Source organism: Crinia signifera, chromosome 1 (assembly GCF_055691185.1).
Source record: "Crinia signifera chromosome 1, ASM5569118v1, whole genome shotgun sequence".
NCBI classification, from domain to species: domain Eukaryota; kingdom Metazoa; phylum Chordata; class Amphibia; order Anura; family Myobatrachidae; genus Crinia; species Crinia signifera.
Window position 1 is genome coordinate 295,737,121 of NC_139217.1, and position 72,089 is coordinate 295,809,209.

The following is a 72,089-nucleotide window of genomic DNA, read 5'->3' on the forward strand; positions in this document are numbered from 1 at the left end:
ATAAAAAAAGCAAAGTTGAAGTCAATATTTATAACTAATTTATGCATATAAACTATATAAAATATCAAAATTATTTGTATATCTAATTTATATGTTTTTTTGTTGTTGTTTTAGTAATATTTTTTTGTGACTAAGTACAGTATAAACCTTCCATTTTTTTCACCCTGGTGTGATCTACATTTTGAGTTACAGTGTTATTTTAATTCATATTTTCTGTAAAATGAAATGACTACTTACTACAGAGAATACAAGGGGGACGCGGACACCTGTGAAGCCCGCGTGGGGACGCGGATACCTGTGAAGGTATCCGCGTCCCCTCGCGGGGCTCGCTGCGCTCGCCACGCTTCGGGCTCGGTGGCTCGCTGCGCTCGCCACACTATTCTATTCTCAACTCCACGCCGACGTGGATAGTAGGGGTATGAAAAGGTCGTAAGACGCGTACCGCCGCCCCTCGCGGGCTCGCTACGCTCGCCACGCTTCGGGTTGGCGTCAATACTGGGGTGCCGCTGACAATGGGGGGCATTTATATTTGGACATGACGGGGCCATATACAATGAGAAATGGGCCATATTGGCCCATTTCCCATTGTTTTCTATGTTACATGGACTTTATCAACTACATTTGATCTTGTGCCATTATAATGGCACAAGTCCGAAGCGACCGACAGTATTTCAATGTTAAAAATATTTTAACATTGAAGCCTATGGAGAAATCGTGTCGGTCGCGTCGGTCGCGTCGTGTGCCTTAACTTTAAGGCACAGGACGCGACGCGATGGACCCGATTTCTCCATCGGGTTCAATGTTAAAAATATTTTAACATTGAAGCCTATGGAGAAATCGCGTCCATCGCGTCGCGTCCTGTGCCTTAAAGTTAAGGCACACGATGCCCACGACGGGCGCCGCCAAAATACACAAGTACCCAGTTTGCTTCCACATTTCAAGAGAAAACTGTATATTATTTGTCAATCACTTACTGTTTTTGTGTGAAGTTTACTGATACGGAAATGTGCTATTCTGTGTTTATACTTAAAAAAACACAGACAAAAAACATAGATCATGAACTCTATATTAAAATAAAATAAAGAATGCACTTTGCATATACTGTATGTGTATGCCTCTTTTTCTCTAGACTTCATGCAAACCATAGGTGCATGGCATATAATGGAAAGACTTTCTAGAGTAAACAACAGTTTCAGATATTGTATCTGAGTCAACACTACGAAATGGTATTTTAAAAGTTATGTTAACTTTCTTTGGTATTTTTGTAAAGGAAGCCTTTATTTCCAAGCCAGACCACAAAAACTAAAATGATACCAAATGTAGCAAATTACTTTAAAATGAAATTTCCAGGTTCTTTTCTTGGTTGCTGGGATTCTGACAGCACAGAAACATGATCCTGAACTGTAATGTAATTTCAAGAGCCCGCAAAGCCTTATTAGTTTCAAAACAAATATGTCTGGAAAATAAAGCCATTTTCTTTCTAGAGTCACTTGCTAAGTAGAGATAGATTACATATGGTTGAAAATATGAATAGGCCTTAAGCCATTGAAAGCATTCTCTTTAAAAAAAGATAATTATGACAATTTAGAAATGTACCTTTAGTTAAACACATGGATTAAAAAAAAAGTACATTAGCAGTATACTTTTATTTATGTGCCAAATATAGAATACTTTCAGAATGTATAAATATATTAATATAATAAACAAGGATCAGTATGAATTGAGTTTTTTGTATCCCTTAAGGGATACAAAAGATGAAAGATGTATTAGCATGATTGAGCCAAAAAGCATTGCAAATGACACAAGCATGGACATCCCACTGTTGTCAGCAGTCACAGAGGTTCAAAAAAGTAAATTCTTAGGCTACCATATAGGGACCTTATTATGGTGGGACCCTATTGAGCCTGCTGAGCATAGAAACCTTAAATAACATTGAAGTATGTCAATTCATTGTACATGGCAAAGAAAGACTTTACTCACAAGACCCTACAAGTTCCCTGTAGGAAGAAGGTAAGGCATACCGGGCAACTCGAGACACTTGCTGTATGGTCATACATGAGGGTGGCATCATGGAAGTCATCCTTTGCCCCTGCGCACAGTACATTAACAGGGATACAGAGGTGAGCACATGATAAGTCATCAGCAACATGAATGTTTTCCCATGCTTGCATACAAGATGGTACCTTTGGAGCTTGAGCATGAAAAATTGGAGAACGTGTTGGTGCTTTGTTTCAAGCAGTACTGGACACCCATAGATTATCTTGTGAAACTTTTCTCAGATGTAGACCAGAATCAACAGTCCCCTTTCAACATGAGCATACTATGACAACCCCAAGACTATTCTGGTAGGCATCGGCAGCGATCATAACAGAAACATGCATAAAAAATAGGGGCAGTAAGCATACTGTGTCTTGAGGTGAGAAATACTGTATAAGAAGCATGGCAGTCCAACCAACAGCATACAATATCATTTTGCAGAAGCTGGTGGAGCAGGACTGTAACTTTATTGTTGTGTAGCAGAATATTTAAAATATAGTTGGCATACAGAATGAGTGGGGCAGATTTAACTTATCTGCTGGCGTAGAGAAGTGTCGGATAGTCCGCGTCTTGGCAGGATGCGGCCTAACACCCTCCAAAGTTATGAGACAACCAACATATGTCCTTCAGTGACTCTGAAACAACACTTGTCAGGGTAAAACTGCATGGTGTATTCTTTGGAGGGCCCTCAGAAGGCGCATGTTGTGTTCTTCAATTTTGCATTCCCAAATGACAATGTCATCCACAATAATATCACTACAGAATGTTTTGAAGAGATGCTCAATGCAATACTGGAATACTTCACTGTCAGTTCATATACTGTAGGGGATTCCAAGCAAGGTATACCTGCCCATACTGTAGGTGTCATAAAGAAGAGCATGGATAATTCCTTGTCCTACAGTATGTGACCTACCAGAAAACACATTTAGCATCTAAAAAGCCAAATATGTTTTAATTTGGTATATCAGCTATTTCTTGCTCCACAGTTCAGATCTGAATTTATTGCAGCAACCATAGCTGACACCCATGGGGTGCTTCTACAACTGGAGCTGTAAAATCCAGTGATGTCATGTGAATTAACTCTGCTATCACTTTGTTCTTCGTGGCCAAAGGCACGTCTGAGATCACATACTGTACACAAACAGAAAGAAGAAACAAGCAGCGGTAGAACAATTACAAAATTTTAATAAGAGATAACATATAACAATATTAGATTAATGCCATGGTATGGATCAGATTGAATGAAAGACACCCACAGTCACAAGTATAGCAGTAGAATTTGGAGAGTCTATTTGTACCCAATAATCGATGACTGGTAGTTAAGTTAATAGGTGTGCTGGCCAGGAGCACGTGTCCACACAATATCCCTGTGGTCGGCCCAATGTTGGAAATAATCACTGATATCCACTGCAGATGTGTTTGGGAAGGATATGTGTGGAATCCTTAGGTTCCAAGCAATGAATGAATAGCCTGAGGAGCAGTATTCATTCCTTGTTTGGAACCTAAGGATTCAACACCATATCATCCCCAAACACATCTCCAGTGGATATCGGTTATTATTTCAAGCATTGGGCTGACCACAGGGACATTGGCCCTTATTCTGATCGGTGCGGATATTCCCGCTTGCGTACGGCCCGCCGATGTTTATCGTCTGCACATGTGCAGAGGTCACTCTGCGCATGTGCAGGCGATTTCGCCGCATGGATTCTTTATACGCCGCACAGGGGGCGTAGAGGGGCGTGAGGGGCTACTTAGCCTCATTACCCTATGCATACGCCCCCCGTTTCATGGGCGTTCCCATGCAAACGCGGGGCGTATGCATGGTAATGAGGCCGTGACGCGTGGGTACGGGGCGGGCATCTGACATCGCCGGATGTCAGCTGCCCGCCCCCATACATGATTTCACACGGACAAGTGTCCGTGTGGTCTTGTGTTGCGGGACCTGGTGGAGCGTGCGGCCCTGCATTCGATGTTCGGCGACCATCGAATGCAGGGGCAGCTCCCAAGACGGAGGAGGCGTATCCCCGTCCAATTTCATGCGGATCGCCACATATCCGCGTACGGACGGCAGGTGGCGATCCGTATGGAAGGCGGGGATTCGCCTGCACGGTTGCGGCCGCATATTCTGATCGGGCCGCACCGATCAGAATAAGGCCCATTGAGTGGACACATACTCCTTGCCAGCACACTCATGGGCGGTAACTATTTATTATCTACTATTAGCTACCTGTCATCTACTGTTGGGTACAAATAGGAATGAACTCCCAAATTCTACTGCTACAATACACATGTGACTGTGGTTGTTATTTTCTATTCAATATGCGTACCATGGTTTTTAATCTAATATTGTTATATGTTATGTCTTATTAAAATTTTGTAAAGACCATCTAATTTTTATATATCATTTTTTAAATTGTTTTAGTGCTGCTTGTTTCTTCTTTCTTTTTTCCTCTATATACATGCAGGAGTAACTACCCTGTTTCTAAAAGCAGCTGCTGAGCCAACTATAATGAGCGCCATCAGTTCTACTCCCCACCAGAGGGTTGGTCCTATATTTCTCCTTTTTTACTGTACACAAAAAGTCGCACTCAAATGCATATGTCTCAATGTTTTAACATTGAACGAATTAGCAAAGTCTTTTAATTGTGGAACATCCTTTTGAAAGATATGCATATCAGCACTAAAAGTTATTGACCCAAGTTTTATGCTGTCCAGCAAACCTGCAGATGTGTACACTTAGGGTCTGATTCTGGGTCAATTGCAAAAGCTAATTCTCTCTATAATGGACATAACCATGTGCACTGGGGGGGGGGGGGGGGAGAGAGCAGATGTAACATGTGCAGCTAAAGTTAGATATGGGTGGGGTTTGTAACTCAAACTGATATCTATATTGCAGTGTAAAAATAAAGCAGTCAGTATTTACTCTGCACAGAGACAAAATAACACCCAAATGTAACTCTCTCTGCACATGCTGCATCTGCCCCACCTGCAGTGCACATGGTTTTGTCCATAAGAGAGAGAATTTGCTTTTGCAAGTGAACCAGAATCAGAATTAGTATGTTGTCGCAATGCATATGCGCATCATGGTACTTCTATGAAATGCCAATCCTCCGTATGGAAGATTGTGTTTTCCATTACTTGTTAATGGATAGCGGGTACTCACATACAAATTCATTGTGGCAATAAACTAAGTGGACACATATGTAGAAAAAGATTAATATTACTCTCTGCTATATATAACTGCAGAGGGAAATATTTGGATTGCAGTGTGCCCTCATCCAGGGTTTTCATTATGTGACTACTGTAAGTTACTAGGGTTTGTATTAGTTCCGTTGACACGGGGTTGCAATTGGCACCAGTGATATTTTTAATTTGCATGGCATTATTTGTTTCATTGTCTATTATGATGGTAAATATTTCCCAATCAATACTCTCACAGTGCTGTTTTCTGGATGACCATTCACAGTGTGAAGTCAGATTTGATCGCAGGACAAATTTGTTCTCAAAAGAGAGAGAGAGATTTTGGTGGGGTGTGTTCAAACTGAAATTTAAATTGCAGTGTAAAAATAAAGCAGCCGGTGTTTACCCTGCACAGAAATGAAATAACTCCCAAATCTAACTCTGCACATTTTACGTTTGCCCCACCTGCAATGCACATGGTTTTGGCATTTTGAGAATAGATTTTTCCAGCGATCAGGTCTGAATTAGGCTCATGGTGCAGAGGGCTGTTGGAACATGCAGTTTAAGATTGTCATAATTTTTTCTGTTTTGAGCTACTGTGAAGTAAAAATCAACTAGTGTGTATGAGCAGGCGATGAGCGGTGAACAATCCGTCAGGCCAAGTAAACCACTTTCCATAATCTCCTTCTATGTAGAGTGGTTCATCCCCCCCCCCCCCCTCCCCCTCTGTTGAAAATCACTAGGCCAGGTGAAAATTGCGATTTATCAGCCAGCAATTTTCATTACATCATGCGGTATACAAACTGGCTAAAACGCCAAGTGCGTATGCACCTTTAGGCTTGGACTAACACTAACACAAAAATACATTTATCAAAGTGGAGGACATTTTAATATGATGCGTATTATAACCGTTGAAATGCAAGGGAGATTATTATTTGCTATTTGTATTTTTCTTCTGATCTGCTGTGAGATATTAAAAGTTGTTTTGCCTTGATTTGATTGCACTCTGCTACACATCCCTTTGTATTTCTGTCAGTATGACAATGATTCCCTCCACTGTCTCCAGAAACTGGTTAGCATTACCTTTTTGTGAGATCTAAGTGGCTGTGCCGTATTTTTACTGTGAAAGCTGGGTCATTTGATTTGAGTGTTATTGCATTTGATAGCTACCTTCGGGGAATGTCTTTTTCAAATGTTTATTTCTATATATTCTTGTCGGTTGTGAGGACAGAAGGCAAAGAGAAGCCTTGACTTTTTATAGCATGGCATCCAAATGAGATGGAAGTTCTTAGGGTTTATTAAGTTTTTTCATATGTGTGTGGAATACATTTTAACAGCAGCAGATCTGAACTGCAAAGATGTATTTGAAATGAGCAATACCATTGGAATGAATGTGTTGATAAGCCTGCAGTTCAACTCTAGGGCTGAATTATTTGATGGCAAATCTTTTCCTCGACTAGCACATTGCCATCATATGGAAATTCCAAAAGATGCCAAACAGAAAATGGCTTATGTTTTCTTATCTCTGGTTGACAATTTATATCATTCACATTAAGGCTGTATTTACTTAGTGAGAAACAAATATTTCAGCAATACCAACTTCATAAAATATACCCCATTGTGCATAACATACTGGATTTATTATAGAAAATGCAGAAATTTGCATTCATGGTAATCTGCTCAGTCATGCTTGTCATGTAGTCAGATAATATACAGTAGATGGTAAGTGACATTGGGGACAGGAATACAAGTTGTTTAAAACAGTCCCTTCATGAATTATATATATATCCAATAAAGTGGATAGAAAATAATCACTTTGATGTGGGAGCAAAGACTCTGAAGGGATTATCTGTCAAATTAATTAGCAGCTTCAATGATATTGCACTCTTGGCAGAAGTCCGGGGAGAATGCAAATTATTTGGGTATTGGTCACATTAGCTGGGTATTCACATAACACTACTGTAGGTTACTCACTCCAAATCCCCACTGAATTGTAAAACCAACAACCAAACTATCAATGGTTTGAAATATAGATAGTCCATGAAGTAGCACAGCCATTACTAAAACTAGGCAGCACCTAAAAGGTGGCCTGCAGCTCAGATGCTGCTTAAGGCTGGCATCTCAGATGCCCGTGAGAACAGCTAGTGTGGGAGGACTGAAATACTGTACAGTTGTTATTTTTGGAAAAATCCATATCCAGCCCACTATTTCTCAGTCATGGCTAATTCATTTTCTCTTATTCATTTTCTCATCAGCCTTAATTTACCCCTCTTTGGCCTTCTCATCCCCCACCTCACCCTTGTCCAAACAGTCCTTAACTGTGATGCCTACTTCCATTTTCTGTCTTGTCCCTCACTGCTATAATCTCTATCTTCCAGTTACTTCACTGGCTCTGTGCCAGATGTACTAAGCTTCAATAGTGATAAAATGGAGTGTGATAAACCACCAACCAATCAGCTCCTCCCTGTCATTTTTTTTTAACACAGTCTGTGACATGACAGTTACGAGTTGATTGGCTGTAGGTTTATCACTCTCCATTTTATCACTTTTCAAGCTTAGTACATATGGCCTCTCAGAGTTAAATTCACACTTCCCTCTCCTTTATAAATCATTCAGTCATACTGCTCCTCCTTATACCTGCAGCCTCATTTGAATTCAAGCTACCTCTTACCAACATTGCTCAGCCTCCACTCCTCCTGCATTACCTCTCCCCACTCTTCCCTTCATAACTTATCCTACTGCTGCTTCAAACCTTTAGAATGCACTCCCACACTCCTCCCAGATTTCAAATGTGCCCTTTAAACTCCTCCTTTCACTCAAGCCAACCACATATGCTCTAAATATCCGCCCATTATCTCTGTAGGTAAGGCTCCCTTTCCCCTTGTATGCTCTATGCAATTATGTAATCTAAGCACTAAATATGTGTAAATTATGTGATAAACAAAATAGAAGTTGCTCAAATATTGTCTCACTAAGGTGCTTGTATTTTATTATATGTAGATGGCTACTATTTTATTATTTTATTAGTTAATGGCAGAGTGCTGGGGCAATTTTTATATATATATATATATATATATATATGTGTGTATATAGGAGAACAGGGTCCGGCACTCCAAATAACGGGCTCTGTCAGCGGTCGGTGTCTACACTGCAGCAGGTGCTTGTATAGTAGTGAAAGGTGCGGCACTCACGACTCAAACTCAGGAACACAATGTGGAGCATTAATATCACATGCAATATTAAGGCTCCACGTTGTGTTCCTGAGTTTGAGTCGTGAGTGCCGCACCTTTCACTACTATGTATGTATAGATATATATATATATATACACACACACACGCACAAACACATCTCTACATTTATATACAAAGATGTATAACCTATATATCAATATATAGATAAAATATAATAATAATAATAATAATAATAATAATAATAATAATACAGTTGAGTATCCCTTCTCCAAAACTCCCTTATCCAAATTATCCCTTATCCATAGTTTCCAGAATGCATTTTTTTTTTGTTGGTAAAAGCCACCACTGGGGACATATGTAACTGGCACTACTGGGGACATGACATGTAACTAGTACAAAATATGTGCAAGAAAATGATTGCTTGGCATTCAAATTTAGTGCATGAGAAAGGACACTAACTTTGTTTCATGCTTTGAAACCTTAATTCATGCACAAATAAAATATATTTGTGTGTACAGTATCTCGTGTGTTTGATTAGTTTATACAGCATAAATACAAGATACCTCATTAAAATATAAAAATATTTCGTAATACAGAATAGTCCGTTATCCAAAAGTTTTCTGGTCCCATGCATGTTGGATAATGGATATTCAACCTGTAATAATAATAATAATAATAATAATAATAATAATAATAATTAGCTGGAAAAAAATTATATACATTTATACATTTAAAAAAAAAAAGAGAACATTTTCAAAACATGGTTTTTATTGTAGATAAACACATGATAAGTTGTCTAGTTTCAAATAAATATTTTACATTTTAAATTCCGATTTACATCAATTTCATTATTGCAGCTGATAACTGATCTCTAATGTGTTTTATTTGCAATGTTTGAAAAAGAAATAGAGGAACAGCAGAAAAGTTTGTTTGATTTTTGGCATGTGTTTTGAGTCAGTATGATAGCTGAATGTTGTCTATGCTACAGATGGGTCTTGTCCCATCCTTGCTGGCGGGTCGCCAGAACGTACGCGCTGGCGACCCGCCAGCAGCCTCGCCAGCGAGGAGACTGAGACGCGCGTGCGTCTCACGCGCACGCGCGTCTCAGTCTCCGTCGCTAGCGCGACGGAAACCCTGTCCGTCTCCGCCTCAAGGAGACGGACAGGGTTAGGGGGGTTAGGGGGGGGTGCGGGCAGGCGGCGGGGACCCCGGGTTACCGCCGGCAAGCCGGCGGGGACCCGGGGGAACGGATCGAAGCGCCGTCGGAAGGGGACGCGCGCGCCGCTCGTGCGCGCGCGTCCCCTTCTCACCATCGCCATGGCGCTGGCGGGGGATGGCGGCTGGCGACGCCAGCGCCATCCCCTGCAAAGATGGGACAAGACCCATCTGTATAACACAGAAACAGTATTGTTCATCCATAGTGATACTGTAGCTGGCAATGTTTCCTAAGTCCATTGTCTTATTTTTTGGCCATACTCCTCAATAATTCTAGATAACCTTTTTTATTTTATTTTTTAGTAGCACGTAACAGAAATTTGGCAGAGCCAGTGATCATTTGGCTATATGCCAGTATAGAAAGGATTGGCTGTTGTAATTTGATATTTTGCTAAACATTTAGACAAAATTGTTTACATTACTGTTATGTTAGTGGAAATGTGCTGCATAATGGCAAGTAATAAAGAGCAATTAACTTCCAAATGTGGTTTCTCATTTCAGTTTTTATCTTTTCATCTACATTGGGGAGTGTCTATGTTTACTTTGTATTTAATGAATTTTAGTTTGCTCCTTTTATAACATTTATTTATTTAAGAGTAAATGTGGACTAATCTAAAATGGTATACCCCTTACATATTTGTCGTTTGTTATTTGTTTCTCCGGTATGCGTTTGGACACTGTTGGACCGGTTTGGGTCCAGATTAGATTTACGGACGGTTTCCGGCCACTACTGTACACAATGTGGGGCAGGGAACATGATATGGCAAAGTTGCATAACATATAAGGGGTAGAGGACATGGATTTAAAATAAAAATAAAATGAATGGGTCCAGATTAGGTTCACGACAACAGACCCCCAATTCTGACCCAATGGGAGTCCCAGAGGCACAACAAGGGGTTCAGCCACTACACAAAGTGGGTCAGAGAAGCAAGATATGGAAAAGTTGCATAACATAGAAGGGGGAAGAGGACATGAGGCTTAAGAAAAATAGGACAACACTATCCCTGATCTGGCGAAGCGGCTGGGGCTATTTAATGCCTAGGCCGCTGTTAATACATTGCCTGGCTGCTAGTTACTGGGGGGATTGCAGGGGACAGCCCTGCCAAGCATTACTCAGGGGGCTGTCCCTAGCGTACATTAGGTGTTCGGTTAGTACATTTAAACAAATGGAATCCCCCCAGTCAACTAGCGTTAAATGAAGAAAAAGCACTTAACGCTAGTTGATACATCTGCCCCTATGTTTGGCAAAAGTAAAGGCATTGTGTATTAGTGGACATCTGAGGGATATGATATTACCTGCCACCCAGTCATCTGCAAGGGCCAAGATGTACAGGAAATATTAAAACTGCCCTAAATATATGTCAGGCATACATTTAGGGCCTTATTCTGCTTGGTGCGGTCCGTTCCGAATTCTTTCGGAGGGCGCATTTTAGCCATCTGCGCATGCGTAGGCAACGCAATGCGCATGTGCAACCTAGTGTCTCCGCACTCGTTCTTGCCAATACCGTCCAGAAATTTGCACCGAATTGACTCGGGAAATATGGGCGTAATATGGGTGTCATGTGGGCGTACACAAGGGCGCGGTTTCAAAGTGGCCAAACTGGGTGTAAATCTGGGCGTACATGTGGGAGTGCACGAACTGTGGTAGGCGTGCATTTGGACAGGACACCGACTGCAAGCGAACCAACACGCATGAAATATGCTGTGTCCATAAGCAAGTTTCAGTTTGCGGAGAGCACTTGTTCATGCGCAAGGCATTTGGTTCGCCCAGTTAGTACGCCCGCACCTGAAGCACTTTCAGCTGACCACAATACAATCCACTCCTCTACTCATTAGTAATTAATTACACTCTTTTCACAGGTTCAATTGGAACCACTAAGACAGGTAAAAAGGGCAACAATGAAGTAATACCACTTTACATGATGTAAGGGTTAATCTAAAGTGCTAGTAATGAGTTTAAGTATCAATTAGGAATTAATTGATTACATTTAAAAATAATCAATTTGTTATGAGGTTGGCTAATTGGATAATGTGTCATGTTGCAGAAGCATGAGTTCCGAATAGAGTAGTGAGGTTTGCGGAAATACACCAACTCAGTGTGTACGGCCAGCTTCCCGTCCATTCAGACGCTGTAAGACCATGCTGAATCTTTGTGTTCTCACCACACACGCACGTTCAGATGTAGTCCGAAGACACTCCCTCTTCTTAGTGAGTCCGTCCGAAGGGATGCGGACAACCTGTGGGCGTGTATTCTTAGAATGTCCGCACAGCGTGGTGTTAGGTCATTTCCGAAAGAATTCGGAACGGACCGCAATAACCAGAATAAGGCCCTTAAGGTAATTAAGATAACATACATCATGAATTGGTATACACAGAATTTAATTCCAGGTGAGCACTTCGGGGCTTATTCTGGTTCACTCCTTCTGGCAAATTCCTTCTTAGATGGACAAAACCATGGGCCTTATTTTGGTTCACTCTTAGAGGCAAAATCCTTCTTAGGTGGGTAAAACCATGTGCACTGCAGGTGGGGCAGATATAACATGTGCAGATAGAATTAGATTTGGGTGGGGTTTTTCTTCAAACTGAGATATATATTGCAGTGTAGAAATAAACCAGCCAGTATTTTCCCTGCACAGAAACAAAATACTCACCCAAATCTAATTCTCTCTGCACATGTTACATTTGCCCCCCTGCAGCGCACATGGTTTTACCCATCTAAGAAGGAATTTGCCTCTAAGAGTGAACCAAAATAAGGCCCCATGTGCACTGCAGGGTGGCAGATATAAAATGTGCAGATATAATTGGATTTGGGTGAGTTATTTTTTTCTGTGCAAGGTAAATACTGACTGCTTTATTTTTACACTGAAATATAGATCTCACTTTGAAGTAAAACCCCACCCAAATCTAACTCTCTCTGCACAAGTAACATCTACCCCACCTTGAGTGCACATGGTTTTTAATAGAAAAAAATGGGATTTAGAAGAAAATTCTTAGCGCTAATATGATAGGGGTTCGCCTGTTCTGAGTAATGGGATGTATCCCCTGATCCCAAAAAATGTATAAAAAGAAAAAGTAACTCTGAACTGGGCGCTCCTCTTATGGACACTTTAGGATATATCAATCAAGTTAAATTAAATTGTAGAATACTCCCCTTCTCTGGTGTATTGATTGATAATTCCTCAATGAAGAATCTTGTTGTTTTCATTCATCCTTTCAGTTTTCCCTCGTCCTTATGAAACGAGAGGAAACAGAAGGGGACAAATGTGTAGAATCGTCTTGATCGCTTTAGTATGTCATGTAACTGAGTCAACCAATTGCGTACCGGGGCTCACTATTTAATGTGCTAAAACAGACACATCAAGATTTATTTTCAAAAATGGGTGGCGTACCCTTACTCATGGTGAAATAAGAAGTTCCATGTATGTAACAGTTTCTTTTGATTCTTTAGAAACTGCTTGGTTCTCAGAGTGAACGTAGTGATGATGTGGGGCCAACACACCTGTTAGGGGATCCGGATCCAAAACACGTGCGGGCCACCACTTCTACACTTACCTCCTCCTCAGGAAGAGATTTTGATCTCGAAACATGTTGACTCTGGTCTAGTGTTTATTCATCTGCAAAGGAACTCATTGAGGTGGAGGTAAGTGTAGAAGTGGTGGCCCGCACGTGTTTTGGATTCGGAGTCACTACCTTCACTCTGAGAACCAAGCAGTTTTTTATATGTGTTTATGTATCTTCAAATAAATTGAGAAAAATGACAGTGGAGCAGGTCCTCTGATGTATGAGGAGAATAATAGAACCAAGGAACCAATGGACTTAAAGTCGATACATGGGTGTTTATGTATATTTATCAGGGTGTGCTATAGAGAATGTTCCTGTTGTTATGGGAAAAGTATACCCATCTATATCTGTTACAAAGACTGCTCCTGAGTCTGTTGCAGAGTCACCCATTGTCAGACTGGGGCAAGAAGGGTCCACTAGAGAAATGCAGTGGTAGGGGCCCATATGTATGGGTGTGGCCAGCTGACACAGAGGTTTGGCTAACAGTCCCTGGCACCCCTGTGTGCCAGTCCTTGGAATTGTCTAAGCATTAGGTTCCCTTGGTAACTAAGGGAATTATGACAGCACAACTGAGGAAGCCACTGACGTTACATGTAGGCGGAGAAACGCGTTTTTTTGCTGATCCTGAACAGCCTGACCCAGTGATTCTATCGCTGCTGAGATACCTACAGGAAGCGGCTACTAACTGCATATGGTTGGCATATAAGCTCTCTCTCCGCAAAACATCAGGAGAGTACCACTATTGAAACAGAGGGCATATTGTTCCTATGAATTGGACATTACTGAGCTGGATATAACAACCACCAAAGACACTTCCATTATTTATGTGCGGGACTGGTAAATATAAATACCTTGCATATCAGTTAAAACCAATTGATGCCTACATTTCTAAAAACCATTCTAGCTTCATACCAGACACTAGGCCTTATTTTGGTTCACTCTTTCTGACAAAATACTTCTTAGATGGACAAAACCATGTGCACTGCAGGGGGGCAGATGTAACATGTGCAGAGAGAATTAGATTTGGGTGAGTAATTTTGTTTCTGTGCAGGGAAAATACTGGCTGCTTTATTTTTACACTTCAATATAGATCTCACTTTGAAATAAAACCCCACCCAAATCTAACTCTCTCTGCACATTTTGCATATGCTCCCCTGCAGTGCACATGGTTTTGTCCATCTAAGAAGGATTTTGTCAGAAAAAATGAACCAAAATAAGGCCCACTGTGAGATTAATTGATAAGCCTCTGTATGTTATATGTTGTAAGTCTTGTTATGTTATATGTCATCAATGTTTGTGAAGTGCACTTCGTATATATGTGATATTTTTATTTATATTTTTTAATAAATTTTATTATTGAAATACATTGCCTATTATTGTGCTGAGCATGATTGCGCCCCTTGAAAAGTACATGTTAGTGCAAACTACATGTTCTTTCTCCATTCCTTACTATTGTAAACAATGCAAAAAAAACAACCCAAAACAAAAACAACATACTGTACTCAGTATTGGACTAGAGTCCTTGATGGCTAACCTTGACACTCCAGCTGTTGTTGAACTACACATCCCAGCATGCTCTGCTTCAGTTTTGCTATTTGGCTATGCTAACTCTGATGCAGATCATGCTGGTATGTGTAGTTCAACAACAGCTGGTGTGTCAAGGTTAGCCATCAAAGGACTAGACCCTAAAGGGCACATTGGGGGAATTCAGTGGTAGGGGCACATATTTAGAGGTGTTGTCAGTCTTCAGAGGGTGTGTTGTCAGAGACCATGCAGAGAGTGCATGGTCGGGGCGCCTTGATAAATATATGTAGTAATCACTGCTAGTACATGCATGATAATGTCCCAGATTAATGAAAACAATTCACTGTATAAAATACACTATGGTATAAGCAAAAATGTAAAATGTATAATTCAACGGCACAGTCTGGAACCGGATCCCTAGAGGAGGAGGTGTGCCCCAATGCAGTTGGGCACACCACGGGGTTCCCCTGAGTCCCTGTGTGCCAGTCTGGCCCTAACCATACTACAGTGGAGTTGTATTTAACGTTAGAGAAAGTGACCACAATCTAATTTCCTTCAGCCTCACCTTCCCTCATTCTGCCTCTGCCCCAATGTACCTACAGTATATTCACATGCACATGGAGATACACTGCCAGTTAATTCTCTTGATCTAATACACTTATCATATACAGTGAAGCAAGTACTTTCATCTCTTACTATGCTTGTCAATGCTTGCCAAATTTGCCAACTTTATGCAATAATACTAAATAGTCCATTAGTCCAATAGTAGTAACACATGCTTCAGTAATTGATACTACATACAGTATATGAATAATTTGTAAATCAATCTAAAGTATTATATATATATAGTGTCCGTGGGAACCGGCACGCCCTGCTGCTGTATATGAAGCCTTGTGCCTTGGTGCCTTCCTCACCGCACCGTAGTGCTTGTATGTAGAAACCCAGGATAGGCGGCACTCAGAGACGATGGATAGGTGAAACCAAAACTGGATTTAATGTGAAATAAGGCGACGTTTCGGGCGCAGACCCTTTCTCAAGACAACAAGTTGTTTTCTCTCTCTCTCTCTCTCTCTCTCTCTCTCTCTCTCTCTCTCTCTCTCTCTCTCTCTCTCTCTCTCCCCCTCTCTCTCTCTCTCTCTATATATATATATATATAAAAGTCACATATGCACTTTATGTATACATATATATATATATATATATATATATATATATGCAATGTGTGTGTGTTTTCCCTTTTAATACAGGCAAATAAAATTATAGTAATCTTTTTAGGCAGTCTCGAAATAGAGATACATTAAAAAAAAAAGCTTCATAATGCAGGACTTTACAGGCTTTTTTATTTTTATTTTTTTAAAGAATGATTTTATTTGTAATCTCATTGCTTTACAGTTTCACAAAATACCTTTACAATGTAGTCTTAATAATTGCGCACTACCCAGATATCATACTTACAATATTAGATGATTCCAAGCTTTGCTTTACTTACAGTAATCTTCCATTTAATGGATTTCAGTCATCTATTGCAATACAGTGTGCCTAACACTTTTCACTTTGCTCAAATTGTCCAAAACATTTTTTACTGTAATATATGAAATGGGTTCTTAACGGCTCTTCGGAGAACTCACTAAAACAGTGGTTAGAAAAATATGACTTCAGCAGGCTTGAAAAGCTAAGCACCCAAAACGCATACAAATTTCTAGTAACCTACAGATTATCTTTTTTTTCTTTAGATTTGAACGGTATTTGTCAAATTTGGCAGTTAGTGTAGATACTGTGTAAGCATTCCTGGGACACATAGGTCTGTTAATGTAGATGGATGATGGCAATTATACATGAAAAGTAAGATGTGTAAGGTTATGCGCCATAGGTGAATATTTATACCTGATCTCATTTATTTTTCCTTAAATTTTAATGTTAATGCATGGATGGTTAGTCATTATCTTAATGCATTTAATTATAATAAAATCCACCTATTAATCAGCCTTAAAGATACAGAGCTACACGCCCACCTTTTGCTTTTAGAAACTGTCACCGTAAAATCAATCTGAGCTAGATTATTGTGCTATTTACCACTTTACATACTGTAACATCAGGTTTACATATATAACATAGGGCTAACTTCAGTATAATTAATTTATTTATGTATTGAAGAATTCATGAGAATGAGGGTGCTTGGAACTTTCTTCATTGCGTTATCAGTTTTGTGTGTTTGTGTGTTGGAAAACTTTTATTACATGGGTACTTGTGCATAAATATATGTGCTTATGTTTTGCATAGATCAGCGGTTCTCAAAATGTGGGTCCTGACCCCAAAGTGGGTCCCGACCTTCTCAGAATGGGGTCGCGACTCCATGTTGCTGACCATCAGGCTGATGACTTTTCTGATCCAGTCAGTGATTCAAAGTGTCTGAAAAGTCTGTTGAATTGTTGGTTATTTTAGACTCCTCCCATCATTTTGTGCCTACACAATGCTGCCATGTATGAGGTGGGTGATGACCACACATGTGATGTGATGACATTCTGCAGTAATTTGCTGGGGTCCTGTCATTATTTTTATTGTCTTATGGGGTCCCAGAGCAAAATAGTTTGGTCAACAAACTTTGGGGCCGATTCAGGGTAGCTTGATGCTATCCAAATTTGGCTTCAGCCCTGATGGTCGGAGTTTGCGCGTTCGCATTTCTGCACATGTGTGAACCCCAGCTGCGAATGGCTTCAGCAAGGGCCGGGTGCAGACATTAGGCCAGAGCAGGGGAATGCCCAGCGATTTTTGGCTTTTATGCCTGCTTGCGGCATCAGGCAACGTCAGCACCCGTCTTCGGCGATCTGCGGCGGAAATAAAAGTAAGTTTAAAGTGACTTTTAATTCTGAAGGAAGGAGAAATCATTCGATGGTTGGCAACCATCGAATGATTTCTCCTGCTAGCGGCCTCATGTGAGGGGATGTGTTATTCCTTCACATGTCAGCAAAGGGAATCAGGTGCTGGCCATGACCTAATTCACACATACAATTGGCACATGTAATAAAATAGTCCACACAGTACAATGCACTGCCTACAGCACAATGGATAAATAAGTCATACAAATAAATAAGCAGCTTATCTACATATTTAAGCAGCCCAAGACTGTCTGTGCTGGTTTCCTGTAGAATAGGAAGGCTAAAAGCATTGGTTTCCTGGTTATAAGGGTGACAGATTCTGTGACGTGGAAGCATAGCGGAGGCAGCCCTGAGCTGATCAACCTGGCTCCTTTATATCAAAGGAAATCCACTCTCATATACTAGTGATGTTTGGACAGAGGGGTACATAGCCTGTTTCCAATTATTCTTTTTTTCACATAGTGCACTGTCTATGGGAAAAAAAATTCTCAATTAAATTAATCCCCCGGTTTAACCTTTTTAGTTTATAGCTTTTATGAGCTTAAGCTCTTTTTATTTTATGCCATATACATGTTTTGCACTTAAAAATGATGTTAAGCTCTTTTTCTTCTATTTCTGGACCGGCATACTATTGTATTTCTGGAGCAGGATTTAATTTTAGATGTAAAGACAGCTGCTAACATGGTTGGAGACACGAGAAAGCTTATTTGGTGCAGCAAGAGACACAGTTTATGACATGAAAGCAGTTAAAGTAAATGCTGGAAAAAGTTTTGAGAATTGCAGATGTATGATCTCCTTGTAGATAGTAGATAGTAGATATAGAAATGTAGATAAATTTTTTTACTAAATGTATAACAGGACATTAGGAACAAAGTAATTTAAATTGAATTAATTATATGGGAAATTAACTACTACAACGGTAAACCCTCGAGTGTGTGTGTGTTTGTGTATATATATATATATATATATATCGCTATTCCCTGGGTACTGCTACTCCAAAGAATCAGGCGGCACTCGGTTTGGTAGTAAATCAAAGTAAATATATTGTGCAAAATTCACATGTTAAGCCATCAACGTTTCAAGACCGGGTCGGTCTTTTCATCAGGATGCGTGAAGTAAAGTGCTATAGTGCTAGAAAAGAAACAAAGAAAGAACAGAGCTGTGAGCTCTCTTACCTATAAGTAGCTGCGTGTTGAAGTGTCTAAGGGAGCCGGCGTGTGTGAGGTCTGCTTCCTGAAACCCCAGACCTCACACACGCCGGCTCCCTTAGACACTTCAACACGCAGCTACTTATAGGTAAGAGAGCTCACAGCTCTTTTCTTTCTTTGTTTCTTTTCTTGCACTATAGCACTTTACTTCACGCATCCTGATGAAAAGACCGACCCGGTCTTGAAACGTTGATGGCTTAACATGTGAATTTTGCACAATATATTTACTTTGATTTACTACCAAACCGAGTGCCGCCTGATTCTTTGGAGTAGCAGTACCCAGGGAATAGCGATATATAAACCCTACCGAGGAAGGCACCAACGCATTAACCCTCTGATGAGAGTGCCGGACAACCAGACTTGTATATATATATATATATATATATATATATATCATAATAAGAAATAACAGAATGCCAACACTGTAGGTGTGTGCCAACGTTTCGGGCCATGCACCCTTTATCAAGACATAGTGTAAAAATTAAAAATAACTTACATTTATAGAAGTGAAGTAACACAGCAAACCTTGTGCACCCATCACCAGTCCTACCGTTGGCGGGGCTCTGATGACGTCAGTATCACACTGTCCGTCAACGGCCACAGGGACGCCAGGAGGCATGTACCAGCGGTATAAGTGGTTACCTAGGTAACCAAGGTAAACAAACGATATTTAGATGCTAACATGCATGTGTGACTGTGATAAAAGTATCACAGTGAGTAAGAGGCATGTAGATGGTATAGGGAAAGGGGCAGACGGGTGATGTGTGCACTATAATAAACTGAACAAAACAGGCAGACAAGTCATACAGGACAGGACGGCTACACATTTTGACTGACACAAACACAAATGGAATAAGGCATGGTAAATATAAGTGCATGGGCATGAGGGGAGGAGCCAGCCACACTTCTAATTTCTTAAAGTGCCCAAGCTCCTAGTAGTCGCCATCTATTCCCACTGTAATTACCAGTGCCACCTAGTGGGTGAAGGAGAAATATATAAACTGAGAAATAGTACAGTTGTATTGGTCTCCGGGTAGTTAGAGGTTAAATGCAGTCTCTAATATATGTCAGCAGAGGGTATGCGTTATGCGCCCACAGAATTATGATTAGTAAGCCAGTTAGCATGTAAGCAAACATGCACTTTGCAGTATTGGCAGATAGTCCATCAAAGCGACAGAGTATAGTTAATAATAATTGAGTCTCTCACCCTCAATATCTTTGTTTAGTGGTAGATGGTTTGGGGAGCGTGTTTGTTAGTTAAAGCTCACCCTGTATCCTGCGGCGGGTGCCGCGTGATGTTATGCGTCTGAGTAAGCAGGGGCGGCTATGTAGTTATTCGCCAGCAGTTGTTGGTATATGCCGATGTCTGCCAGACGAGAAGCCTCACTCAGGAAGAGGGGGGAGCAGGCAGGCAGACATTGAAGTGAAGTTTGGGTAACAATGGGTTTTCAGGAAACGCTAGAAAGTTTGGAGGTTAGAAGAGCATCCTAATGTGCATGGAAGGGCATTCTATAGGGTGGGTGCTGCCTGACAAAAATCCTGCAAGTGTAACTAGGAGCAATTAATGAGTGTGGATGAGAGACGCAGATCTTGTGCAGAGTGGAGAGGTTAAGTGGGGATATATTTTTAGATAAGCCGGTGTAGTCAGAGTAATGGCCTTGAATGTAAGTAGAAGTATTTTATATTGAATGCGGTAAAATACAGGCAAATAATGGAGGGACTGACAAATTGGATCAGCAGACATTGAGGGGGAAATTTACTAAAGGAAATTTGTAAATAATTGGTGTATTTGTATCCAGAAATACACTTATTTTTGACATTTACTATCCCGAAAATACGGCAATTTGTATTCGTATTGATAGCACATCAATACGAATACAAATTGCCGTATTTTCGGGATAGTAAATGTCAAAAATAAGTGTATTTCTGGATACAAATACACCTATTTTTTTACAAATTTCCTTTAGTAAATTTCCCCCTCAACGTCTAGCAAGGAAGATCAGCCTCACAGCTGCATTAAAAATGGATTGTAGTGGTGAGAGTCTTTTCTTAGGAAGACCAGTAAGGAGGCTATTGCAATAATCAATACGTGATATAATGAGTGTAAGGATTAGAGTTTTTGCAGTGTCTTGTGTAATGTATGGTCAAATTTTAGATATGTTTGTTAGATGCATGTAACATGATTTAGAGACAGATTGAATATGAGGACAGTTTATTTCCAGTCGAGGATGACCCCTAGGCAGCGAGTAGTACTGATTGTTGTGTTCTCAACAGTGATAGAAATATCAGGTTGGTAACTACTCTTGGCTGGTGGGAATATGATTAATTCTGTTTTGGAAATGTTGAGTTTGAGGTGGCGAGATGACGTCCAAGATGAAATGGCAGAAAGGCATTCAGAGACACAGAGCAATACTGATGGTGACAATTCAGATGAGGATAGATAGATTTAAGTATCATCAGCGTACAGATGATACTGAAATCCAAAAGAGTTGATCAGCTTGCCAAGAGAGGAGGTATAGATTGAGAAAAGCAACGGACCTAAGATTGAGCCTTGTGGTACTCCAACTGACAGAGGTAGTGAAGAGGAGGTAGAATCAGAGAAGTGAACACTGAAAGAGCGATTAGATAGGTAGGATGAGACCCAAGAAAGAGCTGTGTTTTAAGTTTGGGATAAGCACAGTAGACAGAGATGGACTAACTTGTAACATTATAGGATCAAGAGGTGAGTTAGTGAATAGGAGGATGAAAGGAGTGTTGATACTTCAACCTCACTTGTGGGGTCAAATGAGGAGAAAGTGGCAAAGGGCTCAGGAAAGGAAATATGCAAGTCATTGGCTGAATCAATTTTTTCCTTGAAGAAGGAAGCAAGTTTTTATGCACTGATATTAGCTGGTGGGGAGGGTGAGGGAGGGTAAAGAAGTGATTTATATGTATTAAAAAGTCAATTGGGGTTGGTAGCATGAGAAGAGATGAGAGATTGAAAATATGTTTGTTTAGCAGTGTCCAGAACATTGCGAAAGGAGAGGTATATAGTCTTAAATGTGACAAAGTCACTTGGATTTTGAGATTTACTCCACTGATGTTGAAATGTACATGATAGTTTTTGCAGGGGTCTTGTTAATTTAGAGTGCCACGGTTGGCATCTACACCTATGTGGATTGTAAGGAGTAGCTGGAGCAACTTCATCAAGGGCAGTTTGTAGAGTCTGGTTCAGATGGGATACAGCTGTCTCAGGACAGGCAAGTGTAGAAATGGGTGAGAGCAGTATTTGCAGAGAGGTAGAAAGTTGTTGAAAATCAATAGCATTAGTATTTCTGCGGGTTAGAGGAGGCTTGCATGATTTTGGTATTGTAGAGTTTGGAGAAATGGAAGAGGTTGTGATCAGAGAAAGGGAATACAGTTTTAGTGAGTTCAGAAACAGAGCATAGCCTGGCGAATACAAGATCTTGTGAGTAGAGGAGTCACACCATTGGGTGAGGCCAAGAGAGGAGGTTAGAGAGAGGAGTTTAGAGGCATGAGGAGAAAGTGGGTTATCGATAGCGATATTAAAATCACCCATGATGATGGTGGAGATGTCATAAGATAAGAAGTGTGGGAGCCAGCCAGAGAAATCTTCCAGAAATTGTTGTTTGGGAAGCCCAGGTGGGCGATAGATACAGTAGTTGCAACAGGCATAGAGAAAGAGGTGAAAACCCTGATAGAGTGAACTTCAAATGATGTTAGTGAGTTATCCAAAATGCTTCTAGTTCCAAGCATTTTGGATAAGGGATACTCAACCTGTACTACTTTATAAGGATAATAAGTTAGAGACAGCTCTGGATCTACCACAACATTCTGTGTTGGGTGACTATCTCCTATACAACACTAAAATTCTACTTATTTTTCTATTCCGTTTCAGTAATACATTTCAATTTACATGGATTATTGAACTATGTTCTGTGCATTTTGGTATTGACATTTTCTTTTATATCTTTTGTGAAAAGATTTTTCAAATCACATTGCTCATACGTAAATTAGTGGTTTATCCATTCCGAGGCAAGGAAGCTGAAAGAAAGCAGCACCTGGGAATGAACATGGTTCACAATGCAGGAGGTGTCTTCAGCACAGTCAATACAATTACATACATCACATGCTGTTTTTCTGTGCTCTCTTCTAAGCACTTTGCAAACAATTATTGATAAATCAAATATGTGATTTTAAATGAGAATTATCAGCAGTAACCCATTTTGCATTTTAGCTTTTTTTGGTATCTTTGTAATTCACAAATTAGGGGTTAATTTAAAGACATAATATTAATACATATGTGGTTAGTATGCTTTCTATACAATTTTATTTTATTTTTAGATTTAGACAATTTTTTATCAAAATATCTTTTGTGCTTAGTTAGGTACGTAATAAATGTGATCCTATATGACCCATTTAACAATGAGTTGTATCATATGCAATGAGTTTTAAAACTTGTTGCATATAATAAATGATGCTTCAACTAATACTTTTGGAACCTTTTTTGTGTTTGAAAATTGACATTTGGGAGCTGACTAGCTGGAGCACCATTTATCATGTGCATATGATAAAACTCATTGACAAATGGACCTATATCAGTGATGGCTAACCTTGACACTCCAGATGTTGTTGAACTACACATCCCAGCATGCCCTGCTACAGTTTTGCTATTTGGCCATGCTACACTTGATGCAGGGTATGCTGGGATGTGTAGTTCAAGCTGGAGTGTCAAAGTTAGCCATCACTGACTTATGTTAACCCTTTTACTACATTCATTAGTACATGTATTTTCATTTAGTTATGCATCTAGAAAGAGTTATCTACTAATGTAAAAAATACATTAGTAGATAACTCTTTCTAAATGCATAACTAAATGCAAATACATGTACTAATTAATGTAGTAAAACAGTTAACATAGGCATGAGATAAACTCAGTTGATCAATATGTACATATGCTTAAAGGGTTAAACCATATATTCATCAATTCATTATTCAACTATTCAATTTTTACTAATGTACCATTATATTACAATGTATGTACCATTATATTATATGACTTTTCAGTTTAATATGCCTAGGCATAGAAAACCTATAAATTAGAGATGAACATTCATTTAAGAGTCAATCTCTATGCTGAAAGATTGGGCACATGCTTCATGTCATCTTCTGGCTCTTAATGATTCATGAGTTGATACCACGAGTTGGTAATTCCACCTTATTAACACAAGGTGGCATATTTCTAGAAAAGTATGACGACAACCTAATCCTGTGATGGGAACTGAAATGTGGCTGCATTTAATGGGGATATGGTCGGTTGGTCGTCCTAAAGATGGTCGACATAGTGGAAGGTCTACATGGCACAAAGTTGATAGGTGTCTAGGTCGACATGGGACAAGGTTGACAGGTGTCTAGGTCGACACAGGCATTAGGTTTACATGGGTTACATCGACAGTTAAAAGTTCAACATGGGGTCTTTCAAAAAATTTTGAGCCGACATGTGCCAATAGGCGGTATTTCATGCCCTACCATCCACTAGGGCGTGGTGGGAGAATAAAATAATGTGCTGAGCGTAGTAAGGTACCATTCCCAAAGCATGGTGAGCACAGTGAGGGTATGCGGTGCACTTAAAATGTAAAGGTAGTTGGAACCACTTCAAACCTGTTTCTAGAATCTTTCTCAGGAGTGAAAAAGCAGTCTGAAGAGAAGTGAATGAAAAAATAGCTGAGAACAGTTGTGGGAAGTTCTTCAAAATTAATTGTTTTAATATTTATTTGGGTTAGAGGAGGATTGAAGGAATTCAGTGACATTGAATTTCAAGTCATGGATAGAGCTTCTAGATTATGATATTGTGATCTGAGAGAGGTTAATGAGTATTAGTGAATTCAGAAACTGAACACAGTCTTATGAATACAAGATCAAGGTAGTGGGCCTCCTGATGAGTAGTGAAGTCCGACCACTGGGAGAGGCATCAATGAGAGTGATGGAATCTACAGCATAACTGTGTAGGTGAAAAATTGGGACAGTAATAAACCATCTCCACCTCCTTTACTATTACCAGGCCTAGAGATGAGTAGCAAGTGGAGACTGCTATGTGACATTTCTGCCACGAGGCCATGTCTGTTTGTTTGGGCCATGTTTCTGTTGAAACCAGCAGATTGCAGTTGTTATCGATTAAAAGTTCTTGGATGGATCTTAATTTGTTACAAACAACATGTGCATTCTATATCTCACACTTTAATGAGGTTACTGTAGCTTGATTTATACTTTACAGCAGGCATGTCCAACGTTGGCCCTCCAGATGTTGTGAAACCACACATCCCAGCATGCATTGCAATAGTTTTAGTATTCTCTAATTGCAAAACTGTGGCAAAGCATGCTGGGATGTGTAGTTTCACAACATCTGGAGGGCCAACGTTGGACATGCCTGCTTTACAGTATACAGTATTGTTGAGAATCAAGTGAATGGGAGTGAGGAAAGTGGTTGGGGCATGGATTTGGTGATATGTCCTCAGCTAATAGGAGAAGAAAAAAGAGATACATATACTTGTAGGAAATATTTGAATGCTTTTGTTATAGTGACAGGTTTTGTATATTATAGTTTAAGTATTAAGATAATTAAAATGCTCATTAGTGTTAATGAGATAGGAGTGAATAACTGAGGTGGCAAGAAGTAAAGCAGGGTTAGTTGCATGGAGAGTGAAGGATGTATTGGTTTGGAGAAAATACCAAGGAGTGAAATTAAAATAAATGTTTTTTGTAACATGGTATACTGGTAATATAACTTTTTAGATTTAGTCATTGTGAAGTTGCAATTGTTAAAGTTAAATGTAAAATAAATGTTCACTCTACCATTAGTCATCTAGAGACAGCTGCCTAGGGGCTCAAGAGTTTTTGGGGAAATTAGTGAAATTATGTATGTTGCTAACACTGAATAAGATGGAAAGCCAGATAATAAAGATATGGATGTAAAAAAATTATAATAATACCATGTTCTATTTCTCCACATAATCACCTCTGACATTTAAGCATTTGTCATATCTGCTCATGAGCTTTAGGTTCCGCTTGCTGTACCTAAGGTGCACATACACTGCTGCAATGTGTTGCAGCTGTGCACGTCCACTCGATACCCCGCGAGCCACCTGGGACCTTTCCCGGGCTGCAGGGATGCATGCGATCCATCACAATTTGCCACTGGGAGGGAGGTCCCAGGTCGGTTGGTCGCACCACCAACTCAGGTCTGATGCTCACTGGACTGCGCAACTTACCTGAGGGGACATCAAACACACGATTTGATGACCCGATTAGCTGAAATCAGCCAAAATCGACTTAGTGTATGGACACATTTAGTGATTGGGGTCCCAGTCAATCTTCATCATGCACTTTGTTCTGTTTTTATTGAACATTTTACACCACTTTCTCAGACCGCTATACACCTGCTTTGATTAACAATATCTTCTTTCTCCATAAACATGTAACAAAAAATGAATTCTGGTCTCACTTTCTGTGCTTTCAAGAATTCAATAACACTCCTCATTTCACATTTCAGCATGCCACTCATAGATCACTTAGAAAACAGGTTAGGGAGACTGACTGACCATGAGCTAGAGAGGAAGAATAATGTGCATGGCGAGAATGCACAAATAGTCTTTATTTTCTGGATTATCCTCTAAAGGTGCCCATACACAGTGCGTTTTGCAGGGGCTGCACATACATTTTGAACTAGGTTTGGATTGCATTGCACGCAATTGGCATGCAAATTGCATGCAAATCGCATGCGATGCGATGTGATCTAGTTCAAAATGCATCCAATTATTGTAACGTTTATCGACACCTTTAGTATGTTCAAAGCTGGTACATATATGTTCTGTGTATGTGGGTGCACCATCTTTTCCAACTTTGTAGCATATTTACTAAACTGCACATTTACAGAAGTGGAGATGCTGTCAATAGCAACCAATCAAATTCTAGATATTATCTATGGTGCTAGATAAATGGTGCTAGATAAATGATACATAGAATTTCATGGTTGCTATTTGCTACATCTCAACTTCTATAAACTCACACCTTAGTAAATATTCCCCTCTGAGTAAGACATTGCTGCATTTCCCTGAGATGTATCTATTTGTTTTTCTGTTTCACTACACTGCCAAACTTATTTATATAGCACCTACTGTAGCTCAATTATTATTTTCATTGGATTGTCATAATGTATGTAGTGTTTTAACCCCTTACCGCCGCAGCCTGTTTTTGCCTTCCTGACAGAGCCCTTTTTTTTCAAATCTGACATGTATCACTTTATGTGGGGATAACTTTTTATTGCTTTTACTTATCCCAGTGATTTTGAGATTGTTTTCTCGTGACACATTGTACTTTAAGTTAGTGGTAAATTTTGGTCGATACAGTCTGTTTTTTTGTGTGAAAAATACCAAAATGTCTTAAAAAAATTGAAAATTTTGCAATTTTCAAAATGTAAAATTTTCTGCTTGTGAGACAAATAATCATACCACTCAAAATAGTTAATAACTAACAAAGACCATATGTCTACTTTATGTTGCCATCATTATTTCAACCTCCTTTTAATTTTTTTGGACACTAGGAGGCTTAAAATATGAATAGCAAATTCTCAAATTTTCAAGAAAATTTCAAACACTGATTTTTTTAGGGACCAGTTCAGTTCTGATGTGACTTTGAGGGACTTGTATGTGAGACACCCCCATAAATGATGCCATTTCAAAAACTGCACCCCTCACAGTATTCAAAACAGCATTTTGGAAGTTTGTTAACCCTTTAGGTGTTTCACAGGAATTAAAACAAAGTGTAGGTGAAATTTCAAAATTTCATTTTTTTAGCAGATTTTCAATTTTAATACATTTTTCTAAGGAACACAGTAGATTTTACTAGAGAAATGTGACTAAAAATTGATTCCCCCAATTCTTTTGTTTTCATAAATATCCTATATGTGGCCCTAGTGTGCACGTTGACCAAACCACAGGCTTCAAAATAGAAGGAGCACCTACTTGATTTTGGAGCCTCCTTTTTATGAGATTATTTTTTAGGCACCATGTAGGTTTCTAGGCACCATAAGATGCTAAAAGTTAGGAACCTCCCCCACAAGTGACCCCATTTTGCAAACTAAACCCCTCAGGGAATTCATCTAGGGGTATAGTGTACATTTCAAACCCCCATGGGTTTCACCAATTTTGGTACAACTGGGCTGTGAAAATGAAAAATTAAATTTTTTTACACAAAAATGCAGTTCTGGCTCAAAATTTTTCATTTTCACAAGGAATGAAGGAGACAAAGCACCCCAAAATCTGTGCCGCAATTTCTCCTGAGTACGGCAATGCCTCATATGTGACCAAAAAATACCATTTGGGTGCATGGCAGGACTCAGAAGGGAAGGAGTGATATTTGGATTTTGCAGCACAGATTCTGGTGGAATGAATGGTGGGTGCTATGTCGCATTAGCAAGACCCCCGAAGCACCAATACAGTGGAACCCCCCACAAGTGACCCCATTTTGCAAACTACACCCCTCAGGGAATTCATCTAGGGGTATAGTGTACATTTCAAACCCCCAGGGGTTTCACCAATTTTGGTACAACTGGGCTGTGAAAATGAAAAATTACATTTTTTTACACAAAAATGCAGTTCTGGCTCAAAATTTTTCATTTTCACAAGGAATGAAGACGACAAAGCACCCCAAAATCTGTGCAGCAATTTCTCCTGAGTACGGCAATGCCTCATATGTGACCAAAAAATACCATTTGGGTGCATGGCAGGACTCAGAAGGGAAGGAGTGATATTTGGATTTTGCAGCACAGATTCTGGTGGAATGAATGGTGGGTGCTATGTCGCATTAGCAAGACCCCCGAAGCACCAATACAGTGGAACCCCCCCACAAGTGCCCCATTTTGCAAACTACACCCCTCAGGGAATTCATCTAGGGGTATAGTGTACATTTCAAACCCCCAGGGGTTTCACCAATTTTGGTACAACTGGGCTGTGAAAATGAAAAATTAAATTTTTTTACACAAAAATGCAGTTCTGGCTCAAAATTTTTCATTTTCACAAGGAATGAAGGAGACAAAGCACCCCAAAATCTGTGCCGCAATTTCTCCTGAGTACGGCAATGCCTCATATGTGACCAAAAAATACCATTTGGGTGCATGGCAGGACTTAGAAGGGAAGGAGTGATATTTGGATTTTGCAGCACAGATTCTGGTGGAATGAATGGTGGGTGCTATGTCGCATTAGCAAGACCCCCGAAGCACCAATACAGTGGAACCCCCCCACAAGTGACCCCATTTTGAAAACTACACCCCTCAGGGAATTCATCTAGGGGTATAGTGTACATTTCAAACCCCCAGGGGTTTCACCAATTTTGGTACAACTGGGCTGTGAAAATAAAAAATTACATTTTTTTACACAAAAATGCAGTTCTGGCTCAAAATTTTTCATTTTCACAAGGAATGAAGACGACAAAGCACCCCAAAATCTGTGCAACAATTTCTCCTGAGTACGGCAATGCCTCATATGTGACCAAAAAATACCATTTGGGTGCATGGCAGGACTCAGAAGGGAAGGAGTGATATTTGGATTTTGCAGCACAGATTCTGGTGGAATGAATGGTGGGTGCTATGTCGCATTAGCAAGACCCCCGAAGCACCAATACAGTGGAACCCCCCCACAAGTGACCCCATTTTGCAAACTACACCCCTCAGGGAATTCATCTAGGGGTATAGTGTACATTTCAAACCCCCAGGGGTTTCACCAATTTTGGTACAACTGGGCTGTGAAAATGAAAAATTACATTTTTTTACACAAAAATGCAGTTCTGGCTCAAAATTTTTCATTTTCACAAGGAATGAAGGAGACAAAGCACCCCAAAATCTATGCCGCAATTTCTCCTGAGTACGGCAATGCCTCATATGTGACCAAAAAATACCATTTGGGTGCATGGCAGGACTCAGAAGGGAAGGAGTGATATTTGGATTTTGCAGCACAGATTCTGGTGGAATGAATGGTGGGTGCTATGTCGCATTAGCAAGACCCCCCGAAGCACCAATACAGTGGAACCCCCCCACAAGTGACCCCATTTTGCAAACTACACCCCTCAGAGAATTCATCTAGGGGTATAGTGTACATTTCAAACCCCCAGGGGTTTCACCAATTTTGGTACAACTGGGCTGTGAAAATGAAAAATTAAATGTTTTTACACAAAAATGCAGTTCTGGCTCAAAATTTTTCATTTTCACAAGGAATGAAGGAGACAAAGCACCCCAAAATCTATGCCGCAATTTCTCCCAAGTACGGCAATGCCTCATATGTGACCAAAAAATACCATTTGGGTGCATGGCAGGACTCAGAAGGGAAGGAGTGATATTTGGATTTTGCAGCACAGATTCTGGTGGAATGAATGGTGGGTGCTATGTCGCATTAGCAAGACCCCCGAAGCACCAATACAGTGGAACCTCCCAACAAGTGACCCCATTTTGCAAACTACACCCCTCAGGGAATTCATCTAGGGGTATAGTGTACATTTCAAACCCCCAGGGGTTTCACCAATTTTGGTACAACTGGGCTGTGAAAATGAAAAATTAAATTTTTTTACACAAAAATGCAGTTCTGGCTCAAAATTTTTCATTTTCACAAGGAATGAAGGAGACAAAGCACCCCAAAATCTGTGCCTCAATTTCTCCCAAGTACAGCAATGCCTCATATGTGACCAAAAAATACCATTTGGGTGCATGGCAGGACTCAGAAGGGAAGGAGTGATATTTGGATTTTGCAGCACAGATTCTGGTGGAATGAATGGTGGGTGCTATGTCGCATTAGCAAGACCCCCAAAGCACGGTGAAATGATGAACCTAATAATCCATAGATGTGTGGTATATTTTAAAACACTCCTTCATACATAGGCCGGGTTTGTCGGGGCAAGTTTCACAGTGGAAAATAGTTTGCTTTCTTATTCCCTTTTTATAGCAAACTTTGCACCTTTTTTGTGTCCTGCCCTTTTTTCCAGTGGAGGGGATTTCGTTAGGAAAATGCTGCCCTGATACAATACGGGGGCCAGTACTAGAAGTACTGGGGCCAGTACTAGAAGTACTGGGGCCCTCTGCCTGCTGGTTCCCAAATATTAGGCCCTTTATGACTTCCTCTTGAAAGTGCATAAATGTCCCCGTCTGGCTGGTAGAACGGAATAGTACGTAAGCGTTATACAGTGCCATCTGGATGATATACACAGCCAGCTTCTTATACCATATTTTTGTTTTCCGCAGGGCACTGTACGGCTTCAGTACCTGATCTGAAAGATCCACTCCGCCCATGTACTTATTGTAATCTAGGATACAAATAGGTTTTGAGGTGTGGGTACTGGTACCTCGTACAGGGACGGAGGTGGTACTGTCTCCGTGAATTGTTGTCAGTATAAGGACATCCCTCTTGTCCTTATATTTGACCAACAACATATTTTCGGTGGATTGTGCCCTGCTTTCACCCTTTCTTAGTAATTGGGCAACGTGCGCTTTTGGGAGACCTCTTCCGTTCTTGCGCAAAGTACCGCAAGCTGCTGTACCTCTTGAACCAAGGGCCTTAAACAGGGGGATGCTGGTGTAAAAGTTATCCACATAGAGGTGATAACCCTTATCCAGGAAGGGGTGCACTAAATCCCAGACAATCTTTCCACTAACACCTACGAGGGAGGGGGGGCATTCTGGCGGTTAAATTCTTGTGTCCTTCCCTTCATATACCCTAAACCTGTGGGTATACCCTGAGGTACTTTCGCACAGCTTATACATTTTTATGCCATACCTTGCCCTCTTATTGGGAAGGTACTGGCGGAATTTAATCCTTCCTTTAAAATGTATAAATGACTCGTCTACACAAATGAATTTTTCGGGGATGTACATCTCTGCAAATTTGGCGCTGAAATGATCAATGACTGGCCTGACTTTGAATAGCCGGTCAAAGGTGGGATCATCTCTGGGTGGGCACTGTGCATTATCGTTGTAATGCAAAAATTTAAGGATCGTCTCAAAACGAGTCCGGGTCATGGCCATACGATGAAGTGGGGTGCTGTACAGAACATCTGTACTCCAATATTGTCTAATTTCTGGCTTTTTAACTATGCCCATATGTAACACTAGACCCCAAAACATCATCATCTCTACTGCATCTACAGGGGTCCACCTAGCAAATGATGACGTGGGTTTTTTAGCAATAAACTGCTGGGCATATAAATTACTTTGGTCCACCATTAAATTTATAAAATCATCAGAGAAAAATACTTTGAAAAAGTCAATTTCTTTGAGGCCTGTAGTATCAAATTGGATTCCTGGGTTGGCCAAAAACTCAGGAACCTGGGGCTCAAAATTGTCTGGTGGTGGGGTCCATACGGGATCAATCATTTGGGGGGGTCTCAGCTGCTCTACGGGAGCATCTTTGAGGGGGTCCCTCATCACTAGAGGAGGAAGAGGAGCTTAAGACGAATGCAAATTCATCGCTTACATCACTGGCTGTGTCAGTGTCAGAGGCAATAAGGGCATATGCCTCCTCCGCTGAAAACAGTCTTTGGGATGATTGGGACATTTTTATTATTTTTGTGTTTGTGTAAGTGTAGTGTTTCAACATGTGTATAGTGTAGGGGGGTACAAACTTTATTTCAACACAGGGGGTATGTAGTGTGTATGTAGTGCTTTAACACGTGTAAGTGCACTTAAGGGGCAGCAGCTTCAAGGCAGCTTTTGGTACAACCTTGAAGGGGTTAAAAGAAAAAAAAAAAAGCTCCTGCGCCAAAAATTGAGCACAGATGTTGGTCAGTAACGTCCGTCACTGATCAGCGCTCAGCGGCCACAGGACACCCACAAAATCACCATGGGTGTAAAAAAAATAAAAAAAAAGACCCCACAGCACCCTAAAAAAAAAAAAAAAAATGCTGATCAGTCAAAGGCAACAGGAATTTGATCCAAAAAAAAAAATTAGATCAACCCTGTGCCAAAAATGCTGATCAGTGATGAACGTCACTGATCAGCGCTCAGCGGCCACAGGACACCCACAAAATCACCGTGGGTGTAAAAAAAATTAAAAAAAAAAGACCCCACAGCACCATCCAAAAAAAATAAATAAAAAAAAAATGCTGATCAGTGATGCAACACTGATTAGCAGTGAGGGGCAGCAGGCGCACAACTTTTGGTGCAACCTGACGGGGTATATATATAAAAAAAAAAACTGCACCCCAAAAAAGTTGCTGATCAGTTAATTTATGCTGATCAGCACAAAAGGGGGGCAGCAGGGGGCAGCAGAGACAAAATTATATTACACAATATTATATTATATGACACAATGACGCTGCAGCAGCAGCAGCACAACAACCAGGAAGCACCAACAACCAGGAAGCACCAGCAGCAGGCAGTACGGATGCCACCACACCACCAACGCTGATCAAGTCAGTATAAGAGGACAGATGGGCACGGAGACCGCTCTGCACGCTGTTCCTGACCTGAATGGCGGCTGCAGGGCTGTCTCCGTTATTTTCTCTGAGGTGTAATGGCTGTGATTGGTCCGTCGGTCCGACGGACCAATCACAGCCTTGGGGGCAGGTGGGGTGAGGTGGGGTGACCACCAGTGACCCCTTTACACCCGGTGGTGATTGGTGCTGTACTTAACAGCACCAATCACCACCGATCCCTGTGTTACCGAGCGCCGTTATTCGCCGGTACACAGAAAACGCTGCAATTGGCTGTTCACATTTGAACAGCCAATCACAGCGATCGCCGATGGGGGGGGGCATCACTGCCCCCCCTGGGCAATGAGGGAAGATGTCTGCTGTCAGGGACAGCAGCCATCTCCCCTCTATCACCGCGTCTATAGAAGCGGTGACACTTTAAATGCATGACATACATTTATGCCATACGTCGGGAAGTACATCCCGACCATGACGTAAATGTACGTCAAATGTCGGGAAGGGGTTAAATAAGGGTGACATTTAATAGGATGCAAGTTTTAGTAACATTTCCAAATCGCACCTTATCGTACCTTTTCGTACTTTTTCATATTGCATTTTTCCAATTATTCAATGGGATGCGCTAATGTGCTCAAAAAGTGCGGTGAGGTGCGAAGAGATGCGATGTGGTGCGAACTTATGACACAGTAAAGATTTCCAGCGCAGGTCATGTGCGATTTTCTGACCAACCAGAATGCGAGTTACAACACTGCCTCCACATGCCAAACAACCCCCTAACCTATTGGCCCACCTAAGTCCCGTACAATATGCATCACATCCCCTATATCAGTGTTTTTCAACCACTGTGCCGTGGCACACTAGTGTGCCTTGAGCTGTTCTCAAGTGTGCCCCCAGATCTAGAGATGCCCAAAAAAGTTTACAGCCACCACCAGTTTAATTGTTATTTACTGGTCTCTTCTTTTCATGTAAAGGGCCAATGTTTTTTTTATGTTTGTTACCTGTGGGGACCAGTGTGATTGTTTTTATATGGGAGCCAATAGTTTTTTTTTTTCCTGTGGGGGCCAATGTGTTTTGCCCTGTGGGGATCTCATGGTGTGCCTTGGCAATTTTAAAATCTTATTTAGTGTGCCGCAAGGTAAAAAGGTTGAAAATCACTGCCCTATATAAAGGGGCACAGGCGCCATTTTAACCTTTGAAAGGTAGTAAGGTGAGGAAAATGGACAGGAGAGGAGGAGTGACAGTGAGTGCAGGTGGCAGAGACAGCAGTGGGCCAGTTACAGGCAGCAACAGCACCAGAGGAGCCAGGGGGAGAGCCAACAGAGACACACTAAGTGCCAGTAGAGTGAGAGGGAGAAGCAGCAGTGTGCCAGGCAGCATGGCAACAACAAGGGCTGGGCCAGGGTGGACCCCGGAGGAGCAGGCACAGCAGGAGGAGGTGGAGGACCCTCTTGCCTCTTCATCTCATCCCCTCACACAGGAGGACCTGTTCAGCACACAGTCCGAGGAGGAGCTGCAGGAGGGTCACGTCTCTGAGGTCGACCGGCCTGAGGTGGAGGAAGATGGAGGTGAGGAGGAGGGAGATGCTGCCCTGGAGGAGGAGGGGGACATGGCCGCAGAGGAGGTTGAGGATGAGCCAGAAAGTGCCCACACCCAAAGTAGCCGTAAGATGCGTTTCTCTTACGAGGAAAATGCAGCCCTTGTCCGCACCATAGTGCCCATATTTAACAGGCTGCTGGGGAAGCACAACAACAGGACCACTGCACAGCGGAAGAGGGCCATGTGGGAATCCATCACTGGTGCAGTCAATGCCATTAGCAGCCACAAGAGAAGTGTCAGAAATGTTAAAAAGAGGTTTAATGACATCAAAAGGCTACTCAAAGCCAAGATGGAGACAAATTAAAGAGGCCAGACGCATTGGAGGAGGCACCACCCAACCGGTGACATATACATCATATAAGAAGCAACTCAAAAGAATAATCCCACCAGAGGTCCTTCCTGGGTTCCATGTTGCCGACACTGATACGCGCCACCAACGCCATCCCAAGCTGGTAAGTGTTCACACATTTTCATGTACATCAACCATTGCAATGTTTTATAACTGTAATGCTCTCTTGTAATGTTTGCATAACAATAGTGCTGCTGTGGCACTACATATCCCAGCAATGTCAACTTATGTAAATGTAATGGTCATAAATTGCAATTGTTGGTGATGCTGGGTCATGTAGTTCCACACCTGCTGGTATTGGTCACATGCCAACCAAATTGTTACAGGTTTAAATTGGTCAGGCCCCAAACATAGGGCCTTATTCTAGTTAACTCTTTCTGACAAAGGCCTTTATTCAGAACTGATCGCAGTACAAATGTGTTTGGAAAATGGGCAAAACCATGTGCGCTGCAGGTGGGGCAGATGTAGCATGTGCAGAGAGAGTTAAGCTGGCCATACATCAGAAAGATCGATCTTAAGATCGATTGCGCTCATGATTGTGTACAATTTCCCTTGAAATCCCCGGCAGTCCTTGGTGGTTTTTGGACACACAATCTACACACAATCCATCTTACAATCAGTCATACAATCCATCTGCTGCATGATTTTGTACACAAGATGTTCACAAAATCTGCATACAATCCATCATACAATCAGTCATACAATCCATCTTATGATTGTATGATTGTGTACACAAGATGTGCACACAATCTGCATACAATCCATCTTACAATCAATTGAGATTGTATGATTGGGTACAATATCTTTCTGATGTATGACCAGCTTTAGATTTGTGAGAGTTATTTTGTCTCTGTGCAGGGTAAATACTGGATGCATTATTTTTCCACTGCAATTTAGATTTCAGTTTCATCACACCCCACCCAAATGTAACTCTCTCTGCACATGTTACATCTGCCCCACCTGCAGTGCACATGGTTTTGCCCATTTTCCAAACAAATTTGTACTGCAATCAGATCTGAATAAGGGCCAAAATCCTTCTTAGATGGACAAAACCATTTGCACTGCAGGTGGGGCAGATGTTACTTGTGCAGAGAGAATTAGATTTGGGTGGGGTTTTACTTCAAAGTGAGATCTATATTGCAGTGTAGAAATAAAGCAGCCAGTATTTACCCTGCACAGAAACAAAATAACTCACCCAAATCTAATTCTCTCTGCACATTTTACATCTGCCCCCTGCAGTGCACATGGTTTTGTCCATCTAAGAAGGATGTTGTCAGAAAGAGTAAACTAGAATAAGGCCCATAGTTTTAATTCTGTAATAGCAAAAACACCCCAATAGAGCACTTCATGCATTTTTTTTATTTAGCATTTTTTTTTTATTTTTTTTAATGTTTTCTAAAACCACAAACTAATGGCCACAAATAATGGTCAAAATGACCCATGTGTGCCCCAGGAAAAAAAAAAATGTTACAGTATGATGCATGCTGGAAAGAAATTATGTCCATGCAATATTTGTAACGGCTGTCCACCATTTTGTTTGCAGATCATCATTCCTGAAGTGCTCACGCACCACACACAGGCCGACGCATATGTCTGGATTCAGAGGCTGCAGGTAAGCAAAATGAATGCAAAATCATTACACATACAGTACACACACCCATGTACTGTACCACGCAAAATAGGCTACACTACAATCTACCCCAGCACCGTACTGTAAACCAAATATAGGTTCAATTTCAACTACATTGTTTAATTAACTTTATGAAGCATGTTTAAATATGAATACATGCTCATTGAACCAATGTCATATTGGGTGATGGTTGACAAAAGAGCACATTACAGTGCTGCCAGATATGCTGGACATGGCATGGACTCATTGATACCCACTACATAGCAACAGATTTTAATTTAATGTGAAACACCCATCAGACAAATCAAAAATCATAGCATCAAATTATTTGCAGGGGTACATGTGTTACTGCAAAGTACCCATTGTTATGTTGCAAAACCCAAAACACACCTTTAATGCAATATGATACAGTACTACACAATTATGGCGGAATACTTACCCATTTCTCATTTTCAACAAAATCTTTACAACTAGTGGTGCAACCATCAGCCAATGATGCTGAAATCATTCTTTAACCAGTTGAAGCATTCTCGCCTGAGGAATAAAACACATTGTCAACTGTCACTCAAAGGCCGTCAACTGTGGTGACACCCCAGCAAACCACACCCACCCAAGCACCCCACACACTATCTACAGCAGATGAGTTAGCACGCTCATTACATACATTTAAACACAAACAAATACAGTTCCTGGAGATGCAAAGCCATCAAATGCGCAAAATGCAAGGATACCTTAGAAATATCTTTCAGCAACTAAAAATTGGCCAACCGTGTCCGTGTAAGTGTGGGCACACGAGTAGGAATGGATACCACCCTGGACACACGTCTGGGCGAGATCCCCTGGACACCCTGGACCACGCTTCGGGCTCAGTGGCTCGCTGCGCTCACCACACTATATAGAATCAACTCCATGCGAACGTGGATAGTGGGAGTATGAAAAGGTCAGAGGACGCGTACCGCTGCGCTCACCGTGCTTCGGGTTGCCGTTGATCGTGGCGTGGGTTTAACAATGCATTTCACATAATTAACCATCAGGGTGGTTATACAATGAAAAATGGGGTCTGGGGGGAATTTAACATTGGACCCAATGTAATATCGGGTCTCAGGGACCATTTAACATTGGACCCGATGAAAAAATCGGGCGCCCAGATATTACACAAGTACCAAATTTACTTACCAGCATGCAATCACCAAGGGATACCTCAGGTTAAGCAGGTTCTTGTATTGGACTCTGACTACTCACCTAAATATTGGTGATAATGTATGGCAAATGGTTTATGGTATGTAAACACACTTACACCAAAGGTACATGGTAGTATAGTTTAGAAATGTAATTACCTGAGAAATGCCGCGTTATGATCTCCATACGCATCAGATCCCCCGTCCGCGTACTCCTAACTACCATAAGTTGGGTAGTTTAAGCCTCCTGCATGACTGCTGCATTGCCATCCTCCACATAATGTGGTTGGGAAAGGGAAATGTTATGTAACATGCAGTAAGCCTGGACAATCACTACTTTTGCTGGGTGGTAAAGCAGTATACCTGATGATCTGTCCAACCACCTGAAATTACTTTTCAGCACCCCAAAGAAGCGTTGCACGACATTGTGGGTGGCAATGTGTGCTCATTATAGCGGTGCTGTGCAGGGCCTTGCGGGGAACGCAAAGGTGTCATGAGCCACGGGAGACACCCATATCCTGATTCACCTTGAAAGAAAAAATAAGGTCAGTACAGTATATGGTAACATATGTCCATTTGTTTTAAATGAGCAAGGGCCAAAACACAGATATTTAAAGTATGGTAAAAGCGAGGGAATGATTACACCTATATATTGGACATATCAGAAGACACAACACTCTAACGTGTCAGTTCTGAGTAAAAAAACATGCACTATAGTACAGGGTACACTTGCTGTTGTTAATTAGAGGTTTCATAAACAAGCATACCCATAATTTATCCAGACTGACAATCACCTTTAAAAGTGATTGAGGGTTAGATACATTTCTGTAGTGGCCAATCATTTACATAAATTAAAATGTACTTACAAAGTAGCCAGCCCTTTTGGTGGTCCTGTAATCAGTCCCAGGGGGGCTGAGTGACACAGAATATAGGTATCATGGCAGTTCCCTGGGTAGCCTGCAACCACACTGAGTATTTTTAGGTTGGGATCACATACCACCTGCACGTTAAGAAAGTGATGCCCCCTCACGTGCAGTGCCCAAAGCCCAATGTGGCAGCAATCTATGGCTCCCAGCACATTTGCGAATGCTGAGAGCTGATGGAAAGCCACCTTAAGGTCCTGCCACTCGGACTCACAGCGTGTGAATCTGATATATGTGCGCCACAACTTCTTGAAAGCAAGTAACACTTGAGTGAAATGCTTAGAGAAAGTGGCTTGTGAGACCCCCAATGACCATGAGGTCACAGCCTGAGTGGAGCCTGTGGCTAAGAAGTAGAGGACACACATTAATTTCTGCAGGCCAGACACTGCATAGTTGGCACCCCCTTAAGGATCCAAATCATCTCTCACCTGCTCATATAAGTTCAAAAGGTTCAGCTGAAACATCCCCACAACCTGTTGATCAGAAAGGGAGTTCAGGTACAGCCTAGTACGATACCTACGTGAACCACGCAGTAATCGGGGTACCTGGATCTGGCGAGCAGCAGCACAAAATGTGTGATTTACGTGACTTAGTGCACCCTATTAAGTAAGCGGTTTTGCCAAATTGTGCGAATTTATCACACAAATTCAAATGTCACCACAATTTACCAAACAGGAATTGCCCCCCCCCCCCCCCCCCCCTCATGAAAACACAGGTGGGTTGATGATTGCACGGGTGGACAGCTGACATCATATGACATCAGCGCCCACCCCCTTTTAAGAAATCTGCAGTGGAAATAATAGTTCAGACGGACTGTTATTTCTGAAGGGGAGAGAAATCATTTGATGTTCAGCGATCATCAAATGATTTCTCTCCCCTATGGCCGCAATTGTGAGAGGAAGTGTTCTCGTACATGGCTGCAGGTGGCACAGATGGTGGGCAGATGGTCATTCGTTGGGGTGGGGCTGACCTGTTTGCTAGGTTGAAAGTGTATACAGCCTAGTGAACTGGTCTGAATCAGACCCTATGTTTAGAACTCACAAAGATACCTTTATGTCAGTGGTCACCAACCCATCGCTCACAAGCTACCGGTAAGTCACCTGAGCTGGTTGTAAAAAATTGTGGAACCCCTATTTGTCGGGTTCCCTGATTTTTTATTACCGGCCCCGGCTCCTTCAGCCTGGTGCTGGTTACAGCTGTGGGGGGGGGGACCCCATGCTGGTTTTTTATTTATTTATTTATTTTTTCTATTTTTTTTTACACTCTGCAGCCTGCACGGATCTGACTGATCCATGCAGACTGCCTGAAAAATTCGTATTAGCGGCCATATATATGGCCAGCTAATACGAATTACTACGACATCGGAGGGTTACAAGGCAGTCGTATATGACTACTTTGTAAATTGCCCTCCGGAACACGACTTTGCATACGGCTGAAACAGTCGTATGCAGTCGTAGGGAAAATACTAATACGAATTTATAGGGAATTCATATTATTATTATTATTATTATTATACAGATCAGTTATGGTATTAATGGTCAACAATGTCTAGGTCAACCGTCTTCTTTAAAAATGGATAAAGACAGCTAAAATCATAGTTGCCAACATTAATGCTTCCTATCCGAGAGGACAGGACATTTTTTTGGAGAAATATATTTTAATTTAAAATCAAACTGTCTCTGCACACATGAAATGGGGTCACTGGGCTCCATGAGAAGGATGAGAAGTGAGATGGAAATAGGCTTAATGAGGGACAGGGGGGTTCTAGGTGCATGGATGGTGAGATGTACCAGAGGACAGACAGTAAGATGGTGGGAAAACTGGGGGAAATACTGCTATAAGGGGGCAGTGAGATGGGAGAGGTCACAGGGTAGGAGGACAGGGCAGCACTGGACTGGAGAGATTAGAGCACAGACCTGGTATTTCTACTGCAGGTAAAAGCATGTATCCTTAGCCCCACTCTACCTCCATCTGTCAGTTTAAGCAGCTTAGTGCTGCTGAGTCATGTGTCCAGAATAGGTGGCTGACAGTTCTGTTGGACAGCCACAAAAAAATGTTACTGTCCATTGAAAGTCAGAACAGTTTGGAGATATGGGCTCCCCTATTTGAATTTTGGACTAAGCTGCAGCCCCACCTCTGAAGCTGCCGCTATGGACCTAATACTAGGGTATTACAGTAAGGTGACACTGGGCTTTAATACTCTACTATAATAAATGCCTTTAAGGAAGAGAGGATAGAGAAGAAAGATAATACATTGCACTTTTATTTTAACTCCTAAAGAGCCATATGATTGTTTAAAATTGTTTCCTATATATACATGTAGCATTGTTATTTGTGGTTCTAGTAAAAATTAAATACATTAATTTTGTCAATCAGGATTCCGATTATTACTCCGAATCAGCATTATACATACTCTACTGAAAATAGTTGCTATGTCTATAAAAACATCTGCATGCCACATCTGGTCTTTGATGATTATGCTGATGTTGAGATGTGCTTCACTAATCTAGCCCATGAGATATAAAACAGCTTAGCATGATGATCAGAAGTATGAACTATTGAGAAATACAAGTCATTCTTTACTCTAATTTCTTGCTCATTTATTTTTTTTCAAGCAACGGAACATTTTATATTTCGGCTCCCACGAAAGTCTAACAGATGCACATTCTCTCTTGGGCAATTATTTCTGTTTCACTTCATTATAGGATAGGAGATAAAAGTTTATATTTTATTGGGAAACCCACTCTTTTACACCTTGGAGTAGATGTACTAAAACTCCTAGTACTGAAAATTGGTGTTGCTTTTCAATATATACAATGGGGTTGAAACGCAAAGGGGTTTATTCACTAAGAAGGGTGTTCTATTGAAGATGGGGTGTTGCCCATACAGATGGAGCGCCTCTTAGCCAGCGCCAGGGCTTGCCAGAATGCCCCTGCTGGTGAGTTGGCGCTCCATCTGACCACACGCATGCACATCACAGTTTCCAGGTGGCAGGGAGATGGGCAGGGTTAGGGGGGTACTGGGAGTTGGAGGTGCTTGCCAGCGACTGGTGGTGAGGCAGCGGGGAGTTCTGTTGGAAGGGGACTGGTGCCTTCTGGCGGCTGGTGTGGGCTGTGGTTGCCGATCCGACCACCAGAATCCCTGCTAGTACCCTACATCTGTAGCTACCAATCAGCTCCTTCTAGAAAATAATAGATAGAATTTGATCAGTTGCCTATAGCAACATACCATCTTCAACAGAACTCCCATTTTAGTAAATAAAGTGAAGCTACTTACAAACAGAGGATATTGAGAGACAGATTCTGATTTGGAAGCAAATTAAAAAAAATTAAATAATTGTACCTAGGCAGATGTAACATGTGCAGAAAGATTTAGATGTAAGGGATGTATCCAACCTGAAATCTAAATTAAATTGTATAAAAAAAGCTTCGTACATTTGTGGGTTAATTGTAAAAGCAGCCAGTATTTACACTGCACAGAAAAAATATAAATGTATCCCCCATCCCTTGCAGGGCAATATGGTTTGTTCCAGATATGATATTACTTGCTTTTTCTTTTTGCTTTACTTCCAACCCAGAATCAGGCTCGGAGTGAAGCAGATGTGTGCCTAAGTGGCACTTTCTCTGTTGAGCAACTGCCATCTTCCAAGCTTTATTCATTTTCCAGTGACCATAACATTCATATCTTAGTCATCATAGAAAGATTTGAATATATTTTAGATCCCCATCTGTCACATAACACACTTAACCGGTGGGATTGTGGGAACAAAAATACAAGTAGAAGTGCTTCAATTCAAGCCTCGGAAACACACTCCCAGTAAGGTTCTGAGAGCCTTGGGATGAATAAACATTATGGGCTATGTAGTTCAGCAGGTGGAAATACTAAGATAATCATAGTGAAATTAATTCATTAAATACATAAAATGATCAGATACATTTGTGATTATATTTGTGATATTTGGTTTATTGACCTCTGTTGTATAGTAGATGAATGTGAACAGTTAAACTACATGTAAGTACACTTTAGAAGTTAAATTAAGGAAGGCTGAGAGAAATATTTTCTTCTAAAGAAACATTGTTAGCACTTAGGTTGCAAATTTATGCTTCAGGTCAGATCCCTGCTACTTCCCAAATGATTCACAGCTTGACAGTATCTCCCCAGATGTGGAGAATACTTTAAAAGCAATTAGCCAAGAGTAAAAAAAACAAGGTGATATCTGCTCTCTGCGGGTTCTTTACACTACATGTCGATCATCATTTAAAAGTCAGAGGTCTTGATAAATAAATACGCTGTGCTTGAAGTTGAAACATTTGTAGTCGTTCTGGTCCAGCATGATCATACTCACATATGTTAACATTTGTAAATATATTTCATATACGGTGTATATATATATATATATATATATATATATATATATATATATATGGTACTCTTTACCTAGAAGGGCGCCAGCGATTGAAATCGCGGTCGTCGGGGGTAAAAATCGCGGTCATCGCGGTCATCGCGGGTAAATCGGGATGGCCGCGATGCCCGCGATGACCGCGATTACCGCGATTTTCCCATAGGGAACAATGTTAAAAAGGCTAATTGACCGCGATTTGACTGTTAAATGCCTCAATAGACCCGATTTGGCCCTAGGAATCAATGTTAAATGGGCCACAGAGCCCAAAGAAGCACAATTAACCCTTAAATGTCCCCCCCAATTTTTAACGCCACCCCACGATCCACGCGAACCCGAAGCGTGGCGAGCGCAGCGAGCCCGCGAGGGGCGGCGGTACGCGTCCTCCGACCTTTTCATGCCCTACTATCCACTAGGGCGTGGAGTGAGAATATAATAGTGTGGCGAGCGCAGCGAGCCACCGAGCCCGAAGCGTGGCGAGCGCAGCGAGCCCCGCGAGGGGACGCGGATACCTTCACAGGTAGACGCGTCCCCTCGCGGGCTTCACAGGTGTCGGCGTCGCCACGGACACCTGTGAAGCCCGCGAGGGGACGCGTATAACTGTGAAGGTATCCGCGTCCCCTCGCGGGGCTCGCTGCGCTCGCCACGCTTCGGGCTCGGTGGCTCGCTGCGCTCGCCACACTATTATATTCTCACTCCACGCCCTAGTGGATAGTAGGGCATGAAAAGGTCGGAGGACGCGTACCGCCGCCCCTCGCGGGCTCGCTGCGCTCGCCACGCTTCGGGTTCGCGTGGATGGTGGGGTGGCGTTAAAAATTGGGGGGGACATTTAAGGGTTAATGGGCTCTGTGGCCCATTTAACATTGATTTCTATGGCCAAATCGGGTCCATTGAGCCATTTAACAGTAAAATCGGGTCCATCGCGCCTTTTAACATTGATTCCTATGGGAAATCGGGAGCATCGCGTCGCGGGCATCGCGGGTACATTTATGGCCGGCCGTGACGCGACCGACACGATTTCCATGTTTAACATGGGTTTCAATGGGAAATCGCGGGCATCGCGTCGGTCGCGTCGCGGCCAGACATAAATGTACCCGCGACGGGCGCCCTTCTAGGTAAAGAGTACCATATATATAAACAGCAACAGCGTCACTCCGGTCTATGATAAAGTTTTAAAAGAACGAGACTGCAACCATGGTCTTTTTCAGCAACGTTTCAACTCCTTTATTTGGAGTTTTTGTCAAGCCACTGGCTTGACAAAAACTCCAAATAAAGGAGTTGAAACGTTGCTGAAAAAGACCATGGTTGCAGTCTCGTTCTTTTAAAACTTTATCATAGACCGGAGTGACGCTGTTGCTGTTTATATGTGAGAACTCGCCCCTCGTGTTCATTACAGAAGGCACCCGGCAAGTAACCATTTACTTTGGACTCTATGAGTGCCGACCTACCAAACTACTATATATATATATATATTATTGCAAAGATATACTATAAAAGAGGTCTGGATGTCATGCTGTACAAGAAGTATTTGTAGATTTGAAATGTTGCTATTCACAAATGGTGCATTCTGAATACATTTACATCCCAGAACCCACATCATTCGGGAGTTGGCGTCTTATCTATAGGCAAGACTTCAGTGTTCTACATAGTAGAAGCCTAAAATTCTATATATGTGCTGTAACAGAGGACAAATACAGTGTAGCTTGCCATAGATACAGTATGTACAGTACTGTATAATAAGGGTTACATTTACTAAAGCTTTTAAAACTTAAAAGCGGTGATATTGCCCTGTGAGATTTTGGCTCCAAGACAGGTAGGCACCAACCAAACAGGTTGCAGCAAGACAGGGTTTAGTAATAAGCAAATTAATAAGAGGCTTATCAGCAGCACATAAAGTTCAAAACAAAAAAGGCTTTTCTTCAGCAGCAATAGATAAACTTGTGTTCCAATTTGAACACAAGGGGCCAAATGTAATAGGGTGAGAGTTTCAGAAAGTGAGAGATTTTGGGAGAGTTTTCCCATTTTTTTTTTAAAGCAGTAATCAATTACACTGCAAAACCAGATTGATTTTGTCATGTAATTGATTGCTGCTTTAAGAAAAAAATGGGAAAACTCTCCCAAAATCTCTCACTTTCTGAAACTCTCACCCTATTACATTTGGCCCAAAGTCTCTTCTCTTTGAGCTTCAGAACGGGCAAGCACTGACCAAGGCACTCATCCTGTCAGGCCCCTGACAGACTCTAGCAGCACAAGCTCTCTCTAGCTTGCTTTCTTCACTACACTCGATCCCACACTGCTCACAGGCAGCTTCCCCTTCTGATCATCTTCAGAACTGCACCTGAAATCCCAGTTCAGGAGATGATTACGTGGTGTGTATGGGAATGGCCTAGTAACTAATCCCTACAAGCTTAACAAAATCCCAGACCGTTCCAACACACACCTGTCTGGGATTTATACCACTGACATCAGCAGCCTCAGTGGCACATACCTGCCATCAAACACTTTTCCTGCTGACTTCCTACATGCTCATAGCACCCAGACTACTGTACCTGTTGCCACCATAAAAAATGGTGTAACCGTGGTGTAACTCAGAGTTTTTGTTAAAACAGGGTTGATTAGTAAATATGCCTTTATTTAGCCCAAGGTTTAAAAAAAAAAAAGTCACATTTTGAAACTCTGTTTGTATAATATTATCAATTTTTTTGCTCCTTTATCAGTTCCTCTAATGTGTTCCAATATGGACATAGTAAAGCATTGTACTATAAAGTTAAGCTGATCGATGAATGCAACATTCCGGTTTCGGTCATTAGATCATTAGTTGTTGTAGGTCGAATCTACTGTACTGTACATTCTTTACATTTTCAACACAAATGCATTAGGAACAGGTTGTATCAACCAGATCTACTGTATTCTTCAGTTTGCAGTCTATTCTTTGCCATTTCTGTAAGGACAGGTGTGTACGGATCCCTGTTGCGGAACTCTACTGTCCTGGTGGTCTCCTGCAGGCTAAAGCTTCACCTCTAACAGTCACATTCAAGGGGGTGAATTAGGTTCACCCCAACCCCGCCAGGACTTATGGGTGACAAGGCTGCTGCAGGAGGTAGAGAGCCGCAAGATGGGAATAAACAGGCTTTGAGAACACACACCTTAAAAATGTGGGTTAAACCCACCAATGCATATGATGTTACCTGGGATAAAATCCCAACTGACTGACTGTGTTAACAATACACAAACTGACACACAAAATACCCAGAGAATGACTATCAAATGCAACAATGCAGAAAGATGACACTAGAAGAAGAATAATAAACAGAGGCTGTTCAACCCCTGACTTATCTGAGATAGTGGCCCACAGAACAGTACAGTATCCAACTAATAGATTTACCAATTTGAGGTTTGGAGGCTGAAATTTGAACACACAGCTGGCAATTTGCCAAACCCTAAACCACCTGCAAATGGTAAAACCATTTGTCAAAAATTAGCAGGTAAATGTAATATGGTCCCATTCTCTCAGATTTATTTTAGAGACAAAATAGTAATTTGTAGTAAAGTTGTAAAAAGTGTCTCCTTACTTATACAGTAGTACCTACAGAGCACAGTTAAGCTTTGTGGGCACATTACTCACCCAAAGAGTACAGTACTGTTCCTAATTGGCACTTCAGTCCATTGGGATTCATCTTTTATTAGGAAAATCCAGGAACTGATAACAAGTTAATAACTATACATGCTGTAAGAGGTAAAAGGAAAAAGCACACAAGGCCAATAAAAAGTTACCCCATTGGATTATGGTGTTAAGATGGGTACAGGCTGAGCAATATGCCATCTGGTTGGGTGGATCGGAATGGCATATCACCTACATCGCTTATTGTGTACCGGCGATATATGCATGTTCCTGAGGTTGCATGTGACGGACTCAGGTTTGATGTGTTAGCTACACCATGCATGCTAATGAAGTATGGAACAGTGATTATCATTGTTCTGTCCTTTATTTACATCGCTCCAGTGTGTACAAGCTATCCGGACTACAGGAATTGGTTCCAATGTCGGAACCAATCCCTCTCGCTTCAGTGTGTACCCAAACTGCAGGATGTTTCATGCAAAATTGCGAATGTACAGTAAAGTAGAATGCTGTGTTAACTTATGAGAACAAAATTAGATGTATTCTATTTCTTACAGTAAATAAGTAATTATGCCTAGCCTGATAAACTGTATTCATTGTTAAACAACTGAACTCATTTGCAATCATACTGTCCAGCTTTAGCATCAGTATAACATACAAATATCAGGTTAGCATAGACTCAACTATCACAGAGTTTCCATAGCAACCTCTGTATCTCACCATTCCTCACAGCTCACTGCTGAACGCTGATGGAACTAAACATATAGCTTATCACTGCTTACTCTCTCTTATTCCAGAGCTGTAAAATTTTTAAGAAATGAGCCCTTGAGATCATGAGATCCAAAAGAAGGTCTAATGTGTTCTCTAATAAACAAATCCATAGTGTGTATACATACAATTACATACAATACATAGCATTTCTAAGCTTACTGAAAGTGTTTCCTCTTTAGCCCAATAAACTACCATTTAGATTTCCATGTATACATCTGAATATTTCAGACACATAATTGTCACAAAAAAATTATATTTCAGGTTTTTCTAGATCAACATATTTTTAGACATTTATCCTTCAAGGGGCGATTATACACATTTATACCGGCAATCAGGCTAGTAGTAAATTCACCCATGAAGGTGCCTGTAAAATAGATGCAAGGTATGTTTGTTAAATGTAATTTTCTTTTGCATTGACATTGGACACATTTCAGCAATGCCCACACTGAGTAGCAATAGTACATTGCATACATTTTGGGGGATTTAATAGATAATACATGAATATGGAAGAATCTAAACATTATTTTCCTGAGGAAGGAACTGAAATAAATCCATTGTCCTCCATTTCACAAAGTTAAAAAATGTTGTTATTCAGTCTATGGGTAATATCCATGTGGTACAAACCACATAAAAACAGCATATACATACGTGTAAGGACCAATAATCAACTTGAAATGAAAAGTTACCATTACATGATGGATATTTTGGTTTTGGAGAAAACACTGGATGGGACAGGTGTGGTATGTTATACTGTATTTATATCCTCGATCTTGACAACAGCATGTCCGCATGATTATATCAACAGTCTGAATGTCAACATCAGTACTGCACACCAGTTAGGACATACTGTGCATGGCAACATATGCAGTCCAGTGAGCCCTATATAACTAGTCACTTTGCCTAAGCTTCGTGCCATTCTAACATGAATAGACTCGGACAATGACAGTATCTTTTCATTAAACCTGCTATTACTTAGTTTATTTATTATTAACCAGTCTAGATTTTTATAGCGCTAGATTGGGAGTTGCATCTTACATACATAGGTATTACATAGGGAAGCACAAACATAATTATGGATGCCTATTCGGAAGTATCAGCATGGTCATTAAATTCTTCCAATGTACAGCTTAAAGGTATAGCCATAGTTAATGCTTATACTCTTATACCCTCCACAACAAGCTCTCTCAAAGATTAAAAAGAGCTATTAGTGTACACACACTGTTAGTGTACACACTCCTCCACACTCACTTCTGCACAGTCTCCGGTGTTTGGTTGCTAAATCTTCCTCCACAGTCTAATTTCTTATATAAGTGACCAAACACTAGTTAGCAGGAATCTATGACCTGCAAACTGAAATTATTGTAGGGAACAGGATTGCCACCTAGCAACAGCCAATGGGTAAGGCAGCAAGCCTCCCAAATTTCCCTGGGACAGGGGAGAGTGAATTAAATTGTCACCTTCCTGGTAATAAGAAATGAAGCACCATGGTCACGCACACACATATATACGTCACATGCATGCACACGGTCACATAAATGCACGAATGGGATTCTAGTTCAGATTTTTCAGAAGTTCGCTGGTGGCAAATCTATTCCATAGGTTAGGTTGATGTTAGAGGTAAATCATGCAGGAATGTCTGGTAATCCCGTACATGAGCATAAGACTAACTCGTCTTACTTAAGGTCACTCTGAATGCCAGTTGGGCAAATGTCACCTTGGTTAGGAAGCATTTCTACCTCAGAGTCAGCTTATCCTATTTGACCACTTTCCTGACTGGAAAAATGCTTTATTTTTTTTAAGAAATATTCTCTGAAGAATCAGAGAATAAAGAGGAAAAAGGTCTTGTCCATTTATGGGCTTTTTCGGGTTTTGTGTTTTGGTTTTTGGATCTGGATCTCTGTTCGTGTTTTGGATCTGGATTGAAATATACGCAATATCCAGTTTTATCAATCAAGTGCCAATACGGCACTATAAAAGGCAGATGAGCTGCAGCCTGACTACGTGGGTGAACAAGTTCTTACAGATGAAACACGCATCCATGACTTCTGACAAACACGCGTCCATGACTTCTGACATGCACATCATTGATGCGACTTTAAAACAGACACGGACTGGGGACAAGGCAGAACTCTCTATAAATGACTAAGTGTATTAGAGATTAATGACTGAATTTATATATAAATGCTGGTGTTTAAAGGGACATTCCTAAATATGTTATTCATCATGTATGCAAATAGAGGATATTAAGTCATTTATATTACAACTGTCCCTTATTCCTTATTTTTTAAGGGACTCTCATTACGGCCAGCCCAAGAGTGATCCCTTGTGCTGGGTAACCAACAGGGGCGCATTTGGGTACTGGCATGCAACAGCAAATCCCTATTTCCTTCCTTTACGCAGTTTATTTTGTCACCAATTACTGTTGTACACCTGCCCAGATCCGTTCACTGTCCTGAGAGACACACGGCTTGACCAAAGGGCCAACAGGGGGAATAAATAAGTGAGCTCTACTTATTTCTTTGAGCAATCTTACCATTGTCGTGTATCAGGGAACCAATTACTATTAAAGGGTCCAATTCTGCAGGTACCCCATCAGTGATCACCAATACATGCAGAAAAACTTCACCAATTTTTTAACTTGTACATATTTGAAAGATTTACTTTAATCACATTAATCACTTATTTAAATTTATATCACTTGCACATAAAATTCAGCTGGGAGCAATAAATGCCTCATAGGGTTTCATAAATCCAAGCTCTGAGAACATTTAGTATCCCAGCTGATACACTTGAATTATTCTATACTCATATCGTAGTCAAGTGCTTTGATAGTATTCGCCGCAATAACACCCCTGGGAATATAGTGGTACGGTCAATGATTTTAATGTATATCTAATAAAATACTATATTTAAAAAAAAACTATAATACAAAGGTAGTGCCCCAAGAAAAAGAGTCATCTTTTCCTCTTCTCTTGTCTACACATTCATATTTATGACTCAAGGGAGCACCACCAACTAGGGTATTTATGTGACATTTGTGTCTAATAAATTTATTTACATGTTGGTTCATATATGAGAATTTAAATCTATTAGTAATTGCGAGAGTTTTTCAATTTCCCTTTTTCCCTCTTTGTGAAACATACTGTTAAGGCAGGTAGCAGACCAGAATGGTCAAAAGCAAGGTCAGTAAGCAATCAGACAAGCCTTCACTGTGATGGTGAAGAAATACCTAGCATCTGCTCAGGTGGGATGTCTGCGGAATATTCTAAACCCCAAAAAATGTCATTGGCTATTTAATATTATTTATGACAGTAGGGTAGTATTTCCAAGGTAGCTGCAAAGCATACAAGTAAGTAAATATTTAACAAACAGTAAAGAAAAACAAATAAACAGAACGCAATACACTTTATTGTAGGGATGAGCGCTTTCAGATTTTTTTGAATCCGAGTGCTTCCGGACTCTGTAATCCGAGCACAGATCCGAGTACGTTCAGGTCTTCCCACCCAAACTCAGAAACCAGAACAAGGCAAAATGTAATTTCCCCACAGTCATGTTTTTGGGAGATTCGGATCCTGTATAAGTCCGGGCTGGATCGGCACCATCTTCCCTCCAGTCCTAAAAAGGGTAGTGAGAGGACGCGGCCATGTGTATTAAAGGGGCTTGGCGTGATGTGGTGAACTGCTATATCTAGGGGGCTCTGCTGTATCAATCCAGTGCTGCAGTGCTGTGTTACTTATATTAGTCTGGGGGTGACCTGCTCTGCTGTATCCCGTCCAGTCCAGTTCTGTGTTATATCAATCTGCAGGTGAGCTGCTCTTCTGTATCCAGTCCAGTCCAGTGGTGCAGTGCAATAATAAATATATAAGTATGGGGTGACCTGCTCTGCTGTATCCAGTCCAGTTTAGTGGTGCAGTGCTGTGCTGTATCAGTCTGGGGGTGACCTGCTCTGCTGAGTCCAGTCCAGTGGTGCAGTGCGATAATAAATATATCAGTGGACACTGTGGGAGATGGGTGCTGCTGTACAGGGGTGCTATATTAAATCAAGTTTGTATAGACACACTGGAGAGTAATCCAGGAACTGTGGAAAGGGGGTGCTGCTGTACTGGGGTGCTGTATCAGATATTAAATTGCAATACAGAGTGGACACACTGGAGTAAACCAAAGGTAGTTTTTGCAAGGCCCAACTCAAATATTGCATCTTTTTCTTGCAAATATATTTCATGATTGTAAGCTTGCAAGAAGGGCCCTCCTACTTCTATATTGGTCTGTTACTCGTACTATTCAGTTTGTTTTGATCACTGTTGTTCCAACTGTAAAGCGCAATGGAATACAGTGTGCTGCACCATTTAAATACTGTAAATATTAATAAATGGACTGTCTGACATATCTACAGATAGAGCCATCCTCATCTGGCCCTTTAATAGGATTAAGTAAACCAGAGCTGTTGGATTTAATCATCTGCTGAGAAGAAGGCTCCATTTGTACTTGGATACTGTCACTGAATGAAATAAATAATCCTCCACCATTCTTTCAATGGTGACAGCATTATATGACATCAGTGACAGTAGACATGTCCGTCATTGTAGCGGGTGTGTTTTGAAAACTTAGTTTTCTGCGGCAGTTGCCAGAGAAATTAAAGGAGATGTTGCCATGTTACATTCCTCTTGAGCTGACAATTTTATCACCAACAGCCCTTTGTGCCTCTACAGATTGGTGTCCATCAGAAACAAAGATACAAGTTTATAATACCTGGGAAGTACAGTGGCCAAAATACAGTGATCTGAATTCAACCGACTATATCAGGGGTTCCCAATATTTTTCTAATCCCGGCACCCTAGAGTATCATAATTTTTCCATGGCACCCCTAGGCCCCAAAATATATATCAAATTAAGTAGATTGTGCTTATATGTGCTTCTTAGGGTCAGTTATGGGGTAAAGGGCAGGATTTGGTTCTGATTGTACACATTTTATGATTGGCAGCCACCAGCACTGGTTTTGTCCAGAAATAATTGATCATAAATAATTTGAATTGGTCCTGGACGACCAACCCGAGGCACCCCTGCAAGTGTCCTGAGGCACCCCAGGGAGCCTAGGCGCACAGTTTGGGAACCACTAGACTATATTAATAACTGGTAATGAATAAAAATAAATAAATAGTACATATCCCCAGATGAGTCCAAGTGAAGTAAGACATTATGCAATGATGTCCCTCAGTTTCTCTAAAAGTTTCTCAGATTTGTTATCTTACTGAAACTGGTCATACCCAGCTTAGGAATCAGTTGTTGTTTGTGGGATGCTTTTGCTGGTGTTGGCGGGGAGCTGTGACTAGGGTTGCCACCTCAAGCATCATCGATTCCTGGAGATCCCCTCCCCCAACTCATGCACGCACTCCACGAAAGGTGTCCGTGGCCTCGTAAAAATGGGTGTGGTTTCGCTAGAAAAGTGGACATGGTCTCTGTAATACATAGTTCCTATTGTATTTGGTATTATGTATGGTGAAGAAAATAAGTACAAAATAAAATATAAATAAAATGTTATACACTCTGGGGGCCACAAACAAGTCATTACATACCTCTGAAGTGATTCACCAGCAATAAGAGCGGCTCCATCTGTACCAGAGAGGAAATTCTTGATCCCCCGTATACCAAAGAGGGCATCAGTGACTTGCCCCCGTACACCAAACAGGGCATCAGTATACCACATGAAGCATTTGTGACCCCTATACCACAGAGAGCATCACTGCCCCCTCCCCCTACCCAACAAAGGACATTAGTAAAAACTCCTGAGAGCATTTCATTTACATTTTATGTTTTCACAACACACCTTTAGAATAGGCTGCTCTGGTGGTAACGCTCCTCACACAGCTGCTCTAATGCATTTGTGCCTTCTCCCTCCTCAGCCCAAGTAAAAGTAACCAATGGCATTATTGGATATGTGGCCAGTACCCCTCTCCCGTTGCTGGGACATTACAGTTTTACGACATCCCTACTCTTCTTTGCGGCCTGCGGCACTGCATGGAGGGGGCAGAGCTTAGCATTTCTGTGAGCCGATTTATGGATGAAGGGAGAACTTATAGCATAAGGGGAGGGGCTTCCTAGCACACGGTAGGGGGAAAGGAGGAATATTGGAGCAATTGAAGCCTGAAGACTTCCGGCCGCCTTTTTCGATGACCCCCCTGGGCCCGATCCGAGTACACCCTTCCCCCCGCTGTGACTCGATGACCCCCCACCCCCAGCCATGACCCGATGACCGCCCCAACCCTTGGCCGCGACCCGATGACACCCCCACCCCCGGCAGTGTCCCGGAACTTGCTGGCAGCAACCAGCAGGCCGGGCAATGGTAGCGCTACATAGGGAGGCTGTGGAGGCTTTTCTGGTCACCCGAACCTGGAGGGTTGTCACCAAATCTAGGAGAAACCCGGAAATCTGGGAGAGGTGCCATCCCTAGCTGTCACTGTCCTTTAGTTTGTAATTTTACCACAGCATAGTGAGGACACTAATTAGACTTTTTTTTAAAAGACCCTTGAACAGTCTGCTTGTCTAGTGAAGTGGAATCTAGAGCAGGGACAAAGTGGTAATTATCAATAATGGAAAATATGCGCTGGAAGTTTGGTAGGTAGAGCAAATGTGAATATGAGCAACTGACAGCTACTGGTGTGCTTTAAAGTCATGGGAATTAATGTGAAAATATTGACCTTCAAATGATAGCAACTTTTTAAAATCTTTCACAAATACTCAACTCAATCCATATCTGGCTGCAAAACTAAGCATTCCCAGTTTTACTGAACACAACTACACTGCAGAAGGATTTGGCCATTGTTGTTTCCCCTCTAGTCATGAGCTATAAAGTTAATAAATGGCACAATTACAAATATAGCATGAAAATGCCAATTCCACAAAGTGGGAAGCTTGATGATTGTATTGCCTGAATATTGCACCTGGTTGATATGACCTGTTTAATTCCCAAAAATTGCTACATTTATAATATTGCTGCAGTTTCACTCATCTCTCATTCATATGTAAAATGGCAATCTGGCAGAGCTAAAGTGCTCTCTTGGGACAGAAGAAGAGTACCCCCTTTGCTTTAATATGGCCTTACAATAGTAAATTAGCATTTATACTGTATGTGCTGCTCTTTCTAGAATGACTGAGTTTAGAAATCACGATTTGTTGTAAAACGTTAAAATCTTATTTTACAAACCTATCAGTTTCTTTTTTTTTAATTCAATAACTCTTTATTAAATCTAAAGCATTGCAAGCCAGAGCAAACTCAAAGACAACATTTTATAACAAATAAAGAGAAACAATAAAATGAAAACAAAAATATAAAAAAGGAGAAAGGGATTAAATAAAGGGTCAACGGTATTACAGACACACATAACACAAAAAGGAGGGTCACATATTCAGGACATTATTGTGGTAGGTTAACTGGATTGAGGGAGCAGTGAAACAGTAGATGAGGCATTATGAGAAGCATAATAATCAAATAAGAGGCTCCATTTTATGGGAAGAAGCACACATTGATTTAAAATATAAAGTTGGGATGGAGGATCTGATCTCTTCTGTTATTGGGCAATTGCTTCTCTAGTGGAATTGTCAAGTTGCAGCTGAAGCCCATTTCTCATGAATCAGCTTTGGAGCAGGAGAAGAAGATTCCTGAACCAGAATGTTCCACTTCCTTAACTGTGGGAACTTCATGCAGGGAAGTGATTGTGGTGTTAGCCCCATTTTTCAGAACAACAAGCTGAGTCAGAATACCCCAGCAGTATTGCAACTTCACCTTCTGCGGAGCTGCTGTGTGTCAGTTGGACTAGCCAAACACACCTCAGGAAACAATTGCAGTTTATCCAAACATTCTGACAGTAGATGGGTTGGATGAGGAGCCTGAGGATGCATTCTTTGATGTGTAAAAAGTGTACCCTGAGAAGAGTATTTCTGGAGCTCATTATGGGAAGAAACATACTCCTCCATTTTAGTCTACAAGTGATCCATCCAGCAACCAATTTCACAGATTTCAGAGCGTAAATCTTTAATGTAGGACCAGAGTTCCAATGTGAGATAGATTTATATCATGAAAGCAGGAGATTTATTTATTTATTTACAGTTTCTTATAAAGCGCAGCAGATTCCATTGCGCTTTACAATAGTAGACAGTGATAAAACAAACTGGGTAACAACAGACAGACTTGGAGGTAGGAGAGCCCTGCTGCAAGCTTATAATCTATAGGGACATAGGAGGGAAACACAAGGACAGGCACCAGTAATAGCACAGCAGTCCCACCAAGTTGCAAGTCCAGAAGGGAAGCTAAATAATACATAAGTGGTCTATAAGGAGATGTATAGACCTGAGATTCATAGACCCATTCAAGAAAATAAGGTCTTCCAAGGGAGGTGAAGCACAATGTTGAGTTAGAGTTGTGAAGTCCTGGTTCCTGGAACTGCAGTAGGAGACTTATAGGGATGGTTTTGACTGGCAGAAGGTGCCGGGGCACCAAAGAAGTGTACCAGTGAACCTTTTTGGAGGCATTGTTGGGCAACTTGGTCAGGGGAGATGTAATGAAAGAGGTTTTAGAGCAATTTATTTAAGCAAAATCAGAGGACAGTGAGAAAGTAGAGGGTACATAGAACAGTGCAGGTTACAATAGCATTAGTGAAACGAGTATACAAGGCGGAGAAAATAGCATCATTCCAGTAACCTTAGCATGTGGAAGCTTGCATTTATAGTCACAATAATACACCAATAGAAGGCAGCAGTTGAGCATAGCTGGGCAGCACAAAGGAGCTGTATAGAAAGTGCATTATTAGAATCAGCCAATCCTTTTATAAGGGCAGCAGTAGAAATTCCAGAGCCCAAACTGATATATCCCAGCAGAACCCAGCCCAGTGAACACTAGAGAAGGGTAGCCAGAAACAATGAACAATGCACCTTCAAACAGCTTAGTGTCTTTTAGGAGGGTTCATCGTACTAAAATCTTTTGAAGAGTGTTAATGCATATTGTTGTGAGGTTCATTCCATATGTTTATGGTATATTCAGTCTTGAATAATTAAACTGTGCTGGTTTTACAGACTTCAGTTTGCAGAATAAATATCACAATTCGTTCACATACCACATGAATTATATCTATTTGTGTCTCTCCTAGTTACTGTCTTTGCCTCTCCTCCAGGGTGTGGTACCACAGGAGAGTATCTCCGGTGAGAAGCTGACCAGGCACTTTCAAGTTGCACTCTCAACACCTATTCAGGGGTATCACATTATTCTATTCAACTGTGAATGTTTCTTATTATTAGTGTTTTTTTTTTTTTTTTTTAATCAATTTACATGTTCTGATTAATGTACGTGTCATAAATTATCTGTGAATGTATGGAGTGAATGATCCATGTATTAATAAACTTTACATTTAATGGCTGACAACTGAAGGTGACTGAGTGTGCCGGTCACTGTCATACAACATATAATTGGAAACATTTTATGATTTAACATTATGTTTTGCCTTATATTACTTGATTAGATTGGCATGAAGAGAATTGGTTGCACGTGATAAACTATCTTAAATTAATACTACTTCAAATGGTATATCACTTGCCTAAAAGTGACAAAACATATATAGCTATGCAGTAACTTCAGGAATACAGAGCTGTGACAAATGACATAAAACATTGGGGGCAGATGTATTAAGCCTTAACAAGAGATAAACAAGGGTGATAAAGAGAGATAAACATCCAGCCAATCACCTGCTAACTGACTTTTTTCAAACACATGGCAGTTAGCAGGTGATTGGCTGGACGTTTATCTCTTGTTATCACCCTTGCATTTATCTCTTGTTAAGGCTTAATACATCTGCCCCATTGTATTAAAAATTAAATCATATTTATACACTGATATACAAATAACATGATATAGTATGTTTAAACACAATGAGGATGTTTTTCAAAAGCAAGCAGAAATATTATTAAATTAATATAATAAATTACTAAAATGTGGGAGTGGTGACCGTCTGATTTCTGGGAGTTTCAGGGAAAACGCATGAGTGTCCAGGCACTTTCAGGAGGGTGTGTGACGTCAGTTCCGGCCTCGATCAGCCTGTTTCTATTGCACAGGAAGAGTAGTGTCTGGGTTATGCACAGACTGCATACAGTGGCAAAATCATTCAATGTGAAGTGAGATGCGAATGGATTTGCTGCTAATCAATGATTGCTATGATTTGGGCAAGCCATTTGCAGTCTTGCACAAAACGTATTTTCACTCTGGTGGGGTGATAACTATCTGATCACAGGGCTCAGCTAAAACCCCCACTGCAATAACGTCTGAAAAAAAACATTATTTTGTATCTTTGCCAATATACCCTAGTGAGAATCTTCTAGTGTCAAGTGTTTTTCACTTCTTTTTTCCAAAAATGGACATTAATCAGGTGCACAAGGGGACTGGACTAATTTATTTAATATATGGCACTTGTATACAGAATCAGTGTGTGACTGCATACTAAGAAGCAGGGCCGGATTAAGGTTTGTGGGGGCCCTGGACACAAGGTCCAGGTTACTAGTTCCCATCCGCCACAGGGACCGCGCTGTGGACTTCACATCCACCACAGGGACTCCCTGCAGCGGATGGGAACAAGTAGTTCCCATCCACCACAGGGACCCTGCAGCGGACTTCACATACACCGCAAGGACCTACTGCCCGCCCCGCTGCCTGACACCCACCCACCACCGCCACAGCAGTGAGGTGGCGGGTGTGGGGGCACCAGAGAGACCACCCCCTGTCACCCTGTGGGTAATATGCCACTGCTAAGAAGTGCTACAATGTAGCAGCTGCAGCTTTTTTTCTAATACAAGTCCTGTTATTCTCTGTATAAGTCTCCGTCACATACAATATACGAATATCATATATAAAATTAATAAGCACAGTTTCCTTGTGCGTTATAGTTGCAGTGTATATTTTCAGCAAAAATTGATGCCCGAGACCTGGCGTTTCACTTGCGCCAGGCATCTTGCACTGTATGACATAAAGTACTGAGGCTAGATCTATGTACAGAAAACAGCAATGAACAGAGTATTCCATTCCAAATTGGAAGCACCTAAAATTCATATTTGTCATGAACACTAGTTCCCAACCCTGGTCCCAAGCATGTTTTCCAGGTCTCCATACAGAAAAATACATACCGTAAAATAATTAGATCCACCTGTGGATCTTTTAAAATGTGGCATTGAGTAATGAATGCGTGCACTTGTGCACTCTCTTTTATTTGTTATTTTATTTTGATTTTATCCCCACTACCCCAGGTTCCCTGTCCAGAGTTGACCAGCTACGGTAGTCATGGTTTGGCTGGGGGGGCCTTGTATAAAAAAGTGTTCCCCAGCTGTAGCATGACACCGCTGGCTGTTGGAGCCCTGTGCTGGGTCCCTGTATTCTTAGAACCAGGACCAGGCCTATATCTAGTTTCTTAACTATGGGGAATCCTTACTGTTTTTTTCTCCATATTTAGGGAACCAGTACCATCTCAATGAGCATTTGCTTCAAGCGGGCTTACTAGTGATTAATAACTAGCTAATAGCAAATAAATATAATTGCATCCAACCTGTTAGTGTAATAGTCCAGTCCTTAAAAATATTTGAATATGTCTTTGTTTAGATAATTTTTAAGGCACAAAGGATCCTTCCAAAAGCGATATCTTTTTATTTATACTCACAAGTTTTAAATTAGAGATAAAATTATTTTATTCCTTGATTTCTACTGTCCTATTCCTATTATCGCAGCTCTTTAAATACAAATGTCTCTTAAACAGACCTTTATTTGACTATTTATCTACTGGCATACAGGTCCTCCATCTCCAATGCTGCTGGTTTTCCCTATACTGTATAGCTTATATACAGTATACAGCTTAGTGGAATACAAATGGTCAGACAGTAAATAGATTTCTTACAGAAATTTATCTGAGTTACCACAATATGAAAGTACAGTATGTTCCTCCAATCTCCAAGGGATCTTAACACGTTTCTCTACCTACAGTCGGTCGTAAGCAGCTTCCTCAGAGGAAGATCACGGTGTCATGGATCTGCAGCCATGGTGTAAACATTAGCAGTTACAGATTTGCAGAAATGGGTTGTAACTGGGTGAGAAGTACACATCAAACAACTCATTTTCATAGGAACATCATGGGTGTTTCATTCATTTTAACAGTTGGCAAGGGTGGCCATAATCTACTGTATCTTGCCAAAAGTTTTACCACTATGCAGAATAATGGTTAATCTTACAATACAGCCAGCCAGAGTCTATATACTGTATGTCTGGTGTGGAGGGCCTAATTTGCGTTCCTTGGCCTCTATGTATATTATACGCATTGATGGCTTAACCCATGTGCTACTTTAACCTGCATGTACAATAAATTTGGGTTGTGCTAAAAGATGTCTCTTTGGGATGTTTTTTCTCTCCTTTGTATGTGTTTAAGCCATTTTCTCCATCATTCTGCTGCATTAGGGGCATCACTATGCAGAAACTAATAATGCTAGCAACTCAGCCATAAAGACAAAGGAATATATAGTAGCTGAATGTAAGTAATCAAAGTTTATCCTCATCGCTGGTTGTTGTATCTTGACATACAGTACCTTTGTTTATTTCAATGAGTCTTGCAATCTGAAGTTAAGGTATTTTATTTATTTTTGATAAGTAATACTTGCATAAGTACAGGGGTATGTATCATTAGGTCTACAAGATGTTGGTCGACAAGCAATGGGTCGACATGCAGAAATGTCTACATGGGTCTAGGTCGACAGGTCATTAGGGCGACATGGGCAAGGTCAACAGTCAAAAGGTCAACATGTTTTTTTTTTACAGGTTTTTTTACCCGAATATCAACACAGTTGACATGGACACTGAAACGTAGCACCGCATCCTCTCGCATGGCTCAATGCGCTCCCCATACTTCAGGCACACTATTTTATTCTCCTACCATGCCCTAGTGGATGGTAGGGCATGAAATACCGCCTGTTGGCACATGTCGGTTCAAAAAACAGTGAAAAAAAACATGTCGACATTTTGACTGTGAACCTTGCCCATGTTGACCTAATGCTTTTGTCGACCTAATGACTTGTCGACCTAGACCCATGTCGACCTTTCTGCATGTCAACCTAATGGTCTTGACCCAATCCTTGTTGACCCAATGCTTTTCGACCTAATGACCGTATCCTGAGTACAGATAGACATCAGCTCCACATGCTGGATCTCCTTCTCCTTGGCCTTCTCCACTATCTTTCTACTTCCTTATCACAGGTTGCTCTCTACTGCAAGATTCTTAAATATATACTAACTCATCAAGCTAATGCACATAAACTATCTTTCTAGAAACTACAATATGGTATTTGTGTAATATTAAATATCTTGGTCTTATGCATTGTTTATTTACAAGAGCATGAAAAATGTCAATTAGTAAAAACAAATAATTTTTAAATAGAAACATAGAATTTCAGAGAAAATAAGAACCACATTGCCCATCCGGTGTACCCTTTACGTGTAGTAAATTAGGGTTAGTGTATTAGGTATAGGGTTTTAGGTTTGGTTTAGCTGCGTTCATTAGAGTATTAGAGGTAAATTTACTAAAGCTTCTAAAAATGATAAGAGGTAATGTTGCCCATAGCAACCAATTTCCCTATTGCATTCGAGAAAATTATAGGCAGAATCTGATTGGTTGCTATGGGCATCACCTTTTCATTTTCAGTAAATTTTGTACATTAACCCTTTAGTGTTTGTTTAGGGTTTTAAGTTAGAGTATAAGGTATAATTAGGGGGTAGGATATTAGGGTTTGTTAAAAAAATTTGGTTAGGAATTGAGGTTAGGGTGAAGTTTAGGGTTAGGGTTGGCAAGGCTGGTGCAAGGGTCTGTGGCACCCTAGGCAAAACATCTGTGTGCCTCTTCAGCGTGCCCCCCCCCCCCCATGCCAGGACCCATTATATTTAATTGTTAGGCTGAAGAGGTGCCCTCCAGTGGTCAGCACCCTAGGCAGCTGCCTAAAGCTGCCTAGTGGTAGCGTCGGCCATGAGGGTTGGGGTTTAAGGTTGTTTGAGACAGTATTATGAGGGAAGGGATACTATGTGTTTTGAATTTTCCAAGATTGTATTTAAAATCAGGGTATGTGCCAATTCTGCCCAAAAGATATTAACAAATGTAACATTTGCGTGATATGTATGTAGAATAATTAGAAAGTCACTGTGACCAAATTAATTAAATCCACCATGTAATAACAGTGGTATATACTAATAGAATAAGGGGTTGGTTACCTGTTTCCTAAATAAACATAGTTGGCTTACTTTACCACTCCTTGAGATTCCTTCTAACCATTACTCACCCCTTGCTACTGACTTAAACCTTTTTAGAACTATCTTATTTATATGCTTTTTAAGTGATTCAATTTGTTTCATGTTATTGTACTGATTAGACACAGAATTTCATAACGATCATTATGATAAAAAAGTATTTGTATGCAAATACAATGTTTTTTGTTATTCTTTAGATTATAAATCTTTAATTGTTTTATCACTTACCATAAACAAACAAAAAACATCTGTAGGACCTGGAGGATGCAGACAAGGCTAAATTTCTTTATATACAGGCACTGTATACATACATACTGTACATATGTTCTAACACTTTCTGTGCCATCATTACATTGTTCATCTTCTGAGATCTGAGTGTCATCAAATTGGCAAAGATAAGAGAACACATAAAAGGGCAAAGAACAATCACAAAAGGAACTGTCAGTCTCTAAAGTAACGTGTTGATGCCATAGATAAAGAACTGAAAACATACAGTGTGAGACATTCAGCTGTCTTTTTTTTATATAATTTGCAAACTTATGCATTAAATGGATGACACCATGGGTCATATTTCAGTAATGTTGTCAGTGACTACAAATAGCACAGTGAATGTCACATCATCAAAGGCTTTTTTTCTTATTCTTTTCCATCTCCAAGTGGTAATCTTTGATCAGAGTCTGTAGCATAAATCCTGTTTTACCAGGGGATCCTTCTTACATGATGTTATCTTCCAAATAGGGGATTCAGATCACTTTGCCACAAAAATACTCTACTTGTAAAGTCTGAAGAAAAAGAAGAGGTGGTGATATTTAAAACAGAACCTGAGACAGATATTTCTACACTATTTTCTTATTTTCTGTTTTGGCACTAGGTATGAAATTGAAAAATGCATTTACAATGTTAGTGTTAGTTAGTTAGTTAGTTAGTTCGTTAGTTCCACAGATTGGGAAAGGATGATGTGGCTTTTCCTCTGCTCAAAAGACATTTTAATTTCCCCATTTATCAGCATGGAATATTGAGAAAATGATTATACAGGTTCAGTATCCCTTATCCAAAATGTTCGGGACCAGAAGAATTTTAGATAACAGATTATTACGTATTTCAGAATATTTTTATATTTCAATGATGTATCTTCAGGTATCTTGCATTTATGTTGTACAAACACATCAAATACATGAAATACACACAAATATATTTTATTTGTGCATAAAACAAGGTTTCAAAACATAAACAAAGTTTGTGTACAATCTCAGGCACTGAATTTGAATGCCATGCAATCATTGGGGGGTATGCAATCCAGGATCACGCCTGTTGATCCCCGTCGACAGCCGTGATCCTGGCCCGTTTGCGGTCTGATCGACTGCAGAACGACAGGTGGGATTTAATGTCCCGTCTGCCACTCAGTGCAAAGGGGGCATGGCCGCGAAACATGAGTGGATTGGCAATCTGCGTCCGGGATCGTGACAATCCAAGGCCGCTATCCGCAGAACGGGCCCGACGGCTTCTAAAGTCGGGCCCGTTCTGCTGTGATCCCACTTCAATGCTGGCTAAAGACAGCATTGAATAGGGAGCCAACACTAGCAGATTGCATACCCCCCATTGTCTTGCACATATTTAGTGCCAGTTACATATCATGTCCTCAGTAGTGCTGTTACAAATGTCTCCAGTAGTACCAGTTACAGATCATGTCCCCAGTAATTTTTTAGCAAAAAAAACAAACATTTTTTTTTTCACATTCTGGAATGTATGGTTTTCGGAATTATTTGGATAACGAATATTTGGATAAGGGATACTCAACCTGTATTCTTTTAAACTGTACAACAGGAAGCAAACAAATTAAAATAAAACAGATACTGTATGAATTTTGGATGAGAAGGATTTATCAATCCACATACTGAGTATCTAAAGGCACTAATGACATCAGACCAGCGCAGAGCATTTTAATAAATTTGTCTTGTAATTAATGGCTAAGTTATAATTTCATATTACATATTTGACATAAACAAACATCCAAAAGAAGTATGATATGATTGTAAAATGTGGAACAGAAGTTAAAAAAACAGCATGAAAAATAATGATACAAAAGCAAACAAGTATTGTAAGCAGATCTTGAACTAAGGGTCTAATTTATACTGGTATGTAAAGCACATTTTTAGTTAGCTTTGTAAGAGTTAGCTTTGGGTGAGATATTTTGTTTCTGTGCTTCCTTCTTTTTACACCGCACATAAGATTTCAGTTTGACCACCTCACCCAAATCTAAATCTCTCTGCGTGTAACATTTGCCCCACATGCAGTGCAACATGGTTTTGTTCATTAGAGAAAAAATGTGCTTTGCGGTCATGTTTGACATAGGTACCTAAGTTTGGTAGCTTCCCATAAACAATGTTTTTCAGAGGGAACCAACTGGAATGCCCCTCTGAATAATTTCTTTCAAAAGTGTCTACAAAAGCATTCCTGAATCTTCCTATTGACCAGTGGTTCTCAGACTCGATCCTCAGGACCCCACACAGTTCACATTTTCCAAGTCATCTGACAGATGCACTCATTACTGATTGACACATTTTAAAAGATTCACAAGTGGATCTAATTATTTCACTTGGTTCTGTGAGGAGACCTGCAAAAATGAAAAGTATGAATAATACTAGTTATTGTGCCACACGTAATGCACAGTAGGGCACTGACTTGAGGGCTGATAGGCACTAGCAGCTGTCAGCAGGTGGGTGCAATCGATTCTGAGTTGGGGAGAGAACCTTCTGCTGCAGCAGTCATTAATCTCTCTCTCCCCACTGTTTACAATAGGGAAGGGAGGGCAACAGGCCCTTTGGGCCCCTCCATCAGGCCTGGACCCCTGACCTGATATAGCACACATGGAATTATACGGCACAGATGATGGCACCCCTGACCTGATACAGCACACATGGAATTATACGGCCCAGATGATGGCACCCCTGGACTGATATGGCACACATGGCGGCATACATGGAATTTATACGGCAGACACTGCAACATTCCTGCAGTAGAAAAAGAAAAACTTTTATTCTTTTAATTAAAAAAAAAGAGCAGCAGACCTGGAATTATATACGGCAGACTTAGCAATACCCCATGAATTATACAGCACATTTGGCTCGCCCCTGGACTGATACAGCACACTTAACAGCCCTTGCAGTAAAAATAAAATATAAACACTTTTTTTTTCTTTTCATTCAAAAAAGGGCAACTCCCCATGTCTAATATGGGACACATGGGAGCACCCCTGGAATTATTCGGCACACATGCGGGCACCCCTGACCTGATACAGCACACATGGAATTTTATGGCACAGTTGGCAGCACCCCTGGACTGATATGGCACACATGGTGGCAGACATGGAATTATACAGCAGAAATGACGACATTCCTGCAGTAGAAAAAGAAAAAAACTTTTATTCTTTTAATTAAAAAAAAGAGCAGCACACCTGGAGTTATATACGGCAGTCTTATCAACACCCCATGAATTATACAGCAATCTTGGCTTACCCCTGGACTACAGCACATTTAACAGCCCTTGCAGTAAAAAAAAAAACACCTTATTTTTATTTTCATTAAAAAAAGGGCAGCTCCCCTGGTCTGATACAGGACACATGGGGGCACCCCTAGAATTATACGGCACACATGCGGGCACCCCAGGACTGATACAGGACACATGTGGGCACCCCTAGACTGATATGGGAAACATGCGGGCACCCCTGGTCTGATATGGGACACATGGGGGCACCCATAGAATTATACGGTACGCATGGGGGCACCCATGGAATTATACGGCACACATGCGGGCACCCCTGGACTGATAAGGGTCACCCATAGAATTATACGGTACACAAGGGGGCACCCATGGAATTATACGGCACACATGCGGGCACCCCTGGACTGATACGGGATACTGGGCAGCTCTGTAGTAAAAATAACAATCTTTTTTTTTTTTTCAAAGAGCCCCTTGTCCCCCACAGTAATCCCATATAGCAGCCCCCCTAGTAGTGCACAGAATAGTACCCTTAGAAGTTCCCCCTTCGTTTATTCCACAGTAGTTGTTCCCTGGCTGCTAAGTAGTCCCCCCTTAGTAGGTGTACCTGGCCGCTCAGTAGATCCCCTTAGTAATTGGACACTAGCCGCTCAGTAGTTCCGCCTTTAGTTTGTCCCCCCCTCCAGCAGCCCCTTTAGCCTGTTTAGTTACCCCTTTAGTGTGTCACCCCCCCCCCCACACTTGCAGCCCCTATGTGTGTGTGTGTGTGTGTGTGTCCTGTGCAGACAGTACGGACACATCCGTGCTGTCTGACATTCACTTGCCGAATGAAGATGGCGCTGGAGCTGAGACTTATATAGCAAACAAATCCGATGCGGGATGATGATGTCTTAGCCTCATTTTGGACTCGGGAAGATGGCGGGACCCGGCGAAATCTTCGGATCCGGCCGCGGTTCAGGTAAATTCGGTAGGGTTCGGATCTCTAGGATCCGAGCCCGCTCATCTCTACATGCCACCCAGCCGAACGCTCACCCCCCCGCCACCACCGAAGGATGTATCAGGGCTTGTGTATAGAGGCCTCTGGTAGCAGCGCTGATGGTAATGTACCAGTGCTGCTAGTCTTATTAGCACGTTGAATCCACCATGTTTTTCATACACTGGGGGGAGGGGACAGAGCCTGCACAATGGTCTGATAGCAGCACTGGTGGTAATGTACTGTACCAGTGCTGCTAGTGTTATTAGCACATTGAATACCCCATGTTTTTCATGCACTGAGCAGATCCAGGGCAGCGGGAAAGTGGAGGAGCAGAGCTTACTGCGCCAAAGTAAATTTTTAACTTTGGTAAACAAACAATACAATGTGCAATTGTAAATGAACAATTCTCCATAAGCAGATAACTTAATTTTTGAAATAGTACATCATTTATTGATTTTGGTTGGGTATGAAGGGAGAAATAGGGGTTGTCACCAAAAATCACCTTGTAGAAATAATATATATGATTATGTAACAACTGTATCAGTTTATACAATAGTTTTGCAAGAAAGTGTAATTGATAGAAATGTTTTAATGTTACTGTTGTTATATGGTAAACTGACACGGTTTACTTTATGGTAAATGTTTATAACAAAGTGAAGCCCTGAAGGTGGAGACCCTGAAGCAGGGGATGGAATACATGAGTTAGAGCTGGAGTCTGGGGAGGAAAGGCAGGCCTATAAAACAAAATCAGGATGAATTTCCTGTTCTCATATGAGAGAATGGCAATACAGGCTGTGAATGAAACTTCTAGACTAGTCTGGATCACTGCAGGAAATGATTTTCAGTCATCATAAGGACATAAGGTGCAGATGGCGGAAGAGAAAAAGCTGGCAACAAGAACTGGTGTGTCACTACCACCTGAATTTCAATATGTGGAATATGAGGAGATACTTCCAGTAAATATCATAAAATACATATGTGTCCATGACTCTGATGCTGTCCAGAAATGCCAAGAACTGGTAATTGGTATATAGTTTGTTTTTTGGTAATGGGATTCAGTTAACATCCCGGTGGTCACGATGCCGGCGTTGAGCATACCAATGTTGGCATCCCAACTGTCCTCACAACACCAGTCCGGAAACTCTGAGTACATCAGGATACCAATGCTGTAATACAGACTGCCAGGATCCCGATCGGTAAGCATGCTGGGCTAGTTAGCGGGTCGGGTACCCGGGGAAGGGGGTTGGGGTTAGGTTTAGGCAAGCACAAATTGTCACTTTTCCCTAAAAGGCATTTACTAAGCTATCAACTGGTTCTCATGTTGTGCTCCTGTGATGATATAGATGTTCACGGAATCACATACAGCTCCTATTTATCCATCTGGCAAGTGTCAACTTGCCTACAACAAATATAATTTTTTCTAAAAGAGCTTTTTCTGTACAAATATTTTAAATATGGAATTAGAACCTGTCATGCTTTGTTTTTATGTTACACACAATTTTACCCAATTAATAAAATAGTCGTGGCAGTATTATTTTCATTAAACAAGTCAAATATTTAGCAACTAGGGAGCACAGGACATTTATAGCAAGAACATTTAAACCTCAACATTCTTTCTAAAGAAAGTGTTCTGCCTTATAATAAGACATCAACACCGAAGAATAGATCTGATGGCAGACAAGAGGAATACATGATGATTAATCTGCACTTATTTACCTCTACAGCAACCTGAAAAGCAAGTGTTGGCCCCACCCCTTCACCGCAACATATCATTTCCACTGAAGCCTATTATTAACCTTTTATTAACATCACTGGTTCTACACATATAGGAAATGTTAATGACTTACTATACCTGATACCATGACATCCATTAGCACACCACCAAAAGGTTGTACAACACTAACGTAAACATGGGCAGGGCTGAAACTAGATTTTTCGGTGCCCGGGGCAAGGCAATCAACAACAGACTTACCGCCCCCTGTCTGGGAAGTGGGATAGCCTCCTGCACCCTGGAGACACCGTGTGGCCACACTCCCATGCAGGGTCTGCACCCTGTCCTGTCCCGACGGCAGCATCTCCCTCAGGCTCCTGGCACTGAGCAGCAAGGGGGGAATCTCTGCATAGGCCGGGGAAGTGGCTTTCACCTGTTGTTACCGCCGGGGAGAGGGAAACTGACTGGTGCTGAGTGATTACAGCGTGGGCTGTGAAAGATGAGTCCTGCTCTAAATGCTAATCCATCAGGCGAGGGAGCTGTGCGCTGTGATGTATGGGGCAGCTCTCCTGCCAGTTACATGCTGCTGCAGCCTGGGTAGGTGGATAGGAAGGGGCACCTTCTGCAAGCCCCTGCCAGTGTCGGGCACCGAGCACTCTGCCTGGGATCTATCCTGCCTGGCACAGGCCTGACCTTTGCAATGCTCTTGCCTTTTAAGGATGCTGTTGCTGTGGAGACCAGACTCCACCTGTGTCTGTGCACTTTGCAGTGAGGGACGCACAGAGAGAGAGAGGGCGCAGGAAGGAGATTGATGCTGGCTCATACTATGGCACTGCCACCTCCACAGGGAATGCGGGAGGGGTGGCACGACGAACCACCACTCTGGTCCGGCGGCTTGCGGTTCTCGAGGAGAACAGTGGGACCTCCACTGCAAGGTTCCTCAGGTGCGCCCCCCTATCCAGCGCTCCCCTAGTAATGGCCTTGGCATGGGAACACCCTTATGTGGCCTCTCCTGTTTCACTTACAAAAAGACAAATATGATAGATAACTAACAAATTACAGTAATATACAGTGTATTTCATTTGTACTTACCTACTACATCTTATATACAATTTATGGTATATGTTTGATTCTGACATCGGTGTAATGACTGTCGGAATCCCGACTGTCGGTGAGTCGTCCGGCACCCCTCCGCTTCATCCCTACAGTATGTGTGTGCAGTCTCTAGCATCAAGTAAATTAGACATGCATGTGAGACAATAGAAAGTTCCAGTACAGTTTATGCCAGTGTGAAGGTGTTAGCCACCCTGAAAACTTTTTGTCTTGCTCCTCAATCTTCTTAAGATGCAGGAGAATGTATTATTTCTAAGCACACACAAAAAAAATTGTGCATTTAGCAAAATCTTTGGCAAATACACATATGGGACTTGTTATCTTGAAAGTTACTTAAACCAGAATAGTGAGTCAGAGGAAAGACAGAGGATATTTTTACCTGTATTTTAATAAATTTTACTCATAAAAAGATTGTATTTATGACAATATCATTTTCAATAGTTACAGTATTATTAAAACTTGCAATATCCAAAATCCTGTATTGTGGATATGTACATTGGGGCTTATTCAGCATGGATCGCTGATCAGCAAAAAAAAAATAAATCGCTATTGGGCAAGTAAGGACCATTTGCGGGGATGGCTGTGAAAACTGCCCAGGTAGGGACTACACTTAAGATGTGAGTGCTTTGCTGTAGAGTTAAGGCCCATACACACTGGGTGACTTTGAGCTGAAAGCCGCTCAAAACAGCCTGTTTGAGCGGCTTTCAGCTCAAAGACGAACAGTGTGTATGCCCCAGCGATGAGCTGTGAGCGCTGCTGTGCGCTCCTGCATCATCGCTGGGAAAGCCGCTCATCTGCTGGTTATACCAGCAGATAAGCGGCGTTGAGGACGGCTTTGCATAGCACTGCGCTATGTAAAGCCGTCCTCTCCCCTCCGTCGGCGCCGGGCAGGGGGAAAGCCGCACAGTGTGTATGCACTGAGCGGCTTTCCCCACAGCGGTGATTGACATCATCGCTGTCCATACACGCTGGGCATAGTTGCCCAGTGTGTATGGACCTTTAGGAGTTTGCATTTTTGCAAGGCAATTGCAGGATCTTGCAATCATATTGCTGGAAGGGACCAAGCATGCGGGACAGTCATGTCATATGCTTGACAGTCCCCTGCATGCTAGTGACAGTAGTTAAAATTTTTTAAATCTTTGCAAAACTACAACTGATGCTGTATTAGGCCCATTATTGCACATAGAGATGCCAGTGTATAAAACATTACACACACATACAGTATACGTTACCATGTCAGAATCCAGAGTCAGATGTTGATGTCAGTATTTATCAGAGAACACTAGATCTGTCTATTTATTTATTTGGGGAAGAGGGGGTGGACATCAGAACATAATAGCATCCTATTGACTTGCCACACATCCATTTCAACTTTTGAAACCTCAGAAGTGACAGTGGTCCTCGACATGTTTTACACAAGATATTATTAATTGCTAGGAGGAGGTCTGTCCCTGATAATATATGCAAGTTAATTATTTCAGAGCTACATCTGCCAAATCTAATGTCATAGAAAATGTCAAATGTATACACCCTACCGTCATGGCTCATATGAGCCTTGGCTGCATTAATCTAGGAAGCATTATTCATAGGGCAGCACATCCCATTGTGTCTGACCTCTCTGCGACAGAGGTAAGTTTAGAGCCTCATAAAATCAAAACTAGAAGCTAATAAGAATGAGACTTCGTTTGGATAACTGTCTTCAGGAAATTATGTGAAATGGTTTGTAGAGCAGTTTATGCAAAACTCTATTTATTAACTGTATCACACTATCTCATACAAAGCGCGGCACTTGGTTAATTCTTTTCACATTTATTTTTTATTCATGAAATATTTATATATATTCTTTCTGATGATCAAATCAGCAATAAATTAAGGATAAAACCATTTAAGATACTTTAACACTTTTACAAGCTATCTCTAGTAAAATTAAATGCCAGGCTGCCCGAGCTGGGATTCAGAGTTCAGCATTTAACTGACAGCATCATTTAAAGAGAAGACATTTCTCTACAGAACATTAGTTAGCTTTTGTTAAAATGATTAGCTGAATGGAACTATGGAACAGCAGTGTCCGGCATGCTCAGCGCTACCCACATGTGACAAATGGGCCATTATGTTTCAGGAAACAGGGCACAAAAGTAAATGTATTTTGCCTGTGGCAACACAGATTACAGTCACGCTGAATCTTTGCACATCTCTTGGTCCACGTTAGCTTGGGAGATTTCATATTGTTTCTTATGAGAATAATAAACTCCCTATTTCTAAGGAAGGACTTTGCAGATTTTCCCAGGAAGACTTGCGGCCTAATTCAGGTTTGATCGGAACAGGCTGAAATCGGTTGCTTTATGGGCGTCCCTATGAAAATGCCGGGGCGTTCCCCTGCTCGGGGAGGGTGGCTGATGTCACATGATGTTTACACCCACCTTGTCTTCGGTGATCAACGGCGGTGATAAAACTACACAATTGTGACCTAGGTCACACAAAAGCGCTGACTCCGATATCACTTAGACCAATACCATTAAATTAGATATTAGGCAAGAAGAACTAAATATGCACTCAATAATGAGGTCCAATCAATTATTAATAATACAACTTATACCAACTCGGTGTTGCTGCATCCCCTTACAGGAGGGTGTGTACTGTACCTCTCTAACAAACTATCGGGTTTTTTAGTTTATGTGGCAACAGCTCACTGTCACTAATAAGAGGCGCAGCGGCACTCAGCGAAGCAAATAAGCACGTAGGAGTTTAGACAAATATAA